The sequence below is a fragment of the Plecotus auritus genome (genome assembly GCF_963455305.1).
Source record: "Plecotus auritus genome assembly, chromosome: 5".
NCBI lineage: Eukaryota > Metazoa > Chordata > Mammalia > Chiroptera > Vespertilionidae > Plecotus > Plecotus auritus.
Window position 1 is genome coordinate 84,255,017 of NC_137776.1, and position 72,089 is coordinate 84,327,105.

General features: G+C 39.6%; 1 protein-coding gene across 4 annotated transcripts; it reads right to left on the reverse strand.

The window, feature by feature from the left end:
• Nucleotides 1–4,435: 4,435 nt before the first annotated feature.
• On the reverse strand, nucleotides 4,436–52,197 carry SLC35F5 (solute carrier family 35 member F5). Of its 4 annotated transcripts, XM_080671061.1 has the most exons (16): nucleotides 51,867–52,192; nucleotides 51,033–51,123; nucleotides 50,756–50,897; nucleotides 46,165–46,308; nucleotides 43,103–43,165; nucleotides 40,175–40,256; nucleotides 39,210–39,400; nucleotides 27,679–27,760; nucleotides 26,411–26,498; nucleotides 25,039–25,103; nucleotides 23,006–23,110; nucleotides 19,333–19,492; nucleotides 15,362–15,452; nucleotides 8,178–8,332; nucleotides 7,575–7,668; nucleotides 4,436–5,328 (listed from the first exon to the last, which is right to left on the reverse strand). In XM_080671061.1, exons 1-15 carry the CDS (start codon nucleotides 51,904–51,906, stop codon nucleotides 7,593–7,595), a joined length of 1,575 nt encoding a protein of 524 aa, XP_080527187.1. In that variant the 5' UTR covers nucleotides 51,907–52,192; the 3' UTR covers nucleotides 4,436–5,328; nucleotides 7,575–7,592. The 4 variants fall into 4 exon arrangements, 3 of the variants coding, with proteins under 3 accessions (XP_080527187.1, XP_080527188.1, XP_080527189.1); XM_080671062.1 differs by lacking the exon at nucleotides 23,006–23,110 and having other exon boundaries at nucleotides 51,867–52,197; XM_080671063.1 differs by lacking the exon at nucleotides 7,575–7,668 and having other exon boundaries at nucleotides 4,443–5,328.
• Nucleotides 52,198–72,089: the final 19,892 nt, after the last annotated feature.

The window sequence follows — 72,089 nt, forward strand, 5'->3', positions numbered from 1 at the left end:
ATGATTTCTATACTACTCCTTCCCTGGGATTGTTTGCACACAAGGCTGATTATTCAACATAGACCCAATAGATAAAGTTTCAATGCTGCAACTTGGTCAGAAGGATGCCCTCTCATTTTATGTAAACACTAGAGGCCCGGTGCACAAATTCGTGCGTGGGTGGGGTCCCTTGGCCTGGCCAGCAATCGGGGCCAATTGGGGCTGGTCGGCTGGTGGGGAGGGACTGCAGGAGATTGGCTGGCTGCCCCAATTGGGAAGTTGGCCAGCCGCCGAGGTTGGCTGTGGAAGCACACTGACCACCAGGGGGCAGCTCCTGCACTGTCTTCCCCCTGGTGGTCAGCGCATGTCATAGCTACTGGCCGGTCGTCTGGTTGTCTGGTCCTAACGGTCACTTAGGCTTTTATATATATAGATACAAATCACAGTATGCTGATATTAGACAAATTCAGCTTTAATTCACTAGCCAAAGGAGATTAAGAATCCTATATAATAAAAGAGTAATATGCAAATTAACCATCACTCTGCTATACCCATAAGCCACGCCCATAAGCCACGCCCACAAGCCAATCAGGAGCAAATATGCAAATAAACCCAACCAAGATGGCTACGGCCACAGAGAGCCGGAGGGAGGCTTGGGTTTCCCCGGCAATGGGGGAAGCCAATCTTTCCGCCTGCCCTTGCTGGCCTAGGCCTCCACTCAAGGCTACAAAGTTTCAATGATCAAAGATACATAAAACCAACAGAAATGGCGGCAGCCACGGAGCTGGAAAGAACAGGAGGCTAGGGTTGCCCCCGGTGATGGAGGAAGCCAAGCTTTCCACACACCCTGGCGGGCCCAGGCCTCCGCTTAAGGCTACAAAGTTTCAATTATAGAAGATACATAAATCCCACCAGAAATGGCTGCCGCCACGGAGCAAGCAGAAGGCTTGGCTCCGCTCCAGGCTATAAAGTTTCTATTGTAGAAGATAAATAAACCCCAGATACCAGGGCCTCTGCTTGGGTCACCAGGGGGCGTGGCCAGCCTGCAAACCACCACAGGCCCCTCGCCCAGGCCACCCCACGCCCCAAGGGAACCCCCACCCTGATCCAGGACACCCTTCAGGGAAAACCAGCTGGCCCCCACCCGTGCACCAGGCCTCTATCCTATCTAATAAAAGAGTAATATGCAGATTGACCATCACTCTAACACACAAGATGGCTGCCCCCATGTGGTCAAAGATCCTGCCTCCATGTGGACACAAGATGGCCACCACAAGATGGCCAGCAAGGGAGGGCAGTTGGGAGGAACCAGGCCTGCAAGGGAGGGCAGTTGGGGGTGATCAAGCCTGCAGGGGAGGGCAGTTAGGGGTGACCAAGCCGGCAGAGGAGGGAAGTTGGGGGCAACCATGCCTGCAGGGAAAGGCAGTTGGGAGGGACCCAGGCCTGCAGGAGAGAGCAGTTGTGGGGGACCAGGCCTGCAGGGGAGGGCAGTTAGGGGGGACCAGGCCTGCAGGAGAGGGCAGTTAGGGGTGACCAGGCCTGCAGGGGAGGGCAGTTAGGGGCAAATAGGCTGGCAGAGTAGCAGTTAGGCATCAATCAGGCTGGCAGGGGAGTGGTTAGGGGGTGATCAGGCTGGCAGGCAGAAGTGGTTAGGGATAATCAGGAAGGCAGGCAGGCGAGCAGTTGGAAGCCAGCAGTCCTGGATTGTGAGAGGGATCCCAGATTGGAGAGGGTGCAGGCTGGGCTGAGGGACACCCCTCTCCCCCATGCACAAATTTTGTGCACCGGGCCTCTAGTATACTATAAAATGTTAATAAAGGAGATATCTCAGTATACAAACTATGAAACACTGTATTATTAATTTTTGTACAAATGCATGAGGCTAATATCATAAAAAAAAAAGGAAATGTGGGTCTAACTATTGTTAACTCTAAAAAGGTACTTCAGTTATCTAAATGGAAGTTTGGATACTTAACAAACATTAAAGTAGAACTTCAAATTCTGTAAAGTGAGACGCTCATATATGTCATGTCATCGTTAAAAAACCAGCACACAATATGTTAGCTACATATGTTAAATCTGCAGATATCACAGATAATAATATTCATCTGTTATTTCTGTGAATTTTTCCTAAAATAGTATTTAGTAATAAAGAATATCTCAAAAGCAGAGAGAAATGAAGCAGGATTATAACCGCAAATACTTAAAATAACATTTTATTTATTTGCTAGTATGATTATGAAAAAAAAAATGTCCTAATTAATTCCTAGTTTATTGTCTTTAAAGATATTTTGTTTCTTCAACCAGCACACAGAGAATTCGTGCTAGACCTGACCACAGTGCATTATGAAAAATCTCGGCTTCCACTGAAGTCATACTCTGCAACCCCAAATTGGGTTCTGCATGATTGATTGCAAAGGGAGCATTAACATTCTTCCTGAAACAAGCCTCATACCTTTGAGAATATCCACATTTAACCCATGAGCTCACATCTATAGCAACAATGAACTTTATTCATCAGCTTCCAGAAGGGAAATTGGTTTACTTTATAATTAAGTCAGGCTGATAGAAGCCAATATTTCAATTTTTTAAAAAAATCAAAATTTACTTAAAGGAATAAAAATGGGTGCATTACATACATCTAAATAGCCTTTCTAAGCTCCAAAAAGCATTCGTCTAAGAAATTCCAAGGCTGCCTTTTCTTCCAGTTTTGTTTTAGTAGAGATTCTGATGTTCAGTAACAAAAAGTCTTTCTGAGAAAACAGCAAACTTCTTTTAGTCAAAGGCATAATTCAAAGCATTATAGATTTAAATTATGTATGGGAAGAAAAGAAGACTGCAACGAGGTATTAGAAATCTCTCTTTGTATCTTTAGGTTCAGAAAAACATCAACATGAGCCAACACTGCTCAAAGAGGATGGAATCTCCCCAGCATTTCCAGAGGCCTGCCACGTGGCTGCTATGATCCCAGGGCTTGATGCCTAGATTTCTGGGGAATCACAGAGTGCAAGTACTCCATCACAACTTTATCTCGAGAAGATGAACCCTTAACTACAAAGGTGCAGAAAGTCGTCCTCAGTTGCTCACTCTAGGTATAGTAACCAAATACAAAAATCAGTCAGATAAGTAAAACCTGAGAGAAAAAACAATAGGTGGGCAAGCAAAGCAGCAGTAATTCTTACTTCAGTTAAGCAATTTAATGGTGCTTCCTTCTACAGTTGTTCTTCAATAATAAAATAGCTGAACAGCTGCCCACAAGAAGTCCTCCTCAAGATCTATCCAGCTCGTTAAAGGCTTATTACTCCCTGAATCCTGAGTGATAACACGCGATCTGTAAGATGTGAACATAGGCCACATGAAGAACCAAAAATTCTAAATTCAACCTCTTTTCCTACCTAAATAAAAATTTAAATGTCACTTCCACTGCTTCAACTACTTACCCTCTAAACTGCTGAAGGTATTGGTGAACTGTCAAACAGCAAAAACAAAAAGCAGAGGTGGCTAGATAATAAACTTCAACCAAAATTAGTCTTTGAGTGATTGAAATGTTACTTTACTAAGTTTTTTTTAGGAGAAAGTTCCTTAGAAGTCCCCACTCTTTGCATGCCTTAACCTTATGTCAAGCTAACAAAATCAGTATTACTTTTAGCTTAACAAGAATTATTGGTGGTACCAAATAGGAAAGCAGTCATCTGTTTTTAAAATGTGATATCATACACAATCTTTTAAATTAATATGAGTTCTCAGAATAGGCAGTAAGATGGCTAAACTTCATTATAGACTCATGGTAACACTAAAGCACTTTTAAGAACAGAGTGGATCCAGAGACATGGAAGCATGGAACAGATTGAGAAATCTCAGAGGGAAGGTATGGGAAGGTGGCGGGGGGGGGGGGGGGGGGGAGTGATCAACCAAAGAACTTGTATGCATATATGCATAACCCATGGATACAGACAATAGGGTGGTGAAGGCCTGGCAGGGGGTAAGGAGTGGGAAGTGGGGTGGGCTAGAAGGGGTCAATTGGGGAAAAAGGGGACATATGTAGTATGATCAACAATAAAGATTTTTAAAAAAGAATGTGAATAACACAAACTGAAGCTAAACATAGCAAAGGGAATTTTTAAAATATTGATTAAGAAACTTTGAAGAGTAATGAACTTGAAAAGAAAACTGGTTCTGATTAATCAAAAGCCTGGATGAATCCCAAGACATACGTTCATTTCCAATGTCTACAGTGACGAGAATCCAGGAACAGTTGCACAATATGGATATGTAACACCTAAGTATAGGAGTTAAAATTAGGAGTATTTTATATTTAATTTAAACTTGGTAGATTCAATTTAAATGTAATTTAAGTAGAATTTCTTCTTGCCTTCCTTCTTTGGTATTTTATCCATTAAAAAAATATTTTTAAAAATACTAGAATTATAGAAAGAAGAGGCATCCAGTTCCATAGTAATGTGGCACATTTTTATGTGGAAAAAAATCAGAAACCAACTATAATACACACATATATATATATAAACATTTTATTTTAATAATACTCTTTTATCACTTCAATTTAAATCATTCCATTATGAAAATGTCTTAATTGAAGAGAGAATATTTCTTCAAAACTCTAAATTAAGCAGAGCTTTATCAATTAAATTTACAGCAATACAGGCTTTAGAAATACATGATTCTTCATTTTACAATATTTCCCCTTTAAAAATTTGTCATGGTTTGTCACAGATTTAAAATACAAGGCACCTAATGCTATGAAAGTATAACACAGTATATGTAGTGTAAGTGAACCAGATCTTTTCTCAAATATTCTTTCTGAAGTCTAACCAAATTTGTGTAAATATACTTGTCACATAAATTAAACATTTTTTGTGTTAATTTGCAATATTCTACAAAACTCAGAAATATAATCTGTACCTATTATAGGTAGCTTAATTTAGTATTTTACCTGTACAAACACTGATCTACATACTAAACAATTTCTTGAAAACATTTTCATAATATAGTCCAGCATTTAACAAATAATAGGTGAAGATAAAGTCTCCAGACATTAGGATTTTATCCCTTGATTAGTTCAGATTATTTCATCAGCAAAATTCCTTGAGATGTGTAAGGCAGGTGGTCCTTTAGACAGATTGTGGACTGAAATTTCCTATAACTGTAGTGATGTACACAGCTACATAGCAAAGTACTTCATTATGAAAATGAAGAACAACAATATAAGGAAAATATATTTTAGAGTTCCAAAGAACTGAAAATGTTATTTTTCAGACTAGGCACTGAAACATTTTTCTCCAAAACCTTGCCAGAGATTGTCTCTTCGCTATATAATGTTCCATTGTCAAGCTGAAAATAAAAGCAAACACAAAATCATTAGATAACAGCTATCATAGCTTTAATGTTCTATAGTTTATATTTTAAAAAGCAAATTATCTTAACATTGAAATATACATCAAATACAATCTATGTAGTATATATAACTGGATATATGAACTTGAGGTGAGTCCTAGGAACACATGAACACTATAGCAGTGTCAAAGGCTGGCACCCAACACTACTTAAAGATCATGTAATAAGTTTAATCATGGTGTATTCCACCATTACCCGCATTGAGACAGACTCCTGCCCAGCCTGTCCTATTTTATTGCTTTATTGTAGCCCATTTTCTTTTGTCTTCACCATCTTCCCTTTATCCAGCTCTCACTTCCAAAAATATTGAAACTTAAGTCTGTGAGGGGGTGGACATGAGTGTGAGTACGGGGATAATGCACAGCATCTTAGGGAGGGAAAATGTATGTCATAGCAATAAAAAGCTTTAAAGAATAACTACGCGTATTTTTTTTTTTAATTTAAAGATGGCAAATAAACACATATTAGTTCCACTCTGTCCCTAAAAATCTCAGTAAAAAGACAATAAAGGGACTTTTTAAAAGGAATAAACCATGTGGACAAAGAGAAGAGCAGAGACAAGAAAATAGTGGGTAACTCTTAGCTAACAATGGAGAAATAGACCAGCTATCTCTCTAAAATGAAGACACGACTAAAAACAAGCAGACTGGTGCAAATTTTATAGAAAAGCAGTTAGAAACCCAGATGCCCTCCTTTTACTTTTCACAGTGGGTGCCTCTGCTGTATCCCAGAAGAGGCTTATTCCTAAAAAAAAGAAAGTAGTAACAGAGGGTCTCTGGATTGGGGAAATGCCAAGAACAATCCTATGTGGCTCAAATAAAAGCAACATTTGTATAGTCATAACAATGTAAAAGTTGACTATAGATCTACCCAAAATTATGCAATAATGATACTGGGCTGATAAGAAGGAAGGAGTGATATAGGATTGGCAAACAGGCAAGTGGGGTGAGAACAGAGGAGGGAGGCATTTGAAAGTAACCTATCCTCATTTACCATAGTGGGAAAATCAACTGAATATGCCTAAAACCGAGAAAGCAAGAAACGGAAGCACAGACATGGTACTTAAGAGCGCCAGGGAGGAAAATACCAAAGACTCCACTAAGAGTTTAACGTGATTCCTGAGAATGGGAAAAGAGTGAACACAGGATAGACAGTGCAGAGCAGGGAGAGCTGCTTTGTATAAGATGTCATGTAGAACTCCAACTCTTTTGAACTACGGGCATGTATAACCATCATAACAAAAGGAAAATGACCAATCACAGAAAAACACAAAACCAAGACAATTAGATTTAGTTTGTGTATGAATTTACCATGAGGAATTTACTTAAGTTTCAAGGTCTATGTGATTACAAGGAGTTGACAGGAGTTGCTCGATGTTCTATGTGAGAAGGGGAACCCCAGTTGCAATTAGGACACATTTCAATCTAAGGTGCCTAAAGTTATCTCAGAAAAAAAGAGCCTGCATGCCCAGAATTTTAGTAACTTATTATGATCTCTCATTCTAAATAAATAATCACTTTTGTATGACGAAGATATATGTTATATTATAAACATTCATCCAGCAAAATATAAAATGTAATGTACTTTTTCATTCATATAAGAAATATAAAAGATAATATTTCTTAAAGTTTTTAAATACTGGGGAAATGTTCTTCAAACACTGTTAAATGAAAAAGCAGTCAGAGAATCAGGATATATACTGGGCCAGTTATAGTAACACATGCATAACGAAAAGACTGAATACATACCCAAGTATTACATTTTTTCTGAATGTTATACTTAGAGAAAAAACATGTTTCTAAAGTACATCATAAGTAAAATGATGATGGTGAACATGAATAAAAGTCATAGTTAAAACTTGGAATCACTTAGTTTGAGTCAGGTACTAATACTGTACATACTTCAAACTTATGAAGTGTTTAATATTCCCTTAATAATGAGGGAGTTTCTATTATAATCCCATTTCCACAAATAAGAAAACTGAGGCACAGAAAGGTTACGAACCTTGTTTAAGGTCACAGAGCTAGTACATGGAAAAACTGGAAATGAAACCCAGGCAGTTTGACTCCATTAGCCTCTTGGTTGTATTGCCTCTCAAACAACTAATTATGGAAATTCAATTTTGTATATAAGCAATACAAGAATTAGAATTAGTCAACACTAAAGCCAGCTAACATACAAACCTGGACGACTGACAACAGCTAGCTAGCTCCATCCTCCTGAGCAACACTGTGCATAGGAATAAGACTCTCACACTGTTCACTGTCTTCTGGAACCCTTTAAAAAAAGGCAATAGTTAAGGAAATCTTTAGAGCTAAAAGGAACCCTTAAAAATGATCCATACAGATAGCTGAAGCTATGTAGTCAGAACTAAGACTAGGACAAAATTTCTCAACAACTTGTCTCAAGTTCTTTCTATAACAGAATATGAAAGCTTTCTCTGTTTAAAAAAATTGAAAAAATTTGAGGCAATGTTCTCATATTTTATTATGAATTTTATTCAAACCAGTAAGAGTTCTCTACATTTAAATGTGTTATAGCAAAATAGTAAGAACTTTAATTTTACCTGTGAATCAAAACATTTTTTAAAAGTAGTTGTGAAGAAACTATCTTATAACCTAAGGATGTGAACAAATTACTTTAATTTTACCTGGCATAGTACATATATAATTATAATCTTTCAATAATTCTTCACAAAATCTCTAAAATCTAGGCCAGCATGATATGATTCCCAGTTTATTTAGCAAACATTATTTGTTTAAAAATAATATTGTAGCTAAATCTACCTCTGAATTCGATGTTTTCTGCATATAAAGGCAAAAATTCTTCTGATTCCCACCATCACAGGATCCCAATTATTATAATGGCATAGGAGAGTTACAATAAAAAATGAAAAAAATACAGGGATAGCGCCTGCAAAAAATAACCAAGAAAACTGCACCTAAAAATAAAAGGTAGAAAAAACACATAATTATTAGGAAGACAATTTTCCCCTTTAATGTACGTTTTTCATTTATGAAAAAGTTATAACACACCAAGAAAATACTAGTAATACTAAGTAATGACAATACATTAGTAAGTTCATTATTATTAGAAAGAATTCAGGACTTCAACATCCTAACCACTTGCTTAAATTACCAACAAAAATATTTCTCACTTGGGAAACAGCCTAAAGGAAAGCCAGGAAGGCATGCTTTTGATTTATTAGACACAGTATGGCTGAGAACAGAATTATGAAACTCTAAGCTTTTGTCTTAGGGATCACATTGCCCATTTCCCCTTCACTGATTATCTCAAGTTGATCCTGCCCTTCAGTTTCTGAAGTCATCTTAAAAACTCAAATTTTAAAAAAGTATGTTATGGTCTAGTTGTGATATGTTGTGTTGTTACAGTTCTTAAGACAGTATTAAAAACAGATTAAACTCTTAACTTCAACTTCTATAAACCTTTTATTAACAACTAGAGGCCCGGTGCACAAAATTCATGCACAGAGGGGGCGGTCCCCTCAGCCCAGCCTGGACCCTCTCCAATCCGGGACCCCTCAGGGGATGTACGACTGCCGGTTTTGGCCCGATCCCAGGGATCAGACCAAAACCAGCAGTCAGACATCCCTCTCATAATCCAGGACCGCTGGCTCCTAACTGCTCACCTGCCTGCTTGCCTGATCACCCCTAACTGTGCCCCCCCCCCCGCCAGCCTGATCACCCCTAACCGCCTCTGCCTGCCAGCCTGATCACCCCTAACTGCCCCCCCCTGCCGGCCTGGTCACCCCCAGCTGTACCCCCCCTGCCGGCCTGATCTTCCCCAACTGCCCCCCCTTGCCAGCCTGGTTGCCCCTCACTGTCCCCCTCTGCAGGCCTGGTCACCCCCAATTGCCCCCCGCTGCTGGCCTGGTCGCCCCCAACCCCCCCCCTGCTGGGCTGGTCACCCCCAACTGTCCCCCCCAGCCTGGTCACCCCTCACTGCCTCCCCCCGCTGGCCTGGTCGCCCCCTCATTGCCCCCCTCTGCCAGCCTGGTCACCCCTCACTGCCCACCTCTGCTGGCCTGGTCACCCTTCACTGCCCACCCTGCTGGCCTGGTCGCCCCACGCAGCCTGCTGGTCAGTCGTTTGGTCATCCCTCACTAACCCCTGCTGGCCTGGTTGCCCCATGCAGCCTGTTGTCTGGTTGTTACTGTGAGTGCATCGTGACCAATTTGCATATTACCCTTTTATTAGTATAGATTGGCAACAAATTTTAATCCTGACCCTTAAAATGAGCTTGATTATCTAGTAACAAAAAAATTTCAAAAGTAAAATAAAGACTACAAATAGGAATACTTTTACTAAGAAATGTGAGCCAGAGAAGACAAGCAAGCTAAGCCTCAGTGGTGCAGAGCCTTCAGCCATCATTTTATGAGGGTTGTCAAGAAATTTAAAAATAATGAGATGCCATAAAGTTACAAAAAACAGTAATTCTTCTCTTTCAGTAGTTTACCTTTACCACCTAGATTCAACTAAGAACTCCCTCTGGTGGGAAACATACTATTTCATTTCATACCACCATTAGAGCAAAGGGGTTTTGTGAGAACGATGTTTTTTATGAGGGACTCGCAATGTATAACACATGAACAATAACTGACAACTTAACATGCACATCCTGAGTTCATGGTACAACCCACAGGCTGAGTCAGCCTAAGAACGCCCAGGAAAGATCAGTCAGTAAGAGAAAATAAAAAGCCTTCATGCTGTTATCAAATTATTGGAATAATAAAATCTTAGAACATTTGCCAGCATACTTAATAATCTAGAAAAGCCATGATGCACTTAAATGACCCAAGACCAGAAAAACTTATGAATAAAGAGAGCTAAAATGTAGATCTAGTTGATAGAATGATTTCATGAATATTCAACTAAAATCCCTATAACTGAATTAACGCAAACTTTATAAATGTAGGTAAAACCCTAGATGACTTTTAAAGGAAAGTTCACTTTTAACAATGCAGTTGCATGTTGCCACATACTATAAACTATTTGATTTCCAAGAAGCTAGGAATATAATTTTTAAAAATGAAGACATCTATTAACAAAGAAAATTGCCTATATAAAAAATATATAATTCTTAAATATATCTGAAAATAAAGCTAAGTATACTAGGTGTACCAGTTAATAATGCAAATTTTTTTCAATAGATGGAGTTACACATATATTGCTATATATGCGATTTGATATGTATGCTATTTTGTTGTATTGACAGCAAGCTTCAAAACTTCGTATGTCAAATTTGCTAAGGTGTTAACATCATAGATATTTTTATGCTTAAAAATGTAGAGCCCTGGCTGGTTTGGCTCAGTGGATAGAGTGTTGGCCTGCAGACTGAAGGGTCCCAGGTTCGATTCCGGTCAAGGGCATGTACCTTGGTTGCGGGCACATCCCCAGTAGGGGGTGTGCAGGAGGCAGCTGATCGATGTTTCTGACTCTCTATATCTCTCCCTTCCTCTCTGTAAAAAATCAATAAAAATATACTTTAAAAAAATGTCGAATTTCGTGCCATAAAAAGAGCATTTGCGGGAAGTTTTAATTCATTATTTTATTTTGAAGAAAAATGCTGCTGAAAGTTATCGTATACTTTGGGAAGCTTATGGTGAACATGCTCCGTCTCAAGATAGCTTATGGTGAACATGCTCCATCTCAAGATACTTGTGAACCCTGGTTTTAAATGCTTTAAAAGTAATGATTTTGATGTGAAAGACAAAGAACGTCCAGGTCAACCAAAAAAGTTTGAAGACCAACAATTAAAAACATTATTGGATGAAGATGCATGTCAAACTCAAAAACAACTTGCAGAAATCTTAAACGTTGCTCAGCAAACAATTTCCAATCATTTACAAGCAATGGGAAAGATTTTTAAAGGAAGGAAAATGGGTGCCACATTAACTGAACGAAAGTCAAATGGAAAACCAAGAAGTCATCAGTAAAATGTTGCTTCAACAGCATGAAAGAAAGTCTTTTTTGCATCGAATTGTGACTGGCGATGAAAAGTGGATTTATTTTGAGAATCCCAAATGCACAAAATCATGGGTTAATCCAGCTCAACCACAACATCGACTGCAAGGCCAAATTGCTTCGGAAAGAAGACAATGTTCTGCGTTTGGTGGGATCAGGAAGGTGTGGTGTATTATAAGCTTCTAAAACCAGGTGAAAGCATTAATACTGATCGCTACTGACAACAAATAATCAATTTGAACCACGCTTTGATCGTGAAACGATCAAATGTGCCAGAAAACACAGCAAAGTAATTTTGCTTCATGATAACACACTATCACACACTTCAAAACCAGTTAAAGACACATTAAAAGATCCTGCCTGGGAAGTATTAACCCATCCGCTGTATTCACCAGGCCTTGCTCCTTCAGATTACCACTTGTTCCAATTGATGGCACATGCACTTTGTGAGCAGCACTTCAAAACATACGAAGAAGTAGAAAATTGGGTCTCTGAATGGTTTGCCTCAAAACAAGAAAAGTTCTATTGAAAGATGGGGAAAAGTGTAGCTAGTGATGGACATTACTTTGAATAAAGCACTTTTGATATTTCTCTTGAAATTATCGTGTTTTCTTTGATTACAAATCCGTATTATTAACCAGTACACCTAGTAATCAGATATAATTCCTATTATACAAGATGTCAATTATAAATAAATTCAAATAATATTTTTAAGCACAAATATTGTTAATAAACGCTCAAATTTCAGAAAGTATATATAAACATTATTGGCTAATAGAATCAAAACTTCCCATGAAAGTACATTTCTCCCATCATGCTTTTCTAGTACAGCTCTGGGGCCTACCCTGTGAATTTTTCCAGAAGGTATCTTCCTACCCTAAATTTTCACCGAAGACTCAGCCTATTCATTTAAATGGTTGCCTAATAATATATGTAAAGACAATCCAGAAAAGACCACTTGGATATGTTTTTCTAATCAATGACATATCCTATCTAATAAAGAGGGAATACGCAAATTGACCATCATGCTGTCACAAAGATGGAGGCACCCATAACCACAAGATGGCGGCACCCAGTCCCCTCAGCCCTGCCGGAGTCCCCCAGTCCTTTCAGCCCTGAGGGGGAGAGGGGCAGCAGGTGCACGGTGCACCGGACCTGCCCTCAGCACCCCAGACACCCAGGGCCAGCCCGAGGTGCAGGCAAGCCTTGGATGGCGGCTAGGCCGCCCAGGGCCGGCCAAGGCTCAGGTAACCTGGGCTGGCCGAGGCTTATGCTGCCGGCAATGGCAGCAGCAGAGATGTGATGGGGGTGTCACCTTCCCCTGATCACCGGGTTGCCTCCCGCCCCTGAGGGCTCCTGGACTGTGAGAGGGGGCAGGCCAGGCTGAGGAACCTCCCCCATCCAGTGCATGAATTTTCATGCACCGGGCCTCTAGTCTGTATTATAAAAGCCCAAGCGACCAATACAGCCAGATGACCAGAATGACCAGTTGCTGTGATGCACACTGACCACCAGGGGGCAGACACTCAACGTGGGAGCTGCCCCCGGTGGTCAGTGCACTCCCACACAGGGGGAGCACTGCTCAGCCAGAAGTAGGACTCATGGCTGGTGAGCACGCGGTGGTGGCAGGAGCCTCTCCCACCTCCACTGCAGGTGGGCGGTAAGAAGCAAGGTGGTCCCAGACTGTGAGAGGGATGTCTGACTGTCAGCTCAAATTTTAAAAAAGTATGTTATGGTCTATTTGTGATATGTTGTGTTGTTACAGTTCTGCTGGGGGGATTGGGCCTAAGCCGGCAAGTGGACATCCCCCGAGGGGTCTCGGACTGCGAGAGGGCAGCAGGCCTGGCTGAGGGACACCCCCTCCCCAAGTGCATGAATTTCTTGCACTGGGCCTCTAGTATATATATGTACACACACACACACACACATATACATTTTCTCTTGTGTTTTGCCTTCATCTTAAAATATTTGGTTAAGCAAATTATAAAATCATTTAATAAAATGAGATCCCCTGTGACATTTCTTTTTTTTAAATTCCCTAAAATTAACCTTCAATTTTATTTTTCATATGTACAAAAGCTGATGTTTTCAAAATATCATAACATTAAAGTTCAATTGCACAGTGGTCTACCAAAATCCTTATTTTCCCAGTTTCACTATAACAATTTTGGTTCATATTCAAGATTATGACCTTGAGATGTAAAGGACCTAGATATTATTTAAATCTATATAAAGAATCTAATATGCATAACTTTAGTATTATATATATTTTATAATTTTGACATTCTCTGAAAATGCATGCTATGTAAGATAATTAATTCTCAATTAAGGAGATTTCCATTTTTAACCATGACAAATAAGAATTTACTAAACCACAAAACAATGTTAAATACCAGTATAGATTTTTTTTTAAATAAAAAAGATAGATATCATTAAGAGTATTTTGTCTTTATCCTAAAAAGTGCACAAAGATCTAAAGAAAATGAGCTTTCAAAATCTGATTATAAGTTCTGCACAGTATAAGCCTTTGGGCTTTCAAGTATTTCCTCTTCCAATTATATTAAACCAACACTCCACCCTCTCCCCGCCACGCCCCCCCCCCCCACACACACGCACACACCATTTTGTTACTTAAAAGCTTACAAATACTGAACTGAGTGGTCCATGCTACATTACATCTTTTAGCATTAGTCAATGGCACATCTTTTTTCTCCTTGTTAACCCTTAGGAGCACTAAAGAAACTTCTCCCTTCAGGCTGTTGGGAGAGACACAGATTCTCTTTTCTGCAGTATTGCCAGTATTTATCACAAGATTCCCGTATTCAGACCAGGAATTCATAGAAGAGGGAGGAGGCCTCTGCCCTGCTGAGTTCAGAAAGAAATGAGCATTTGCTGAGAAACAACACTTCATATACCTCTCAGATTTATAGTAGTACTAGAGGCCCGGTGCACGAAATTTGTGCACGGGAGGAGGGGGGTGTGTGTCCCTCAGCCCAGCCCGCACCCTCTCCAATCTGGGACATCCCTCTCACAATCCAGGACTGCTGGCTCCCAACCGCTCACCTGCTTGCCTGCCTGATTGCCCCTAACCGCTTATGCCTGTAAGCCTGATCGACACCTAACTGCTCCCCTGCCAGCCCGATTGCTCCTAACTGCCCTCCCCTGCAGGCCTAGTCCCCCGCAACTGCCCTCCTCTGCCGGTCCGGTCATTCCTAACTGTCCTCCCCTGCTTGCCTGATTGCCCACAACTGCCCTCCCCTGACGGCCATCTTGTGGCGGCCATCTTGTGTCCATATGGAGGCGACCATCTTGTGTGTTGGAATGATGTCAATTTGCATATTAACTCTTTATTATATAGGATTAGCACAGTGTTAAGAATTTTATCTTAGAAATCAAAACACTACTACTTAAATGATAAAATATATCCCTACTCCATACCACTGACTTAACAAAGAGCATATGGAACATATCTACTCCTAGATGGAAAGCTACATATAAAGATACTACTCTTAAGATAAAAAATTGAAAAGCTAAAAATTCAAGAGATTATCCATTTCTTTTGGCATTTTTCTTTTTTTTTTTTTTAATCCTCATCTGAGGGTATTTTTACATTGATTTTTTTTATTTTTTAGAGAGCGTGGAAGAGAGAGGGAAAGACACTGAGAAACATTGATGTGAGAGAAAAACACTGATTGGTTGCCTCCTGCAGGAGCCCCAATCCAGGCCCTGGCAGGGGAGGAGCCTGCAACTGAAGTATGTGCCCTTGACTGGAATCGAACCCGGGAGGTCAACGCTCTATCCACTGAGCTAAACCAGCTTTGGCTCTTTCAGTACTTTTTACATCTCTATGTAGTAAAGCACCTTGGGAGAGAAGGCATCAAGTATTATTCATGGTTGTATCCTTATAATTTAGTCACATCCCTAAACCTTCATTAGCTCTGTTTTTAATAATATACATAAAATATCTAATAAATAGCTTGTCTTACCTTTTGCATACACATGTCAGCTATTATGGACAGAGGTATTGTAAGGCTTAGTGCAAGTGTGCCTATCAATGATGAGGTAAGAAAGCAGCCCCTAAAAAGGAAAAAACAAAACATACATTTCCATATTAAAAAAGTAAAAGGACCAAAGAAAAACAATGATCAATGTCTACCTACCTTAAAATATAGATGTGAGAAATCAAAAGCAAAAATGAAAGCTCAGGATGGACTGAGACATAATAAATAACAGAGTTACTAAGATAATTCCTAAAGTTTATCTTCAAATATTAAAAATCCAAATATATAAGTATAAATATTTTGAGGTATTTTATGCTATTTTCAAGATCTGCTTACAGACATTGTTCAACTTTAAATGCATAACTTACATTTCCTTAACATTTTTTACAAAACTGTCAAAAGAGTTGTGATAGCCCGACTGGTGTGGCTCAGTGATTGAGCGTTGACCTATGAACCAGGAGGTCACAGTTCAATTCCCGGTCAGGGCTCATGCCTGGGTTGTGGGCTCAATCCCCAGTGGGGATGTGCAGGAGGTAGCCAAAATGATTCTCTTTCATCATTAACGTTTCTAACCCTCACTCCCTCTCCCTTACTCTCTGAAATCAATAAAAATATATTTTAAAAAAAAGAGCTGTGATGATACTTAGCTAACAAAGCAGGCAGCTTTATTAAAATTGTAAGACAATACCTCACAACATAGACTTTAAGAAAGTGATAAGCCAACATGTGCATCTGTCATCAAACAAAAAATATCTCACCCTCATGAGAACTAAGTCTTTAGATGTGTACTGCTTTTCTAGTTTGGTTTAGCATTGAAAAGAAAAAAAAAAAAAAAACTGAATATTTTAAAAGGATATTTCCTTGTTGTTTTCCACTTGTCTAGCAATTGTCCTAACCAAAACCTGTATTATTTTCACCTTGAACTATCAATTATTTTATGTTTACCTTAAACTATCAATATAGGTATCAAAATTTAAAATATCAATTTGCATATAATTTTGTTTAGTTGTAGAAAAAAAAGAAACCATTATACCAAATAGGTGAGCCATTTATAAAGACTAAAAATTTGGGTATATAAGAAGACAATGAATTATAGGCCAAGATAAAACCATAATATATATCATTAGGACTATAGACCCATGGAAATTATAGGCAAGCAAGTTCTAGCTCAGTATAGGTTAGAATTTATAATGCTGTCTTGTTATAAAAGAGGCTATCTCTTGAAAGTGTCATCTGAAATATTCAACAGAGGCTGGACAATCCGTTCTTATTGCTGCAATAAAGAGAACTCAAGTACTAGTGGTTCCCACTACTCATAAGCTGCTCTATGAAATGAGGGTTCAGGGATTAAATGTATGTATTTTTAATGTAGCATATGTTCTTAGAGATTTATAATGCTAAGTACAATCATAAAAAGTCTGATAGGCTTGTTATGGTTATTTTGAGTTACCAACACCTAGAATTTAGGGATAAATGTTTGTTTCATTACTTATTCACTTTACTGCTACTGAGTTTTTATTGTAAGTACTCATAAACACTTGAATAGAGAGGTGCATCTGAAAAATAAACCTTGAGGTCCTGAAAAATCCATCCTAGGTAAGGATAAATATAGCTTTAATCATAATATATGAATTTCAGTGTCCAGTTTATTCAATAATAAACACTCAAAAATACACAGTAGGGAATAGAAATTGTGTTCCCTCTATGAAGAATGATTTTGTAATTCTGTATCAAAATTTAAAGTCTATATGTTTGACTCAGTCTTTTCCACTTAGAGGCATTTATCCTATAGAATGCTAACATATATATGCAAAGATACATATAAGAATATTCAATGCTATATTATTCACAAAGCAAAAGACTGCAAACTTAAAATGTCTCTCCATGAGGAAATGGTAAGACATGTTCTACCCATTACATAACAAAATGGATTGGAATAAAGTATTTTAAAATACAGCCTTTAAAAAAATAACCTATATGAAGATTGAAAGACAAACAATTTGTGAAAAAAAGTAAAGTATAGAACAATATCCATAGTATGCTCCCATTTGTGTGTTGAAAATAAAACAAAGTGAGGGGAAAATTAAGAGAATGAAACATAATTTTGTATATATAGAAAATATTATAGAAGGTTTAGAAGTTAATAGTGGTTGCCTTTGAGAAAAAGGAATAGGTATTTGGGGTAGAAGGGAGATTTCCTTTTGATTGTGAACCCTTTTGTACACTCTTTTACTTTTTAAAAGTTAAATAAAAAAGAATATTGTAAAACATGCTATTTATTATTTCTTTAAATATAAAATTTTCCAAGGAAGCAAACTACAAAATCTCACATAATGGAAAGATTACACATCACAACTCATATTTTATTGTCCCCAAAGCCTACACTAAATTCTGCTGAATATAATGAAAATCTTTTGCATGTTTATTATTAAAAAATAAAGCGTTCAATAACGAATGAGCATTTTAATATCTATAGGTGGCACAGTCCATGTTTACTATGAGTCTCAATGTAATAATCAAGTAATAAGGACCAAACTAAACCTTTCTTTAGTCTAATATCCAAAGGAAAACTTAATTATTTCTTTCAGATATGTAAAAATGCTCTGCTTTGGAATTTCCCAATTTAAACTAAACTTAGAAAACCAGAAAAAAATGAACTTGTATTAAAATACAATGAATACATAATTATTTAAAGCATATGGTTCATTGGGTTGAACCATATGAAACTGCAGTCAAAAATGGCTGAAGATCAACAATTCTTTATGATCCTACTAAGTTAAATCAAAACACAACCAGTAAATAGTTTTATCTGCTCAGAACCAAGAGTGAAGAGAGACAAGAGAAATGATAGAACAAAAGAAGTGATAAGATAACAAGAGGGATATGATTATATATTAATGTATAAAATAAAGTATGTAACTCTTTTAGGTTAAAAAAAAAGTGAGCATCTAAATGCATGTGAAGAAAGATGGAAAAATAAATGAGTAAATGGATTCTGAGATAAGAGTTTTAGATTAGCAAAGGAATTTAAGATGGGAACATAAATTACTACAATACAAAGCAAATCTTTAAGTACTACATGAAAGAGAGTGAGTGTTGAGGCTATCAAGAATGTAAGAGCTATTCCCTTAACTGGGAAGGAGGGAGAAGTATAGGCAGAGCATAAAGAAAGACTTCTTGCTAAAGGCTATTTTTGTCGCAGCCTTTTGCAAGGGAAAGTAGGCAGTAAGCTTAAATGCCATACAATAAAAATTCAGTTAATAGTTTAAGTACAATTTGTGTTTCTTTTTCAATTCTTATTAGGTGGAAGCAGGACTAAGTATCAAGCTCTATATTTGAAAGGTTTCTTAAACTCCATACATGATATTGTCTTCCAACTATTTTAGGGTTATTATTAAATATCAACATATTTGATATTATAACATTTCAAAGTATATTAACATGTCTAGAGTTTAGGGCTTACATATGTGACTCACCCACATGAAAATTCCTGAGAATAAACAAAACAAAAGAGACAAAGTCTCTAAAATAAGCAAAGGCTCTTAGACAAGCAAAGTCCTCAGAGTCTCACTAAGAACTCATGTCATTGATATGTAGGAAACACATCTTGTAACTTAGGATGTCCATTAGATACCACTTTTCATTTGTATAACACTACTTCCAAAAACACTACAAATTTAGGTCATTCATATTCATTCATTCATTCATTCATTCAATATTTACTGAGCTCTTTTTATGTGCAAAACATTACTCCATATGATGGATAATTAGAAATTAAAAACAAAACAAAACACAAAGCTCCCGCTGTAATGGAGTTACTGTATTAAATTGTTAAGTGTGAGATGAGAAGGTGCACAGCAAGGACCATCAGAATACCAAAAAAACATAAATGCTTAAACTATCCAAAAGTCCATAAACTGATAACTAATAAATCAGAGGTAATAAACAGTACATACCACAACCACAGGAACTCTGAGAGAACTGTTCCAATAAGGCCATTAATGATAATGCACATTAATACTACTTTATTGGGAAATTCAAAATCCTCAAATCCAGTATAATGAAGTAAAAAGAAACCTGGCCATAAGAGCAGCAGATTAAACAGACCTACAAAACCTAAACATGTATAAAGAGACAAATGTTAGTTTCTCTGATTTATTTAAATTTTCCAAACTTATAACTCTATACTTATAAAACTGATCTTATACAAAGGGCTCCAATAGATTTCCTTAACTGGAACTTGTTTCTTTGTTTAAAGCCAGTCCTGTGGATAACTCAACACCAGGAAAAAACTGTATCAAGCAACTGGTGACCACTGAGTCTTCAAGGTTCAAATGCCCACAGTGCATGGACCAACTGCTACAGAATAAACCACTTAAAACAATTTAAAAAGAAGGGTTAACTTTAGCTACTAATAATTACAGGGTGAGGCAAAAGTAGGTTTACAGTCATGAGTATGCAAAACAGAACTTATTCTTATAGTATTATTTATTGGTTTCCATATAAGCAAATGTAAACCTACCTTTGCCCTACACTGTATTATCTTGGAAGTTAAATGAATAACTGATGTGTGTTTGTATATTTTCCCTTAATTAAGTATAATGAAATGCATGGTTAGTTCTCTGATTCAACTCATAGTTATGTTTAAAGCTCCAGTGCTATACTAGGAATGATGGAGGAAGGGTCCAAAAAAGGATAAAATTCTTGGTTCCTGCCTTCCCAAAGCTCATTGGCTAGTTGGTGCGATAACACATATATGCAAATACCTATTCAATGTATGAGCACAGACTACTTATAAGGAAGGCTGCAATGCTCAGTAGTTAGAGTGTGAGCAGTCTGATTGCCCTGGGTTTTTATCCCAACTCTACTATTCACTAGTAATGTAAACCTGAGGCAAGAGCAGAACCTCTTTTAAGCCTGTTTTCTAGTCTGTAAGTGTAAAACAATATTTACTTAGGTTATTGGAAAGATTAGATAAAACATAAAATATAGCACAGTACCTAGCAAAGAGTAAACAGTTAATAAAGGCTAGCTATTGTTATTATAAAAATTAAAGTTTACATATAACTATATACATGCAAATAGTATGTAGTAAAGACTACAAAGAAAAATTATTATAATTTTTATTGCACTTTCTATATAGTTTAGCATCAAGGACCCACTATGAAATCCATAAGGTAAAAATATGAGCTTTCATTTAAAAAGTTAAATTACAGAAGATATGTATATTGGCTGCTAAACAATAAACTAGAACTTAGGCTACCCAGTTAAATAGAAACAAGACAGGAGCACCCGCTCTCTATCTGATGCTTCTCTACAGAACTGTCTTGGACATTAAACAAGTCTGCTTTTCCCAGGAAGTTCCCATCCCTGCCTACCCTACACCCTTTGCAGCCAATGACTGCACTCACTCACAAGGCCGACGCCTGTGGCGGAAATCCTAATGGCTTAAGGCCAGGACATCTCCAAGGAGTGCCTAGACATTACCCGCTGCCTCCCACACCTGCTTCTCCATTCTGCTTCTCTCACTCCCTTGCCAGTTCTTCCTCCAGAGGACCCCCTCAATAAATAACCCACACTAAAGCCCTGTCTCCTACTTTGCATCTAGGAAATGCAATTTAAGACATCTAGTGATAAAAAAATAAAATAAAACGATACACATACAGAAAGGACTAATGATCCAAGAGGCTTGCATAACATTAAAAAGTTGTCATTAAAATGCCAAGATTTGATATTATCAAGAACCAAATTTATTTTCTGGTCCCTGAACTATCAAGTCTATGAAATCCCATATCAATTAACAATGTCTGGACCTATAAATCATTTCCTCTATTCTCCAGACCCTCAAGAATTTGGCCTACATGCCTTACTGTTCTACCTAAAGTGAAGGCTTCAGCACAATCACACAGATCTACTCACTGTTCCTGCCATGCTCTCACTTCCCTATGCCTAAGGCACCCTCCACATTCACCCATAACTTCTTTTATAATCTCATCTATTCTAAAACTCAGGTCAAATCAATATTTTCCATATCACATCACATATGAAGAAGACCAATCAAGTTACATGTCTGTGTATTCTATTAAATTAAGCAATGTTTCTTGAAAGCTGCCAATCTTTAAAAAAAAAATAGCATTTTGCTCCATTACAGATAGAATTTTCTATGGCTCTAAAATAAGATGACTAAAATGATCTTCATATTTAAGGTATATTTATTGAATTCTGTACTTAAAAGGAACTTGAGTGATCACTCAGTTTGGTGGCTTTTCAAGCCTTTTATTTTTGTCCATCTTTAGGTAAAGATATTCAAACTGCTTTTAGCATCAACATCTGTTCTACAACTTAAATGATAATGCAAAAAAAACTAACAAAGCAGTGCTGTTCCAGCTGAAAGAGACCCCACATACAACTCCACGTCCTACCAACCTTCCCAGGATCCTTTGAAACTACCCACCAGTCCAATTTCCTCATTTTTCAGATGAGCATGAGATAAATGAAGTTATAATAGCTATATATTCCAGGTTTTCTGGTTCCCTGTAAGCTGTACTTTGAACCCTCATCACCAGGCTTCTTTATCTATTGGTTTTACGATATCTTTTGAAATATATCCACAGATAGCCTACAGATAACACAAGTTTTTACTGAGCTGATTTTTGACAAAAGAGAATTTATAAATCATATCAGGTATTTTATTTCCCAAAATTAAAAACAGATGCCAGAAACTATAATTGGGTAATTTGAAAAATATATGTCATAAAAGAGTCCGACTCTTAAAGATAAAATGCAAATGGAAAAACCTTAAATGGCCCACAATTTTTAATGAAAATAAGCACACAGACCAGAACAGTATTATACATATCTTTTGGGGACAGTTTCCCCAATCCTATGCTTCCAACAACTCAAAAATGGCAAAATGTATAATACAAGTATACTCTCACTTGCTTATAATAGCACTAGAGGCCTGGTGCACGAATTTGTGCACGGGCGGGGACTCTCCTCCTGGCCAGCGATCAGGGCCAATCGGGGCCGTCTTGCCCAATCCCCGAGGGAGGTTGGCCAGATGGGGAGGGACCGCAGGAGGGCTCCAGGGCATGTCTGGCCCCATCTCGCCCAGTCCCCATCGGCCAGACCTCAGCAGCAAGCTAACCTACCGGTTGGAGCATTTGCTCCTGGTAGTCAGTGCTCATCATAGCGACCAGTCGAATGGTCAACACTTAGCATATTAGGCTTTATATATAGATGATTCTGTCATATCAATGAGAAAACTATCTGATTCATAGGCTGAAGACATTAATACAAAACCTATCAGAGCGGGGGTAATACTCTCATAGGATTGTTCAGACAATTAAAGAGCTAATATGCATAGGGGCTTAGAATAATGCTTGTTATTTGGTACACACTCAATGAATGTTTGCTACGACTATTTTTTAAAAAGGCGTAAAGGAGCTATCCCTCATAGGTACACAACTATGCAGGACAAGGTAAGAGAAAAACATTGAGATTGGACTTCATAATCTTTAAAATCTGATGGACCTCCAGACCCCCCAGAATTTGGCCTACATACCTTCCTGTTCTTCCCTAAAGTGATAATTCAAAGTAAATTGCCTCACAAATTAAACATATTCTTACCAAAGAACATCGGAATATCCAACTTATCTTCTCTGTCTACTTTTCTCTTAATCATAACAATATAGACAGCATAGAGCATGGCTCCAGCAAGAGACCAAATGGAACCTGTAAAGATCCACATAATGATTTAAAGCATTTGTTCATTAACTCATTCAACACACACTTATTTAAAATCTAACAATGTGTTGGATCCTATTTCAAGAAATGTGTGTACAAATGTGAAAAGATAAAGTACAGCCCACCCTATCTTTATCCTCCAGGAATATAGGAAAGAGTTTAAAGTATAAACAAATAAATGCAAAACATTCACCTCAATGATCTAACCAAACACACATATTATAATACTGAAATTCATATAAGTAACACTTTGTTTTTAAATTTTGAAATGCACACTTTCTAGTTCCCCTCCATAAACAATTTTGCCACCTGACAAAGTCCAACTTTAATAATGCTTCTTTCCCTATCACTTGTCACTTTTATTTTTTCTGTTAATCCTCACCACAGGATATTTTTCCATTGGTTTTTAGAGAGAGTGGAAGGGAGGGGGGAGTGACAGAGAGAAACATTGATGTGAGAGAGACACTTCGATTGGTTGCCTCCCACACGCACCCCAACTGGAACTGGAATTTGAACCTGCAACCAAGACATGTGCCTTTGACCGGAATCGAATCCAGAACCCTTCAGTCCACAGGCCAACGCTCTATCCACTGAGCCAAACCGGGTAGGGCACATGTGTTATTTTTAATATATATTCCACTATCATCTTTAAGGCCCTGTTAAAGTCCCATCTCTGCCACAAAGCAACCTCTCTCCTCTGCTGAATTTCCGTCCTACCTGTCTTCTATTTAGGGCAATTTAATATTTACTATAGTTAAATGTGATCTAATTTTATTCTCTAGTGACTTCACTTTGCAAATCTTAGCTACTGATTATAATCAAGAATTCCTTGAAAACTGCAAACAATTTATACTTTTTACTGTCCCAAAATACCTAACATAACGCAGGGCTCACTGTATATACATAATAAATATTGATCATCTTTAATGTAGTAACTAATTCTCAAAACATGTAAGTCAAACTTTAAAAATAGCTAAATAATATGCTATCTGCCAAGTGACCATATTCAATACTTTAATCAATTATCCAAAAGTCCAATGATAATAAGTCTGCTTATTATCAACTTTTTTTAATAGCAAGGGGAAGCCTGTCAACAAAATCTTACACACACAACAAATACATATATTGTTTCTCATACAAAACTGTTTTGGGTGAGAAAAAAGGCAATTCAAGGCACAACTCACTGGATAGTATCCAGAAATAGTTTAAAAATATTACTCTATTCAATAAACTTCAAATATCTACAGTACCCAGAGGAAAACCATTAGGCTGGGTTCTGATTAACTTTTTTTTGTAAATCTAAATAATGGATCAAAAGCAAGGGAAAAATCTGGCAGACACCACCTTAAGATTAACATCATTAATCACATCAACATCATGTGTCTGATATAATATCCAGATCAGAACATAATACCGCTTCCATGCTATTCTTTCCAAAAAGGTACAACATAAATTTAACCATAAAGAAATATCAGACAAACCTAAATTGAGGGACGTTCTACAAATAAAAGGAAAGAAAGCTTCAAAAGTGTTAAGGTTATGAAAGACAGAAAGAAGACTGAGGGGTAGTTCCTGATTGAAGGAAACAGAGACAATTAAATGCAACAAGTGATCCTGGATCAGAAAAAGAACATTAGTGAAAAAATGGTGAAGCTGGAAAGGGACTATAGCGACTAGATAATATAATTCTAATCAATGTTAGCTCCTGATTTTTATAACTATATTTTGTAGCTATGTACGTAGTTTACAGAGAATCTGGATGAAGGCTACATGAGAATTCTATGAAATATTTTTTAATGTTTTTAACATTATCTCTAAGAAAAAGTTTTTTTAGAGTCCCAGTTAGTGCCCATCCTCTGTGTGGGCATGATGATGATATGCACAAAATTTTCTTGTATACTCTAAAAGAAACTTACCTATTGTATTTCTTCCAGCAGATTTTTCAGACCCCGACAGGTTTACAAGTACAACACCTCCAATGCTATGAGAATAACAATTGTTACTGATGAGCAAAATAATAAATCCCTTAAAAGGACTAATCATAAAGATGAAAATTATTTATAAATGATCAAGACTAATTTTGGGGTAAAACTGTCAAATAATTCATGATTTAATTAATAGCTAACAATTTTTAAAATTCTCACCTGAGGATATATTTATTGATTTGAGAGAAAGATTGATGTGAGAAGGAGACATAAATGGACTGCCTTCCCGAGCACCAAACCTGCAACCTAGACATGTGCCCTGACCGGGAACTGAACTCACAACCTTTTGGTCTACAGGACAATGCTCCAACCAAATGAGCCAGCAGTCAGGGCAATATCTAGTATAATAGCTATAGTATTAACTAATTTAATCCACACAAAATGTACAATATTACCTTATACGAAGGCGTTATTGTTATTACCATTCCCATTTTACACATGAGAAAACTAAGCACAAAGAAAGGAAGTACTTGACCAAAATAAAATAGCTGAGATCTCGGAAGTTCTTCCAGAGTCTAAGGAAGTGCCCAGGGACACAGAGCAGAGCTGTGACTCAAACCTAACTCTGATAGCTAATACCAATCTCTCCATTAAATCATTCTGCTACTTTCTCTGATTTTTAATTTTCTCTCACAAAAACAATAGCTTAATCAAACCAACACATCTTTTTTGAGTACTGTCGGTGAGCAAAGTCCTCTCTAGGCCTTTGGTGGCACAAAGGTTTTGACTTTCAAGGGCTTACAATCTCATAGAGAAGACAAACATACACAAAGTTAAATAAAAATAAAAGATAAAAACATAGTTATTGACAATATTGATGCTACCCAATAATATAAAAATGCCAAATAAAAAATAAATGAAAGATTGAGGCTGAGGCAATCAGAGAAGACTGCATGTTAGATTTCTAGAAGTGGGAGAAATAAAGACCAAAACCCAAACAAAAAGGGGAACTGTTGTAAAAAAAGAAAATGGAAATTTGGAAGATTATAAACATTAAGTTGTCACATTAACTTAAATGTGAACATCAGTACAATACTTAGTAAGTTTGCAATCACATGAATGGCAACCAACATGCCATTTAGGTCCTTCCCTCAGGTTACCCTCCCCAGGGAGGTTTAGAAAACTAGTCTAGGATAAGACACAGGGCTAAGTAGCATAATGTCTATTTAAAACTTTCTACTATCCTTATCTTTCTTTGTTTATACAGTATACTGTAACATAAATTATCCTCTCTCACAACCAGAAAAATTTTATACATCGTATTTTTAAACAGAGTAAATAAGCTATTACACTACATTCTTACCTTAAAATTACAGCTAATAATTTAGAAAGAGTAAATCTATCTCCACTGTTACTTGGAAATACTGCAGCAAGGATTAAGGTAAAAAGTCCTATGGAGAGAAAAAGATGAAAAAAGACACATTGGCTTAAATACTGTCAAAATTATTTACTACCAATTTAATAATTTACATAAGTAAATTATACACCTTTTAAACTAAATTTTGTCATTTTTTAAATAACTAAGAATAAGCCTGGCCGGCATGGCTCAGTGGTTGAGTCTTGACCTATGAACTAGGAGGTCAGTGTTCAATTCCCAGTCAGGGCTCGTGCCTGAGTTACAGGCTCAATGCCCAGTGTGGGGCATGCAGGAGGCAGCCAATCAATGATTCTCATCATCGATGTTTCTATCTCTCTCTCCCTCTCCCTATCCTCTCTTTAAAAAAGAAAAAAAAAAAGACTAAGAATAAGACTGCAGTTACCTGGGCTGAAATGTTCATACACAAAAACAGCCTCTAGGCCTAACCGGTTTGGCTCAGTGGATAGAGCATTGGCCTGTGGACTGAAGGGTCCCAGGTTCGATTCTGGTCAAGGGCATGTACCTCAGTTGCAGACTTGATCTCCAGTCCTGGTCGGGGCACATGTGGGAGACAACCAATCAATGTTTCTCTCTGTCTGTCTCTCCCTCTCCCTTACACTCTCTGTAAAAATAACCTTGAGTGAGTACTGACTATAACCAAACTAATACACAAAAAAACCAGCCTCTAAACTAAGCCATGTTTATTTCAACAATATAGATCAAATATAGTCCTTTTTAAAAAGCTAACAAAAGAGTTAAACTGAGCATTCAGAATAATATTCTGACATCATCATAATCAAACTTGTATGTTAAAGTTATTTTTACAGCTTCAAAACACTTTTGTTATCTTCTAGATTTGGAAGGTGATTCAATTTTAAAAATAAAAACACCTTTCATAGGGCAAAGATAGTTCTAAGATAAGCAATTACATTTAGCCAAAGGATCTAGAAAAAGATCTTTGCAAAGAATATGTGAAAGATAGGGCAACTATAATACAAAGAGCCAGCATATCGGTATACAAAATAGTGTAAAGTATTTGATAGAAATATAAATAGCACAAGGCTATGGCATAAAACTATAAAGATTAAGAAATAGTTACAATACACTTATGTAATGAGAACAAATGACATAATTTATAACAAGATAAAAATGTGTATATATATATTAGAAATTATCTTGATTCATAATGCAGATTTTAAAGATACATTTCTTACCAGAAGTTGAGGACAAAATGTTAACAATGGCAACTTGTGTGTCTGAAAGTGCTTCTTGATATGACAAATTTGCCAAAAACCACTAAAGAAATAGAAAACAAAGTGAAACCTAATGAATGGCGTGTTTATATTTGCCATTACAATTTATGATTGCCCCCTTTTTTTTCTCCCTCTAAACATTAACATGAGAGGTTTTAAAATCTGCTTTGTATTGAAAAATCACAGGCCCAAAAAGAGAAAAATTATAATCAGACCTAAGATACTTTCCCTTCAAAAATTAATAATAGTTGGTTAAAAATTATTGTTCAGGTCTTTTTTAAAATGAGGATAAAATTTAATATCAAATCAACTTTAAAATTTTCTTTATCCAAGCACTGCTAGCACTCTATTAAGTTTATATAAATCAAATTTAAGTTGGGGGAAATTCTCAAACATTAAAGTATGTACAAACGAGCATAGCATGCTGAGAAATGAACAAGATGATGCCTATGAAAATGGATGGAACTAGCTAGCTAGAATGCTAGATAAAATGCTATATTCACTTTGGAAATTTAAAAATGTCCAAGAAAATGGTGAATGTACTGGCTAATTGTGATTGTTTTTCTGATTCTCAGTTTGAGAAAACAATACAGAGTTCTCACAACTTTAGACATAATAAAGGAAGTTTTCCACCTCTGAGAACTTTTTTTCTTCTTTCTTCCCTTTTACTCATCTACGCTAAGATATTCTTATATTCCCAACCCTGTGGCTACTTTGATTTAGAGAATAAGAAATGAAACCTCTTTTGATGAAGCCTGGTATGTTTGTGTATCCAAAGTTCATTTATTCTCACTGCTATCAGATATTCTGATGCATATTACCACAACTCATCCATTTTCCTGTTAATGGACACTTTTTGACTATTTCAAACAATGCTGCTATGAACATTCTAGTGTATGACTCCTGAGACGCATATATATATATATATATATATATATATATATATATATATATATGTCACTAACATACATACTAAGAAGCAGATTGCTCAAAGATAATTCACTACTTGTCTGCTTTTTTGCATCACTGTTAAACATTGACTGGAGGGCCATCTCCTAATGTGTCTCGGAACTTATGTGAGCAGTATAATTATTAGCATTTACATTTCATTTTTAGCGTAGACACATGCTTTTAGAGCACTGCTAAAAGGTAGCAAGCAGATAGCTGGCAGTCTAGTATAGTATAGTCTCCATTCAGTGTAAACTGTACCAAAAGGCTAAAGCCAGGATAAAACTATGGAGAAGTTATTCCAAATCCCCCTGCAGTCCTCTGACCTGCCTAGATCAGCGACTTTAAACCAGTGTGCCACAATAATTTTTAAGACACATAATACCTAACTAGATAATTTCACTTGACTATCTAAATAAGCAATTGGTGAGATTGGTGAGATGGGCAATATCAAACTTATTTGATAACAGGAGCCACAATTTACTTGTAGATATAGTGCTAGAAAAGAGGCAAAAGATTCTGCCCTTCATTATCTTTTGGGGATTTTCTGCAAGAATAGATAAAATAGATAATGCTCATTGGGTGATAATTAGCTTTCTTGACCCACTTTCCTTATCACTTTAATACTTTAAATATTGTGCTCATTTTCCAAACAATCTCACTAGTCTCTGCTAATGCAAGATGAAGAAATAAAAACAGAACGCTTAGATGGCAGGCATTCAAAGATCATCACAACTTATCATTAGCTATGAAGTCTTCCCAGAAAGACTTTCCCATTCTCCACCTCTCTCAAAACTCCAAGCCAGAGAATACCATAAAAGGTATTCTTGGTAAAGTCTATATGACCTAAGTTTTATTTTACAGAAAAATAATTAAAACACTGTAAGTCCTAATGAGACAAAAAATATTAAAGGAGGACTGGCAAATACAGTAATGCTTGACTCCTTTTGAGCTGTACTGTCCAATACATTATCCCAGCGATTTTCAACTGGTGTCCTGTAGGAATTTTTAAAACATACAATAGGTATGTTTAAAAAAGGTACTGACCTCTTTTCCCTTATATCGTCAAATAAAAAAAACATGACAACAGCTAACACAACAATAACCGCCAGGTGTGAATGAATTAAAATTATACCTACATTTTTGTTCAGATAGGCAAAATATATATTTTTTGGTGTGCCACAGAATTTTAGTATAGTTTATGTGCAACATGAGATGAAAAAGGTAGAATATCGCTGTATTAGCCAATACATTTGGCTACTGAGCAACTAAAATATGTCTAGTTTAAATTGAAATGTTTAGAAATTGAAATTGAGAGGAATGGCAGCATGAGAGATCCCCTTGGTCTTTCCCCTTGAAGTTTCAACAGTTTGAACAGCTATAACTCAACAAAGGATTCCCTCCTCAGTGCACAAACACACCTTAGAGATCTACACATTGAAAGATCTAAACATGGGCAAGTGGGAGTGAACCCGGGAGGCAGGAAGGAAGAAAAGTTGAGACAAGCCAGGCACATAGCCCTACAGCCTGAGCTCATGATGGGGCTCAGCTTAGAAAGGGGAGGAATCAGGCTGTGGCTGGCAAGACCATCAGCTGGAAGAAGCAAAGAGATTTAGTGGGCATTCTTGCAGGAGTGAGCAGTACGAGCAGTGGCTGAGCCCAGAGACCTGGGCAATAACACAGCATCTTGTGGCCGCACTTGTCCGGCGGTCCACATTCCATAGAAAAATGAAGACATAGAGCCTGGAGGCTCTGTGACCTCCCAGAACTTGCCTCCCTTCACACTTGGTGTCAAGTTGCAGAGCACATTATCTACAAAGTCAAGAACTGGTACTACAGATTCACTTTATTTCCCTAAGCAAAGTGTACACTATATGACCAGTCCTGCGGTCAGGGCACAGGGAGGACCCTGTGGAGGTCCAAGGACACTATTACCTGGAGGACAAAACAACAAAGAAACCAGCCAGGTTACCCCAGCCCACCCCAATCTCCACACATCATTGCTTCATTGACAGCAGCGTCTGACGATGGGGGATAGCACTGGGATTTCATGGATTTGGAGCCCCATTGCCTACTACATTCCCCTGTGGGGTTGGTCCACTGGAACCCGGAAACACTATCAGTGGGAAGGAAACCACATTCTTAGGGAACACCACCACACAGAGATCTGAATAGCCAGAGAAGTGCAAGAGAGCTAAAAAACTTCTGATTCATCACTGCCTACTGGAAAATAACAGAAAGATCTCTTCATATTAACCTTAATGCCACTCATACATAGATGCATAGACAGAGAAGGAATCCATCAAATACCGTGAATAACCAAGGTAGCGAGGCAGATCAAAAAGAAAACAAAAAATATCCAGAAAACAAACTTAAAAACATGGAAATATATGATCTAAACGACAGAAATTCAAGAACTCTAAATGGCAGTTCTGAGAAAATTCAACAGAGTTTGGCTCAGTGGATGGAGCATCAGACTGTGGACTGAAGGGTCCCAGGTTCAATTCGGGTTGCAGGCACAATCCCCAGTGGGAGGTGTGCAGGAGGCGGCTGATGGGTGATTCTCTTTCATCATTGATGTTTCTATCTCTCTCTCCCTCTCCCTGCTTCTCTGAAATCAATAAAAATATTTAAAAAGTAATATAAATAAATAAATAAATAAATAAATAAATAAATAAAACAAGATGCAAGAAAATACAGACAGGCAATTTAATGAGCTCAGAAAACAAATCAATGAACAAAGCAATACTTTACTAAGAGACTGAAACTGCTGAAAAGAACCAAACAAATTCTGGAGGTAGAGAACTGGATAAAAGAGACTGAGGATGAAGTAGTGAGCATAGGAAACAGCAGCTGAAGGAAAGGATTAGTGATATTGAAGATAGAAATCTAGAAATAATGCAGAGGGAAGAAAAGACTTGAGCATTAAAAAAAACGAAAGAACTCTATTAGAACTCTCTGATTCCATCAGAAAGAACAATATGAGAATAGGCATACCACAAGAAGAAGAGAGGGAGAAAAGAATAGAGAGGCTATTCTAGCAAATAGTTGATGACAACTTCCCAAACCTATGAGAAGAACTGGATCCTCCAATCCAAGAAGCAAACAGAACACCTAATTACCTCAATCCAAAAAGGCTTTCTCCAAGACACATTGTATTAAAATTGTCAAGAATTAATGACAATGAAAGAATTCTCAAGGCAGCCAGGGAAAGTAAGAAAGCAACCTATAAAGGAAAGCCCATTAGGTTATCATTGGACTTGTCAGCAGAAACTCTGTAAGCTAGAAGAAAGTGGAACGAAAATTCAAACTACTGAAAGAAATTACCAACCAAAAATAACATATCCAACAAAGTTATCCTTTAGCTATAAAGGAGAAATAAAGACTTCTTCAGACATACAAAAGTTAAGAAAATTTATCACCAGAAGACCTGCATTGCAGGAAATACTCAAGGGTCTTATTCTACCTGAAACAAAGAACAAAAAGTCACAAAACTATGAGTGAGATCACCAACAAACTTGCAGCATATACAAGGATATTCTGGGATAACAAAAACATAAAAAGGCAGGGGTGAAAGATCTGAATTTGCAAAGAAGGATGGAGATCAGATGCATTAAAAAAAAAAAAAAAGCTATTGTATATATGAAATTTTCCTTTTCATAAACCTAATGATAACCACACATACAACACACACAAAAACTGAGACCAACAGCTTAAAAAAAGAGGAAAGAAGTATGGAATACCACCAAACAAAAAGACAGAAACACAAAGGAAAAGAACCAATGGGGGCACAGAGCTACCAGAAAACAAAAGATAAAATGGCTATAGGCCCTACAGTATAGGCAGTGGTCAGCAAACTCATTTGTCAACAGAGCGGCAAACCACGGCTCGCAAGCCACATGTGGCTCGCGAGCCGCAATTTGCCGACCACTGGACTAGGAGGTCAGGAGTTCAACCACTCGTTATGACGTGCGCTGACCACCAGGGGGTGGCGCAGAACATGGCAGGCATTGGCACTGGCAACGGATGGCAGTGGAGGTACTGCTGGCCCTGACGGGAGTGGGACTGCAGTGGGATGGTGGAGTAGGTGAGCAGGTGGCGCCAGGCCAAGGCAGGTATGAGCAGGGGCCTGATCGCCCCACCTATTGCCCCGCAGACGGAGAGCAACAGCAGGGGACGGGGCCACTGCCTGGCTCCCAGGTGCTGAGAGAGAAAGGGCAAATAGCAATATTAAAATATTCCTTCTAATTATTTCCCTTTCAATGTGCATGAATTCATGCCACTAGTACATCAATAATTACCCTAAATTTAAATGGACTGACTTCACCAAAAAGAGACACTGAGTAGCAGATTGAATCACAAAGTAAAACCCAACCACATGGTATTTTCAGGAGACATATCCAAGCTGCAAAGACAAAGTTAGACTCAAAGTAAAAGGATGGAAAATGATACTCCAAGCAAATAGCATCCACAGAAGAGTAGCCATACCTATATCTGACAAAAATAGATTTCAAGATAACAAAATAATAAGATACAAAGATGGACATTTTATATGATAAAGGGGACACTACATCAAGATAACCTAACACTTCTTACTATATATGAACCCAATCAGGGAGCACCAAAATATATAAAGCAACTACTAACAGAACTAAAAAGAAACAGACAAAAACATAATCATGAATGGAAGCCTTAATATTCCATTTACAGCTCTATGTAGAACATCCAAACAGAAAATCAAGAAATAAATATCAGACTTAAATGACACATTAGACCAAATGGACATAATTGGACATTTACAGAACCTTTCATCCCAGAACATCAGATTACACATTTTTCTCCAGTGCACATGGAGCATCCTCAAGGATATATTGTATATTGGGTCACAAAACTAACCTCAACAAATTCAAGACTGATAACATACCTACTAAGCATATTCTCTGACCACAATGCTTTGACATTAGAAATCAACTGCAGCCCTTTCTGGGGTGGCTCAGTTGGTTGAAGCATCGTCCAATACACCGAAGGGTTGCAGGTTTAATTCCCAGTCTGGGCACATAACTAGGTTGTGGGTTTGATCCCTGGTTGGGATGTGATAGATATTTTTCTCTCTCCCTTCCTTTCTCTCTAAAGTCAGTAAAAACATATCCTTAAGTGAAGATTAAAAAAAAAAAAAATCAACTGCAAGAAATGTAAAAACCCCCACAAATATGTGGAAATTAAACAACATACTACTAAAAATGATTGGGTCAAAAATAAATAAAAGGTGAGATCAGAAGATATATAGAGACAAATGAGAATGACAATACAACATATCAAAACTTCTAGGATGCAAAAGCAGTAATAAGAGGGAAGTGTATATCATTACATGCCTGTCTCAAAAAAATAAGAAATCCCAAGTAAACAACCTAATATTATATCTTAAAGAACTAGAAAAAGAACAAAAACAACCCAAAGTCAGTAGAAGAAAAGAAATAAAAACTGGAGAATTGAATGAAATAGTGAACAAAGGACTATATGAAAAATTAATACAACAAAGAGCTGATTCTTTAAAAAATATTATTAAAATTAACGAGCCCCTGGCTCTATTCACTAAGGGAAAAAAAGAGAACTCATATAAACAAATTCAGAAATGAAAGAGAAGTTACCACAGACATAACAGATATACAAAGGAACACACTAGAATACTATAAAAGACTACCTGCCACCAAATTCAGTAACTTACAAGCAATTGGTAAGTTCCTAGATATATATAACCTTCCTAGACTGAATCATGAAGAATTGGAAAATCTAAATATACTGATCAACAGTGAGGAAATTGGAACAACTATCAAAAACCTCCCAAAAAATGAAAGTGCAGGATCGAATGGCTTCACTAGTGAATTCTATCAAACATTCAAAGAAGACCCTAGCCTTCTCAAACTCTTCCAAAAAATGGAAGAAAAGGCAATCCTTCCTAACATATTTTATAAAGCCAACATAACTCTGAACCAAAACCTGGCATGGATAACAAAAAAGGACACTGCAGACCAAAATCTCTGATGAATACTGAGACAAAAATCCTAAACAAAACAGTAACAAAAGAAATACAACAATACATTAAAAAAATAATATATCGTGATCAAGTGGGGTTCATTCCAGGGACACAAGGATGGTTCAACACACACAAATCGATCAATGTAATACTCCAACTTAACAAAACAAAGAATGAAAATCATATGATCTTATCAATAGATGCAGAAAAAGCTTTTGATAAGATACAACATCCATTATGATTAAAACACTCAATAAAATGGGTATACAAGGAAAGTTGCTCAACATAATAAAGGACATATATCACAAACCTTCAGCCAATATCATAATCAATGATGAAAAACTGAATGTTTTTCCTTTAAAATCAGAAAAAAGACAAGGGTGCTCACTCTCACCACTCTTATTCAACACTAGTGACCCAGTGCATGGATTTGTGCACATTGAAAGGAAATGAATTTGAAGGTGGCTAGTGGGGCGGGATGGGGCAAGACAGGCCGGACATGCCCTGGAGCCAACCTCCCATGGTCCCTCCCTGGCTGGCTGCACCTGGGGTGGCGCCCTGCCTCGAAGGGCATCTGTGGAGTGAGCGGGATCCCTCCAGCAGGTGGGGTCCCTCAGCCTGGCCTGTGGGGATCGGGATGAAACCAGCTGTCCAACATCCCCCGAAGGGTCACAGAGTGCAAGAGGGCACTCTGCAAAGTTGCTGTTGTATGCAAACACAAGTGTGCAGTAAACCAGATTTGGTGCCAACAGTGCCCCAGGAACAACATAACCCACAGCTGAAGGTGGAATTGCAAAGCCCCATGAGGCATCGGGCTCCCTCCTCTCTGGTTTCTGAGTGTGTCACCTAAGAACCACCGCTGCCAAGTCACTGCAGCTCAACAACTCCTGTGTTGAGTGTCTGCCCCCTGGTAGTCAGTGAGCGTCATAGCTACCAGTCGGACAGACACTTAGCATATTAGCCTTTTATATATAAATATATATATCTTATATATATAAAAAACCAGAGACTGTAACACAGAACGACCCCAACAACCGGTCGCTATGATGCCCACTGAGGCCAGCAAACCCACCCCATCAGGGTTGGGGCCAGCCAGCCAACATCCCTCGGCCCCTCCCCCCCACCGGTCCCGCCCCTGATTGCTCCCCCTACCCCAATAGAGGGTGGGGCCGGCCGGTCAACCTCCTGCAGCCCCTCCTCCTGCCCAGACCCACCCCAGATCGGCCCGCCAACCCCAGTCAGCACAGGGCTGGCTGGGCAACCGCCTGTACCCCCCTGCCCCCGGCCAGCCCTGCCCCTGATGGGCCCCCACCACCCCATTTGGGGGTGGGGCCAGCTGGCCCACTACCCACAGCCCCTTCCTATGGCTGGCCCTGCCCCCAATCGGCCACCCACCCCAATTGGGGGCAGGGCCCGCCAACCAACCACCCTCAGCCCCTCCCCCAAGCCAGCCCAGCCCTAATTGGGCCCTGATCAGGGTGGGCCAGCCGGCCAACCTTCCACCGTCTCCTCCTCCTGACAGGCCCAGCCCCAATCCACCCCAATTGGGGCCAGGCTGGCCAGACCTCACCCGTGCACAAATTCATGCACTAGGCCTCTAGTGTGTGTGTGTATTTCTGAAATCCTTGCCAGAGCAATCAGGCAAAAGAAAGAAATAAAAGGCATCCAAATTGGGAATGAAGTTAAAGTGTTACTCTTTGTAGATGACACAATTCTGTATATTGAAAAGCCTAAAGACTCCACCAAAAAAACTATTAGAAACAATAAACAAATATAGTAAAGTTGCAGGATACAAAATCAATGTACAAAAATCTACTGCTTTCCTATATACTAACAATGAAACTTCAGAAAAAGAAATGAAACAAAATATTCCTTTTGCAATTGCAACAAAAAGAATAAAATATCTAGGAATAAATTTAACAAAGGATGTGAAAAACTTATTATATACTGAAAATACAAAACATTATCAAAAGAAATTGAAAACTACACAATGAAATGGAAAGATATTCCATGTTCAAGGATTGGAAGAATAACACAGTTAAAATAGCCATATTACTCAAAGCAATATACAGATTTAATGCAATCCCCATCAAAATCCCAATGTCTTTTTTGTTGTTGTCAATCCTCACCTGAGGATATTTTCTTCATTGGTTTTTAGAGAGTGGAAGGGAGGGAGGAAGGGAGAGAGAGAAAGAGAGAAACATTGATGTGAGAGAGACACATTGATTGGTTGCCTCCCACACACGTCCCAATCAAGGACCGAACCTGCAACCCAGGTACATGTCCTTGACTGGGAATCGAACCCGCAACCCTTTGGTGCATGGGAGACTCTCTAACTAACCATTGTGCACCATTGGCAAGGGTCCCAGGGTCATTTTTTAAAAATATATTTTTATTGATTTCAGAGAGGAAGGGAGATGGAGAGAGAAATAGAAACGTCAATGATGCGAGAGAATTACTGGTTGGCTGCCTCCTGTACACTCCCCACTGGGGATTGAGACCACAACCTGGGCACGTGCCCCAATCAGGAATCGAACTGTGACCTCCTGGTTCATAGGTCAACGCTCAACCACCGAGTGACACCAGTTAGGTCCCAATATCATTTTTTAAAGAAATAGAACAAAAAAAATCATCAGATTTATATGGAACCACAAAAGACTGAATAGACAAAGCAATCCTGAGAACAAAGACCGAAGCTGGACCTATCATACTGACTTCACATTATATTACAGAGCTACAATAATCAAAACAACATGGTACTGGCAGAAAAACAAGACACAGATAGTAGAACAGAATTGGGAGCCCAGAAATAAAACCACATGTATATGGGCAAATAATTTTTGAAAAAAGAGCAAAAGTCACACAATGGAGAAAAGAAAGCCTCTTCAATAAATGGTGCTGGGAAAATTGGAAAGCCACATACAAAAATTGAAACTAGATTAGTTTGTTCCTATGTAAAAAAATTACTTCAAAATGAATCAAAGACCTAAATAAAAGACTTAAAACAATAAATTACATAGAAGAAAACATAGGTACTAAACTTAAAGACCCAGGTCTTAGAGAACATTTTATAAATTTGACCCCAAAGGCAAGGGAAGGGCAAAAGCTTCTGCACAAGAAAAGAAACTGCCAACAAAACAAAATGCAACCAACCAAATGGGAGATGATATTTGCAAACAACAGCTCCAACAGGGATTGATATCCAAAATATATACATATATACACAAAGAGGTAATATGCAAATTAGGCCAGGACTCCGTAATGGGTCACGACTAGACAGGAGGAGGTTGCGCGCGCAGGTGAGACCCAGAGCAGAGACGGAGACAGAGGCAGGGAGGACTGTCAGAGCCAGTGCGGCGGCTTGGGTGGCCCTGGAGTAGACATAGGCAGGGGGGCTGGGGGATGCTGCGAGTCAGGCGCAGGTCCCGGCCACCCACGGGGCGCCTCCTCGCATGATTTCAGATTTCAATCGCACGCTGGGCCTCTAGTATATATATAAAGTACTCATACAACTCAACACCAAACAAACAATCCAATAATAAAATGGGCAGAGGACATAAACAGACACCTCTCCCAAAAAGACATACAAAAGTCCAACAGATATATGAAAAGATGTTCAACTTCACTAGCAATGGAGGAAATGCAAAACAAAACTACAATAAGATACTACCTCACACCTTTTAAAATGCTTAACATCAACAAGACAGGTAATAACAAGTATTGGTGACAGAAGACGATTTGACTGTGGGTGGTGGGCACACAATGCAATATGCAGGTTATGCAGCATAGAAATGTACACTTGAAACCACTATGATCTTATTAACTAACTAGAGGCCCGGTGCATGAATTCGTGCACAGGTGGGGTCCCTCAGTCTGGCCAGCAATTGGGGCTGATCAGGGCCATCTTGCCCAGTCCCTATCGGGGCGATCGGGGCTGGCTGGCTGGGAGGGAGGGACCGTGGGAGGTTGGCTGTGGGAATGCACTGACCACCAGAGGGCAGCTCCTATGTTGAGCATCTTCTCCGTGGTGGTCAGGGCATGTCATAGAGACTGTTCGACTAATCGTTCCATCATTCAGTTGTGAGGGTCACTTAGGCTTTTATATATATAGATGTCATCCCAATAAATTTGACCATATTTACATGAATTTAATATAAAATTGTTGAACCCCTATTTTAAGAGATCAATATTTACAGTAAACTCTTAGCTGGATATTTACTAGCCCATATACATAGCACAGTGTAAAATAACTCTATTCATTATTCTGACCATGAGGGAATGGCAATTCTGAATATATGAGTAGTTGTAGTGTTAAAGTATTAAATTCTTTGAGATGTGACAAGCATTTAAGTTCAATACTTTAATTCCCCAATGATGCTAGATAGCACAGTTTAAAGCCATGATTAAGCAACCTAAAAGTTTTACACTTCAATAGTATAGTTGGTATGTATACTGTCTTAAAATTCAAGGTCCAAACATATAATGAAAATATAATAAAGAGAGGACTTACCACAAAGCAAAAAAAAAAGCTAATTTTTGCTACTTGAGTTGCAGTAAGTTTCCCCACAGTTTTGAGTAAGGATTCTTGTTCTTTCACAGTTGGATATGACATGCGAGACAACTTAGCTTCCAATGCATGGCTTGATGGAAGCTGTCGAATCTCCATGATATTACTGAACCTTACACGAGACTTTTTGGGAGCTTGAAGGAAAAAGTATAGTACAAATCATTAAACGTTTCTCCTCACATCCAACTAAAGTCACATTTTAATTTACTAATAAATGCATATTACTTAATCTATCTATGATAAGACTTGAACAGTCAAAGAAAAAAGTTATATCATTACCTGAGGCAGCTTTGCTCATTCAAAAAAGTTAACAGAAAAAATGTTTACATCTATAATAATGTTTTAAAGGTTTAAGGTACGACCAATATTCAAACAAGATTTCTGCAACTGTATATACAGTATACACAACTGCCTAGTTCAGGATTATAGTATGATTATTATTTTAGCATTTATAGTAAAACTTTTGATTTTTCCTCATAGATAATCAATTTATGAGAATTAGTTTCCATTCAAGAATACAGAATATTCCTCTATACGTCCATTCATTGCAAAAGAACATTATGGATAAATACGGCCTTATGTTGAAGCTGGCATTCTTTACTAAATTCACAGAACCAGCAAAATTCCTATAATTGTCTATCAAGTTTTTTGATGGCATAGTTGAAGATAATATTGTTCATTAAGAAAAAAAGTATATATATAAAGCACAGATTTCTGGTATTTGGAAATTATTTCTAGTTGAATTAATAAAAACTCAGTCATACTTTTGGAAGACTACAGGCCAAGTCAATACCACGTGAACAGGACAACTGCCAAGTGATCTCAAAAATCACTAAGTTTTGGAATGGCTTGAATGAAGCTAAGATTTCCAACCATATCTAAAATATGAAATTCTAAGTTTTGCTTACTTTTTTCAGTGTCAATATTTGTGTTCTCAGGTTTTTCACTGGGAAGATCATGAAATTTCACAGGAACATACAAAGGTTCACTCTGGAACATACCAGAAACAGAAACAAATATAAACAAACATGTAATAGCTGATATAGTGGATAAAATTTAAGTGGATGGTTTGTAGGCACAGATACCACTCAAAACATGGCTGTTCACCACCATGTTTTTACAGCATAATTTTCCCAAAATGCATTTTCAAGATTTAAAGGAGAAACTCAAACGATGCACATAGGTACAATGACAGAAAAGAACCAGTTTCAAGTTTGTAAGTGTAATAATACCGCATTGGTACCTTATGATATTTAACATTTAAATGTCATAAAAGCAGACCCATCTCTCAATTAACAGATTACCTCCCATTCCTTTTCACTCATCCTATATAATAAAGAGGTAATATGCAAATTGACAGACACACCCTTGCACAAGATGGCCGGCAGAAAAGGGCAGTTGTGGGCAATCAGGCCAGCAGGGGAGGGCAGTTAGGGGCAACCAGACCAGCAGGGGAGGGCAGTTGGGGGCAACTTGGCCTGCAGGGGAGGGAGGGCAGTTGGGGGGGGGGGGAACCAGGCCTGCAGGGCAGTTAGGGGCGAGCAGGCCTAGGGGGGAGGGCAGTTAGGGGTGACCGGGCCAGCAGGGGAGAGAAGTTAGGGGCAACCAGGTCTGCAGGGGAGGGCAGTTGGGGGGGAGGACCAGGCCAGCAGGGGAGGGCAGTTGTGGGGGGGGGGGGACCAGACCTGCAGGGGAGGACAGTTGGGGGTGACCAGGCCTGCAGGGGAGGGCAGTTGGGGGCGACCAGGCCTGCAGGGGAGGGCAGTTAGGGGCGACCAGCAATTGGGCTGGCAGGGGAGTGGTTAGGGGGTGATCAGGCTGGCAGGCAGAAGTGGTTAGGGGCAATCAGGCAGGCAGGCAGGCAGGCGAGCAGTTGGGAGCCAGCAGTCCCAGATTGTGAGAGGGATGTCCTGTGGGATCGGGCCTAAACAGGCAGTCAGACATCCCCTGAGGGGTCCCAGATTGGAGAGGGTGCAGGCTGGGCTGAGGGGCACCCTCCCCAGTGCACTAATTTCGTGCACTGGGCCTCTAGTTATTTTATAAATACATGTTGAGTCCCACTATGTCAGGTGCTGTCCTACTTCTTGAGAATATAAGAGTGAATGAAGTGTCCTCAGTGATCATGTAGTCCAAAGGGGAAGGCAGACAGTGAACAGATAATCACCTATATAATATGTATATATATTTGCCAAGTTGTTTTCTCTTATTACTTAAGATTCAACTAAAACCAAAAATTCCTGAAAATTTTTTTAGCATTAATAGGTAAGAAAAAAAAAAAGCTACCTCTTACCAGTTCTTGCTATGTACCAGGTACCAAGTCCAAAGCAGTTAAACATACATTTCTCATTAGCCCTTGCAACATGTTTATAAAATGGCATTTTAAAATAATTTTTCTAGAAGCTGAGATATAATAACCCAGTGGTAGACAACAGAATTAAGCCAGGTTTGTCTAACATGTTCTAAAGGTCTATATTTTTAAGTGGTTTTAAATTCCTCAACTGTTTTTGCAAATATTGTTCAGATAATCCATAATTAAAAAATAATTCTCAAACCATGCTATTTCTTAAATTAACATAAAATTGTTTTTTATATCTTTGATTTCTCTTTTAACTCCTGGTATAGAACTCCACCAATAAAAAATATTCAGTAAATGAAGAGACTATAGAATCTGGAAATAGATGTAGTCTCTTGTTACACTGAACTTTTCATTACAGCATTTGGCCTAGAATGATTTTAACCTATCAATCTTAAAGATAATAGCAAAAATTAGTAGAAGAGTAGTTAGAAGAGTAGGCTGCCATCTTAGCTCTGCTTTCTACACTGAAAGAGACAACTGATAATACTCTGTTGATGCTTATGATCCCAGAGAAATGAGATGACATTTTCCCTAAGCTTCATAAACTCTTCACAGCACCTGGTAACCTACCCTGAATACAAATGTAGTTTTAGAAGCTGGACAAACAAAAAACCAAGCTAATGCATATAAATTTGTATTAAATTTTAGAGCAACTTTAAAACTCTTCTCAGACAAAATGCCACATTTTGAACAATGCATTAAAAAAATGTTTTAGTGATGGTCTAAATAAATATTTTAATATATTATCTCTCCAATGAGATTATGAATGCTTAATATAAATAAATGCATTACTTTATCTGCTTATTATGTCTCCTTCTCCTTCCTAAACTTATGTCTCACTACTAGAATGTAAACTGTATTTCCAGAGTCAAAAACAATTTAAAAATTTATGGGAAAAATGAAAAATCTGCTTATAAATTCTCAGTGTCAAGCAAATACATGTGTTTCTAAGTGATAATAATCCTATATAATAAAAGGCTAATATGCAAATCGAACGAATGGCGGAACGACCGATCGCTATGATGCACACTGACCACCAAGGGGGCAGATGCTCAATGTAGAAGCTTCCCCCTGCTCCCCTCCAGGAGCAGGCCTAAGCCGTCAGTAGGAAATCCCCCAAGGGCTCCTGGGCTGAGGGCCCCCCCCACCGGAGTGCACGAATTTCATGCACCAGGCCTCTAGTATAATAATAAACACAAAGTGACAAAGCTCTTAAGAAACGAAGGACAAAGGGCTGCCCATCACTATTTTCACTCCTTAACTATTTCCCTCCCCCTCTCTCCTCTGTAGTAGTTGAACTGCTTATTTTTTGGCCCCAGTTATTCCTAAAGAAAGAGTACCAAGCTAAAATAATCATGGAGGGCACCCAATATTTATATATATATTCTAATGTAGCTTTGATGTTATCAAAGCTATTCAGTTCTTCCCACTACGGCTCACCTCCATCTTCTCCATTCCTGACAAGAAAAGAAACACTTACCAAAGAGCTATTCATAGTTGTATCTGTTGTGCAAGCAGCAAAATAACCTTCAGCATCTGCAAACTACAGATAACAGGACAAAAAATTCAATTAAACTGGTGATAATGTAGGACTAGTGTCAGTAACAGCTTAAAAGAATAGAATAAAAAATCCAGAGTAGATCTATAAGAATATAACTATTATGAATAATGCCAAGTATTCAACCATGCAAGGTTAGTATTATCTTCATTTTAAAGAAACTGAGACTGAGAGATTTTATCTAAATAACAGAGTTAGGATTAAACCCAAGTTAGTCTAACTCCAAAATGTATGCTCCTTTCACAATACTATTATAATATTTCAGATTAGCAGGGAAAGGAAAGAGTGGGTGGTTAGTGAAAAAGACAAATAACATCTTCGTATTATCATGGTAACAGTATTAATCAAGAACTCCCTTGCCGGAAACCAATCATTGTCTCACTAACAGAAAGAGGCTGGTCAACCTTGAAGCTCTGAAAGGTCAGAGCCAACCACTCCCTATCTAATTGAGACAATGGTAACTGAGGCAACTTCCCCATCTTGTAATCATGTAAATCCTTACTGATATGATAATCCGCTTATTACCTGCTTAAGGGCTATGGGTGTTTCCCAAAGCTGCTTAAGGGTAATGGGTGTATCCCATAGCCTCAATAAAAGGGATAGCAAGGCCAGAGCCTAGCGGTAGTCTTCCCACTAGAGGTTGACTCCCGCCTGGCCCCCCATTTTCCCAAATTAACTCTTTTCTAGTCTCTCTCTCTTCATTTTAGTGTGCGGCCTCCTCCAGAAACCGGACCCTGAGTGGGCCCTGAACCACGCGGGTCGTGTTAAGGGATCCTACACTCCCTAAATGGATCTCAGGGGCTGGACCATGCTCTGAGAACCATGGTGCTAGTGGTGTATAAGCATGCTTTTATTCATACCCACAGCTACCCTATCATTATCCTTGCTTAGGTTCTAGAGGTTAAATAACTTGCCCAAGGTCACACAATCATCAGTAACAGAACAAAATTCAAACACATAACCCATGCTATTAAGAATGCTTGTATATCAATAAGAAAAAGTCAATGTAGGAAAATGGACAAGATATATAGACAACTGACAAAAGAATTCTATTGTGCAACAAATATATGAAAGAGTAACCCAAACCATGCTTATTAAATAAGATGCCACTGATCACTTATCAACTTGGCAAATGTTAGTGTTTTGGTAAGGATTCAATCTCATATACTGCTAACAGAGATATAAGTTAGGTATAACTATAAGACTGAACTTATTTCTGCTATAAATAATTTTAAGAATTATTACATAAATATATAGCTATAGAAAGTATCAAATATTTATAGAGGCCTTACAATGGTGAGATTGTGGATAGACTATTCTTCTTGTTACTATAATTTGTCTTCAACAATGAACATTTATCACTACTAAATTAAAAAAAATCCTTAATATTAAAAAATGTTCTAATAATACTAAATTACATAGAAAGTTGTTCATGATAAGTTATAAAACAGGACATAACAGTAAATTTCACTTTTGTAAAAAATGAAACAAATGCACACATGAAAAAAAACTGCAGGGATATATGCCAAAAAACTGTCAATGGTTATTCCTTGAATGGTAGGATTTATTATTTTTTGTCTATATTTTCTAAATTTTTGACAATGTACATGTATTCATATACATATAACATTCCTACATGTAATACTACAACATATATACATTTCTATGTCTATATATTCCTCTTAAAAATAATATACATACACATATTTTTCATAAGTTAAATATTTGTGCACATATAAGTGTATACTTCCAGGCTTTACCTCAAAAAGTTACTGAAAAGCCCCTGACAAAAATCAAATGACTGCATTTCTCAAGAATGTACTCATTAGATAAGATATAATAGTATTTTAACCTACACAAAAAATAGTAGACAAAAGAATAGGAGTAACAGAGACAGAAAGTAAAACAGTACTTACCAGGGAAGGAAGGGAGGAGGGACATGGGAGTTGTTTAATAGGCACAGTGTTTCTGTTTGGAATGATGAAAAAGTTCTGGAGTGGATAGTGGTGATGTTTGCACAGCAAAATACTTACTGCCACTGAACTATATACTTTTTAAAATGTTTCAAATTGCCCTAGCTGGTTTGGCTCAATGGATAGAGCGTCAGCCTGCAGACAGAAGGGTCCCACGTTTGATTCCAGTAAAGGGCACATGCCCAGGTTGCGGGCTTGATCACCAGTAAGGGTCATGCAGGAGGCAGCCAATCAATGATTCTTTCTCATATCTAATGTTTCTATGTCTCTCTCCCTCTCCCTTACTCTCTGAAATCAATAAAAATATATTTTTAAAATAAAATAAAAATGTTTCAAATAGGAACTTTTGTTATATATATTGCCCACAAAAAAAGGGGAAAAGAAAAAAATGGATAAAATGATAAATTTGATGTTATGTATATTTTACCACAATTTTAAAAAGGGGAGAATAAAAAAGGTTTGAGACAGTTTTATATTCTTCATTCAGTTTCTATTTCTATGAATCAGCATGTTGTATTACATCATTGAAAGAACATAATTTGATTAGCCAAACATTTGAAACATGCCCTGAAATATGCTATTTTCATTTAAACAAATAAACCTTGAATAATTTTGCTTTTAAAATCAACATTATAACCAATTAGATGATAATCATCTAGTCTACAAAAGATCAGAGATCCAGATATTCTTCTTCTTCCTTACTTTCATCATCATCTCCACATTAAATGATTTAGGCTAGTTCAAAAATGTTTAACAACTCAGAGGATGTCATGAGATAAAGAAAAGAGGGTGATTATATACCTTTGATTTCTCACAAGATATTCTGATACAAAGGTGATTAAAAGAATACTTTTAAAGTTTTGGAGAAAAGTAAGTCTTTCTTATAATATGCTATGTTCACTCACTTAACTGAACAACTTAAAATTGGACTGTCCTTCAAGAAACTAATACATCTTTAAACTTTGAAAAACTATATCTGTCTCCAACAAACATTTAAAATTCAAAACTTACAAAAGCGGCATGCTTTCCTCGAAATCCTCTTGTACACTGTTGTCTCCATGGCTTCCAAATAATAAAACCCAAAAGGTACAGAACAAACATCGATGTTTTTGCAAAGGTGCTGAAGAATGGTTTATTGTACTGAGTAAAAACATACTAGAGAGAAAAAAGTTACATAAACTATGAGATGACTTTAAACCTAATTACTTATCTCCAATAAAACAAAGCCATTACATTATTTTTAACTCTAAAAGTTCATATGGAAAGAAAAACTCTAAAGGGATTATAAAAATGTCTTAGATTCATTTCTGAATATTATATTTGCCTTGAAAAAAAAAGGATAATATACCTAAACAAAGCACTAACAACTTGCAAAAACAAGTTCTGTTCAACATTCACTGAAAACCTACTATGCAATAGTATTTATGCTAGAAGCTAAGGAAAAATAAGACAGGCTTTCCTGAAAGGAGAGTACACATCATAATGTGCTAAAAACCATGACAGGGGTATGGAGGGTACCATGGGAGTAGTAGCATAGGGAGACAGGCCATTTTAAAGGTTATGGAAGTTTCCTAAAAGAAACTATTCTTGCGCTGCCTGAACAGTTAGCCCAAAGTAAAAGGCAATGAAATGGAATGGTGTATAAAGAAAACTGTATGAAATTTAAAGTTATTAGGAAATTATACAAAATATGTAATCTTTGTTTAAATTGGAAATATCAGTATGAACTCATGATGTTTTCTTTCCTAAAAAAAAAGTTTTAGTTACCTGCACTGAAAGACCCAGAAAAAATGAACCCTGGAGGAATGGGCACCTCTAGAATCCAGATAGTGATCTGAACCATGGGTTATTGAAGAAATGACTACATCCATGTATAGGGCAGGAAATGTACCAGATGAGCTTGGGGTATCTTGTGCCAGAAAGCAGCTAGGATGTTAAAAGATTAAAGAGATCATGTTAAAAGGGTATTAGAGACAATATGAAGGGGCTCCCAGTGGTCAAAGATAGGAAACTTAAGTGTCAAAAGAAATAACTACAACTGTTTGAAACATCAAGTTTCAAACAAAAGTCCATGAATGTATAATGATACTCAAAAAACCCTCAATGGTTACTACTGGAAATTATTAGGCAACATTATTCTAAAATGGATAAAGGAAAAGACTCAAGATTTATCCAACATTTTTTCTATAAACCATGTTTCAGGATAACCAAACAGTAGCTGTGAAAAAGTCTTCCTTAAAGAATTCCAGCTAATAAATGCAGAAGGAATGACCCTTAGAAAAATCACCATTTTATCACTTCTAATGAAATACTCTATCTGGACAATATTCATAAGGATATTCAACTATTACTTACAGATTGATAAGGAACTTTATAGTTCTCATACTGGCATTACCCATGGTAAGACTTGCAGCCATTATGTGCCTCATGTTGTGATATGAAAGGAAGTGCCTAGTACCACCAAGGTATTTTTTCCTAAATACTGAAACTGAATCAAATCAAGACTGTACACCAATCTCCCATTTTATAGGAAACTAGAGGCCCAGTGCATGGATTTGTGCACCAGTGGGGTCCCTCAGCCTGGCCTGCGGGGATGGGGCTGAAACCAGCTCTCCAACAACCCTGAAGGGCCCCGGATTGCGAGAGGGCACAGGCCAGTGCGTGATTGGGGCCAGGGAGGGACCACAGGAGAGCTCCAGGGCAAGTCCGGCCCATCTCGCCCAGTCCCGATTGGCCGGACCCCAGCAGCAAGCTAACCTACCAGTCAGAGCGCGTCATAGCGACTGGTTGAACAGTCGAACAGTTGGACATTTAGGATATTTGGGTTTTATTATATAGGATAAAAAAGAGGAGCAAGTTAAATGATACCCTAAGGAAGCAATCAGTCAAATCCAGAATGTGTTATGGACTAAATCAGCCTTGGGCAAACTACTGCCCACGGGCCGGATCCGGCTATTCTATCCGGTTCTCTTGCTCTCCCCTCCGCTCCTTTACTTTGAATTTTTATTAGTTCACACAAACACTCCATCCATGCTTTTGTTCCGGCTCTCCGGTCCAGTTTAAAAACCCATTGTGGCCCTCGAGTCAAAAAGTTTGCCCACCCCTGGACTAAATGCTTGGGTCCCCCCAAAATTCATGTTAAAATCCTAAACTAACCTCCAATATAGTGATATTAGGAGGTGAGGCCTGTGGGTAGAGCCCTGATGAATGAGATTAGTTCCACATAAAAAAGAATCTAAAGAGCTCTGCCTTGTGAGGACACAGTGAGAAAACTGCCATCTAAGAACTAGGAAGCAGCTCCACACCAGGCAGAATCTGCCTGCATCTTGACCATGGTCTTTTGATCCTCCATAACTGTAAGAAATAAATGTTTGTTGCTTGAGCCACACAGCCTATGGTGGTTCTGCCAAAGCACCCCAAACAGACTAAGGCAGTGTGATACATCCTACAGGAAAAATGATACAGTTTCTCCAACAAATCAATGGCATGATAAAGGGAGGGAGGCAGGGGAATACAGTTAAAGAATAAAAGTGACTTAAGAATTATAACAAATGAAATGTGTGATCTTTTGTTTAGATCTTAAACTAAAAAGATGTCCTTGACATAACCAAAGAAATTTATATATGGACTGGATATCCATATTTAAGGAATTAATTAATTTTGTTAGGTATGTTAATAGCATGGCGATTATATTTTTAAAAATTAAGTCATTTTCAGTTTGAGATGAATATAAAAGAATTTTTACATGAAACCAGAAGTTAAAAAGATCGGCAAAATTTGACAATTGTTAAAAATAAGTGATGGGCACATGAAAATTCATTATACTCCTCTCTACTCTGTATATATTAGATGTTTTCCATAATAAAAAGATTGATTTTCTTTTTTAAAAATGTATTTTTATTGATTTCAGAGAGGAAGGGAGGAGAAGGAGAGAGTTAGAAACATCAATGATGAGAAAGAATCATTGATCGGCTGCCCCCTTCATGCCCCTCACTGGGGATGGAGCCACAACCCAGGCATGTGCCCTGACCGGGAATAGAACCGTGACCTCCTGGTTCATAGGTCAACGCTCAACCATTGAGTCACGCCAGTCAGGCTGATTTTTTTTTTTTGCATACATAATTTTTAATTTCAAAAGTTTGATAAGCATATTTGTACTGAAGAATTAGACACATTACATATGCTCTTGGATAATGAAATTATAAAATATCCTCTTAGTAACAGATTTTACTTTTTAAAAAATAGAGACATACACACACAAAAAAAAATAGGGACAAGTTTTTTGTGTTTGTTTTTTAATTGCTTAGATATGGATTGCTAAATTATAATTTAATCAGGTGCTCTTTTGCTGTAAATTTTATTGCCTATTAAATAAAAAACCAAACTACTTAAAACTAAAATAAAAGTTTAAAGATAGGCTTATTTCTCTGTCAACATTAAAGAGATTTTTTTAACAGAATATTAATCTAAATAAAGGTTATAGAAGAGTTAAAAATAAATGGCCTGTTTTACTCCAGAGCCTAATTCCAAAAAGACTAAACATTTATTTATTCTTTAGATACAATGTCAATGGCAACTATTTACTTAGCTATGATGTGAGATGACCAGCAGTATCAAATGGCTTCTTCTGACATTTCAGGCCATTTTATAAATGCTAGTTTATTTTTGTATATTAGCCTTATGATTGCAACATGCAAGTTTAAATACAGTAATTTCTGAAAATAAAATTGCTTGTCTTTTTATAGAGACCACTAACCAAACAGAATAAAGTAACTGCACAAGTAGAGAGAAAAACTAGCTTGTGAATTCAAAATACCATGATACTGCCAATAGGTCATAAATAAAAAAAAAAAAATACAGCCATAGCTGGTTTGGCTCCTGGATAGAGCATCCATCCGCCTATGGACTGGAGGGTTCTGGGTTGGATTCCAGCCTGCACATGCCCAGGCTGCAGGCTCGATCCCCAGTAGAGGGCATGCAGGAGGCAGCTAATCAATGATTCTCTCTCATCAATGATGTTTCTATCTCTCCCTCTCCCTTCCTCTCTAAAATCAATAAAAAATATTTTTTTAAAAAATTTAACTAAAGGCAATCACTGTACCTTACAGTAGTAATGTTTGAATCAGCAGATAAATGTACATTCAACCATCATGCATGTGCACAACAGTGAACTGTACATTACAACTCTGATCACTTTCACTCATTTGTCCAAAAGCATTCTTACATTCTACTAAATGGTGACAAATGGTTTTGCATCCTAGATGGTTGTTCCCCTAAAAATAGCATTTACTGAGAAAGAAATTGAACTTAGAAAAACACACACACTCAGAAACACCTTCAAATATTAAGAAAATATGCATATACTGGCTTTCTAAATAACCCCTAAAAGATACAAGAAATTTGTACAAAACAACGAAGAGTATCCTTTTAGTTTCAACTTCACTCTAATTCAATATCAAAGAAAACATAAATAATTCAACAATATTCAAAACACTGCTTTCAGTAAGCAGGAGAGAGAGTAATGACTAGAGATACGACAGATTAAAGAGGGATGTTGTTATTATAATGGAGCATCATTCCAGGACAAGCACTACATACATACCGAAGTGAGTTCTGAGGAGGCGACCCATATCACATCCACAAGCAGGAGAATAACAATCCCAAGAGCCATGCGCCTGCGCTGTGTGAAACCACTGCTCTGGGCGTTCATTCGGTTCATGATAAATACACACACCATTTGCAATCTGTTTGGAAAACAGAGAGGATTCTTTAAAAAATAACCACATGAAAATGAGAAAATCAGTAGGACAGAAACATCGGACATGTGTTCCAATCCTCAGTTTGAAAGTCACACAATCATTAAAAGGTGCTTGATTTACCTTATTTTCAAGGCCTTTCTGAGATCTTCAAGAGCAATGCCTGAAAACTTGGCGGATCTGCGTCTAAACGGAGGTGAAGAATTCAACGCACCTAATTGGGGGTGAAGAGCTTAAAGTAAGATTCATCACATCTTTTGTACCCGTCTTTAAAATGAACGCAAATGAAAGAAAATACCACAGTGTGTTAAACATAATTGACACTCCTCTCTAGACTTCAAATTATAATCAGAGAATTACATTACACGGTACAGAAAAAATAAAAAAGCAATATTCCACACACCGCACATGGAATAGCAGCGAACTACTGGAAAAGGGCTTCTCTGAATTGCACAAACACAGAACCCGTTCCCCTCTCTCCAGGGGAGCCCACCCCCGGGACGAGGTCTCCACACGCGCGGTTTCTAAGCGTCTTTGCTGCCCCATCAAGAGCGGGGTTCGGGCGAAAGGGAGTCATTTGTTGTGAGTCTTGGAGCGCGTTTCCAGGCACTCACGTGGTAAGGGGAAAGGATCCTCCACCACCCTGTCACTGTATCTAGATACGTTAGACCGAAATGGCAATTCACACGAGCAGAGAGGAAACAGCTGTTACGGGGAACCCTCCTTTTTTGGAGGAACAAGTGTGGAGCCAGTGACGCCTCCCGGGAGCGTCCACGTCCCGAGGCGGCGGCGCTCGGGCAGCTTCCTCGGCTGCCGGAGTCGCGCCCGTCGCCCGCCCGCCAGCCTCCCCCTCAGGCCGCCCGGCAGACCGTTACCGGCGCTTCGGCCGCCGCCCAGGGCCCAGTTCGTGGGGCTGTTCGTGGTTACGCGGGCCCAGTTTGGGCCCTGCCTGCCTACCTGGCCTTCCTGCCCAACGGACGCGTCGTGGCGGCACCATGAGCGGACCGGCCCGGCCCTGCCGCCGCCCAGCGCCACGGCCACGGCCTCAGACTCACAGAGCGGTCGCGGCGCCCGGCATCGCGCCGCGCCGGAGGCCCAGCCCCTGAAGCCGCGGTGCCCCTCCGAGCGAGGCTGCCGACGCCACCCAGCTCCACGGGGCCCGGGAGGGCGGGGAGCGGCGAGGCGAGGGAACCACGCACGCAGCAGCGATGGCCGCGGAGCCTGGAGCTGGACCCTGTGCCCACCCCACCCCCAGCCGGTCGGTCCCTCGCGGCCCCGCCCCCGCCCCACGGCATCGGAGCGTGATTACGTCAGGCGAGGCGGCGGCGGACTAGGGGGTGTGTCCCGGGTGATTCGCGGCGCTGAGCGGGGCACTGCCGGGCGCTTAGACGCGGTGGTGACGCCCAGGAGGAGCGGAGTTAGGAAGACAGGGTGCGGGGAGGAGCGGAGTTAGGAAGACAGGGAGCGGGGAGGAGCGGAGTTAGGAAGACAGGGAGCGGGGAGGAGCGGAGTTAGGAAGACAGGGTGCGGGGAGGAGCGGAGTTAGGAAGACAGGGTGCGGGGAGGAGCGGAGTTAGGAAGACAGGGAGCGGGGAGGAGCGGAGTTAGGAAGACAGGGTGCGGGGAGGAGCGGAGTTAGGAAGACAGGGAGCGGGGAGGAGCGGAGTTAGGAAGACAGGGTGCGGGGCACGGTGGAAGGAGAAAGGGGAGCCGATGGACGTGGGTGGCTGGGTGGAGCGCAGGGCCAGGGAAGTGGCCGAGCTGCCACTTGACCCTGGACTAGGGCAAGAGCTGTCAATTGTTTTACAAAGTTCCGCCAAGGAACTCTCAACATTCCTAAAGGCAAAGTGGCTTGGGAGGATCTTTGCTTTCTGGAACCTTTTGTGTGTAAACTGCATCCCAGCTGTTGGAGTTAGAGGCTGTGCTCCTTCACCTCCCTGGCCCTCAGTTTCCTCATTTAAGAAGTGGGCATAATGATAGTACCTGACTCATCTATTTTATTTATATATTAGAGGCCTGGTGCACAAAATTAGTGTACAGAGCGGGGTTCCTTAGCCGGGCCTGCACCCTCTCCAATCTGGGACCCCTCGGGGGATGTCTGACTGCCAGTTTAGGCCCCATCCCTAAACCGGCAGTCAGACATCCCTCTCGCAATCGGGGACGACTGGCTCCTAACCACTCACCTGCCTGCAGCCTAATCACCCCTAACCCCTCTGCCTACCTTCCTAATTGCCCCTAACCTTCTGCCTGCCGGCCTGATCGCCCCTATCTGCCTCTGCCTGCCTGCCTGCTCACCCCTAACTGCCCTCCCCTACTGACCTGATCACCCCAAACTGCCTCTACCTGCCTGATTGCCCCCAACTGCCCGCTCTTGCCGACCTGATCTCGCCTCCAACTGCCCTCCTCTGCAGGCCTGATCTCGCCCCCAACTGCCCTCCCCTGCTGGCCCTGTCGCCCTCAGCTGCCTCTGCCTTGGCCCCCACCACCATGGCTTTGTTCAGAAGGAAGTCAGACTCTGGAAGATGGCGGTCGACCTGATCTAATTAGCATATTACCCTTTTATTAGTATAGATATTCCTTCCAGGCTTACATGTGTGCAAATGTGAAAGGCTTAGATAATTCGTGGCATGTAGTAAGAACTCCACAAATGATAGTAATTAACTATAGATTTTTTTTAAACCATCTTTTGACTATCCTACAAGAAATAAGGTTTGGCCAGCATACTGATTTATATTTAGAAAACAAAAATGAGACAAAAAGGTTTTGTAACTTTTGTAACATTTTTATCAGATGATGGGAAGAAATTAAATTTGCTTACATTTGCCATCACCTTTTAAACCTTGGTTTTCTGAAATCGAATACATATTCAAATGACAAAACCACACCAATGGACTTTTTGTGTTAATCCAATAAATTATCAGCATGAAGTATCTCTAATCATTCAGAAATCTATCATGCAAAATAGAAAAATCTTAACCATCTACTTGAATTACTAGTTAGGGAAAATTTGGTTGTATGACATTAATCAAATTATTTCAGCACCTGTTTTTTCTTTCATTAACTTTCTTTAAAGTGTCAGGCTCATAATATGTTTAAATTATTTTGTTACATTTATGATATGTAAACGGAAAAAAATCTATCTATATATATATATAAAAGCCTAAGTGACCAAACAACTGGTCACTATGATGTGCACTGACCACCAGGGAACAGACGCTCAACACACAGTATCAGGCTCCCTCCTGTCCAGATTGGGCCTGCAGGGATCAGGCCTGTGGAGATTGGGTTCCCTCATGTCTGGATCAGGCCTGCAGGGATCAGGCAAAAACCGGCTAGCCAACATCCCCTGAGGGGTCCTGGATTGCGAGAGGGCACAGGCCAGGCTGGGGGACCCCATTGGTGCACCATGCCTCTAGTAATAGCATAAAGAATAACTCCCAGTATCTAACAGGAACACTAGGTTCTAATTTTTAATCTGACCACAATTTGTTCACGTAATCTTGAGGATTATTATTCTCTACTTTGCCTCAATTCCCCATCTATAAATATGCTGATACTGTTATGTGTATAAATAATGCAAATGATAATACTCTGAATGGAAGTCCTGCAACTAGAGAAGTAAAGAAGAAAGCACATGGAGACTAGTAGGAGGGGCAGAGGCATGGATGGAGGAGAGGCATGGATGAGCTGGCCTGACACCAATGTGTGTTTTTTTCTTTTTTTAAATCAGGAGGGTTATGTGGCTCTGGGAGCCTCCAGTGAGGAGCAAAGGGACCCACCCCACACCAGATCCCCCAGCCCAAAGTTCCAGAACTGGGAAGAGAAGTCCCTATAACTTTGGGCTGTAAAAAGCAGCAGGGATTGTGGCTGAGTAGCACAGAAGCTGCTGGAATCGCAGGGAGTTCCCCTAAAAGGGCTGGTGCATGGACTTACTCAGACTTGATCCCTCTGAACTCCAACTCTGGGGTGGTGGCTTGAAAGGAACCTGGGACATTAGGGGAGGAACTGGATTGTCTGGCATTAGAGCAAGAACTCTTGGGGGTGGCTTCCTCCCAGATGGGTGCTTGCAGATGTCATTGTTCCTATGCTGAGACCTCCCCTGTCCCAGAGCTGACTGGCAGCCGTATCTGAGTTTCCATAAGCTTGGCTCACACTATTCACTCGCCCTGATTCCCCAAGGCCCCACCAAAGCAGTTTGCAGCAGCTTTTCCATATGAATGGCCTGTCCTGGTTCAGGCTTCAGACTTTCCTAAAATATCTTAAACAAGCAGCAGCTGACTTCAGAGTGCCCCATACCTATCAATAAGAGACCTAAAACCCGGTACTAGCACCAGCCTGCCTCACCAGGGCACTTCTAAGCCCAATACAAGTAGCAGCCATCTGCAGATCTCTCTGTACCTCCTACTGGGTGACCCTAGGCAGTGGATTAGTAGAATCAACATCAGACGCTGACGATGCCTTGCCACGCTAGCAGTCAGCAGCTGTGCGTTGCAGCAGGTTGCCTGGGACCAAACCAGAGAGGGTCGGACCTGCATTGCCACCATGTGCCCACAATCCAGATATCATTGCTGACATGTACACATAAGGAACTGTTTGACATTGAAACAGGGACTAAGAACTGTTGGACATTGAAATTGGGACTCAAACATTTTTTTGTTATATGTTTATTTCTAGTCTGCAGAGACAAGATTTTTTAAAGGAAAGAAATGGGGGAAAAAATAGATACAGAGGCAAAGAAGCATTGAATGGACTATCAAATTACAGCGGGAAGGCAGGGGAGGTTGCAGGGGGGGCTGTAAGAGATCAACCAAAGGACTTGTACGCATGCATATAAGCATAACCAATGGATACAAGACATGGGGGGGGGGCAGGTAAAGGCATGTACTGGGGGGTAGGGGAGGCCAGGGGGGAGGTAAATGGGAAAAAAAAAAAGGAGACATATGTACTACTATTTGTAATACTTCAAACAATAAAAATTTAAAATTTAAAAAAAAATGTCCATACTATTCAAAGCAATCTATAGATTCAATGCAATCCTTATTAAATTACCAATGGCATATTTCACAGACCTAGAACAAATACTCCAAAAATTCATGTGGAAACAAAAAAGACACTGAATAACCACAGAAATCTAGAGAAAGAAGAACAAAGTTGGAGGGATCACAATACCAGCTATCAAGTTATACTACAAAGCCACTGTAATCAAAATAGCCTGGTACTTGCGCAAGAATAGGCATATAGACCAATGGAACAGAACAGAGACTCCAAAAATCGACCTAAGCCATTATGCTCAAGTAATATTTGACAAAGGAGGCAAGAGCATGCAATGGAGTCGAGACAGTCTCTTCAATAAATGGTGTTGAGAAAATTGGACAGATGCATGCAAAAAAAATAATAATAAAACTAGACCACCACAAAAAATGAAACTACACCACCAACTTACCCCATACACAAAAATAACTTCAAAATGGATAAAAGACAAATGTAAGGCCTGAAAACATAAAAATCCTAGAAGAAACCATAGGCAGTAAAATATTAGACATCTCTCGTAGCTATGTTTGCTGATACATCTCCCAGGGCAAAGGAAGTTAAGGAGAAAATAACAAACGGGACTACAAAATAAAAAGCTTCTGCACAGCAAAAGAAACCAACGAAGTGAAAAGGGAGCCCACTGTATCAGAGAACATATTTGGCAATGATACATCTGATAAAGCGTTAATATCCAAAATATATAAGGAACTCATACAACTTAACAAAAGGAAGACAAACAATCTAATTAAAAAATGGGCATAGGACCTAAATAGACACTTCTCCAAAGGAGACAATACAGATGGCCAAGAGACATATGAAAAAATGCTCAAAGTCACTGATCATAAAAGACATGCAAATTAAAATAACAATGAGGTATCACCTCACACCTGTCAGAATGGCTATCATCAACAAATGAACAAATGACAGGTGCTGTCAAGGATGTGGAGAAAAAGAAACCCTCATGCACTGCTGGTGGGAATGCAGACTGGTGCAGCCATTATGGAAAACAGTATGGAGTTTCCTTAAAAAATTAAATATAGAACTGCCATTTGACCTAGTTATCCCACTTCTAGGAATATATCCTAAGAAACCCAAAACATGAATCAGAAAGAATGTATGAACCCCTATGTTCATAGCAGTATAATTTACAATGGCTAAGATCTGGAAACAGTCCAAGTGCCCATCAGTAGATGAGTGGATAAAAAAGCTGTGATATATTTACACCATGAAATACTGTTCAGCATTAAAAAGAAGGATCTCTTGCCTTTTGAGACAGCATGGAGGGATCTGGAGAGTATTATGCTAAGGGAAATAAGCCAGACAGAGAAAGACAAATATCACATGATCTCACTCATGTGTGGAATCTAATGAACAAAATAAGCTGTTGAACATAATAGATCCAGAGACATGGAAGCATGGAAGAGACTATGGAATCTCAGAGGGAAGGCAGGGGTGTGTGGGTGGTTTAGAAGAGATCAACCAAAGAACTTATATGCATAACCCATGGACACAGACAATAGGGTGGGGGAGGCCTAGGGCATCCTTTAGATTACTGTTCTATATATTTTACACCATAAGTTTATAACGCTGTAATCCTAGTAATTCTGAAGAACAAAATGTTATATTCCTAGCATGGGCCCTTCTATGTCAATTGATCAAAAAGTATTTATTGATGCTCTTTTGTATAACCAGAGCTAGACAGTGTGGGGAAATTCATTGACTCTGCAAATATTTATTGAGTGTTTGCTACATTCCATATTCCCTTCAAGACACTGGACCATTTTTGTTGTTGTTGTTGTTGTTGTTGTTGTTGTTGTTGTTGTTAATCCTCACCCAAGGATTTTTTTTTTCCCATTGATTTTGAGAGAGCATGGAAAGGAGGGAGGTCGGGGGGGGGGGGGGGAGAGACAGAGAAACATGAATGTGAGGGAGACACATCAACTGGTTGCTTCCTGCACATGACCCGACCAACACTGGACCATCTTACTAGTAGAATGACCTTAACTTCAATGTACTAGAGATATAGCAATAAACAAAACAAATAAGGCCCTTATATTTTGGAGCTTATTTTCTAGAGGGGGAAATAGACAATAAATAAGCAAGCAAATACATAAATGAGTAAATACAGATTGTGATACTCCAAGAGAAATAAACATGGAGATGTGATAGTAACTAGGAGAGGCCAGTTTTCAATGGATCTGTTAGAGGAAGCCTCTCTAAGGAGGTGACTTTTGTTCTGAAGATTGAGATTGAGCCAGTAATGTAAACATCTGTGGAGAGAGCGGCCCAATGGAAGAAATAACTGGTGGGTTTAAAATAGAAGACCAGGTGTGGCTAAAGCCTTAGTGGGCAAGAAGTATTAGATAGGAGTGGAGAGGTAGGCAGCAGACAACATGCAGAGTCCTGAGCATTTTGGTAAAAAGTTTGAATTTCCTTCTTAGTGCAATGGAAAGCTATTGATCCATTTTAAACAAGGAAGTAACAATATTCTGGGTGAAATTAAAAAAAAAAATTACTCAAGCTTCCATATGAAGAATAAATAGAAGGATGGATAGGGAAGAAAAGGAGTAATTAGAAGGTAATTGTGAGAACCCTAAGAGAGAGAACAATGTCTTGGATTTGATAAGGAGTCATACAAATGTAAAGAAATGTACAGACTTGAGATAGATTTTGAGAATAGAACTTGCTAATAAATTGGATGTGGTATTGACAGGAGGAGTATTAAACATCATCCCTAAAGCAGAGACAATCTACATATCTTTCATGCCTAAAAGAGTACTCAGGTCATAACCGGTTTGGCTCAATGGATAGAGCGTCGGCCTGCAGACTCAAGGGTCCCAGGTTTGATTCCGATCAAGGGCATGTACCTTGGTTGCGGGCACATCCCCAGTAGGGGGTGTGCAGGAGGCAGCTGATCAATGTTTCTCTCTCATCGATGTTTCTAACTCTCTATCCCTCTCCTTTCCTCTCTGTAAAAAATCAATAAAATATATTAAAAAAAAGAGTACTCAGACCATGCACATATATGTTGGATGAATAAAACTGGTTGAGCATTTAGAAATGTAGAAACCAAACAAGAAATACAGCCCTAGCCAGTTTGGCTCAGGGGATAGAGCATCAGTCTGCAGACTAAAGGGTCCTAGGTTCAACTGTGATCAAGGGCATGTTCCTCCGTTGCAGGCTTGATCCCTGGCCCTGGTTGGGGCAAGTGTGGGAGGCAACCAATCTATGTGTCTCTCTCTGTCTTTCCCTCTCTCTTCCACTCTCTCTAAAAATCAATGGAAAAATATCCTCAGGTGAGGATAAAAAAAAAAAAAATCAACTACTGATAGGGTTTAGCAACCCAAAACTGCCTTGTAGGAAGTAGAGAAATATAAATCCTTTTAAAAACATTCTTGATTTGCCTCCTAAAAATATATATATATTTCAGCAGTGAGCTAATGCGTATGTGGATATTGTTAGGGTAGATTTTAAAAAGCAGTCAGTGCCTTGAAAAATTAAAAATACCTAAAATGTTGCTTCATCTTCCAAAGTGCCTTATATTGTGCTTTCAATAGGTCTGAACTGCAGTTCAATTAAGATACAAATTAGGGACTTTCAAAATCAGAAATTTGCAGATGGTGAGAAGACCACGCAGTCAAAAGCTCTCTGAAAGTCCTTGTCTTAGAATGGCCTTGACTTCAGCTTCTCCCCAAGCCAGGGAGTTGGCCTCATTAATGTTTCCTTGGAGCAGCTGTTACCACTGAACCAGTATGAGTTTTGAGGTCATTAAGTATGAAAAGGACACATGAAATAGGAAATTTTGAAAAATATGGTTAGAGTCTACTATGCTTAGCATTAACGTTTTAGCAAATGTTAAAATAGTATTTTTTTCAACAGCAGTTTTAGGTTCGTAGCAAAATTGAGAGGGAAGTACAGAGTTCCCATATATTCCCTGCTCCCCACCTACAGCCTCCCCCTCTACCAACATCCTACACCAGAAGATAGCATTTTAAATGTGGTGATTTTACATGCGCACACTTTTTCCATGCCTCTCTTGCCTAACAAAATTAAAGCAATTAAAAGATGATTTTTCCCAATGTGCATTCATTGCAGTGAAGACGGAGTCTCTGGTAGTTCAGTGTGACTGACCCTTCAATGTTCCTCACAGACCAAGCTGATCATACCCCAGCCCCTCCCCATATTCCAGAAAGCCTTTTCTATTCAGTGAGATGTGTCAGTTGCCTTCATCAAACCACCTTCCTTGCCAGACTTAAACTGTCAATGATGCTTTTCCTTAAATAAATGAAAATATAATTTTATAAAAACTAATTGCATACCGTGCTGGATTAACCTGTCTGTGTTTTATCATGGGTTGGGCCTTGACCTTTGATTGAAATGTTGCTTCATCATAAAGATTACGTGGAGCCAACACAACCCTTTCTTGTTCCATTCCTGGGACTATCTGTGAGACGATTCAGTAGGAACATAATAGGGACACAGAGCACATGAGCAGAAATCTAGGGCTTTGATTCATTAGCTTGCTTTTTATTACAGACCTGCTCTGTGCCAGGTATGCTGCTTGCCACACAGTAATAGATAAATCAGAAATGGGCCCTATCTCTGAGGAGCTCAGTCTGCTGTGGTGGTTCTCAATGACCTAATTTTAACTGCTTTCTCCCCTCTCCCCCTCTCCCCTCCACCACACACACACCCCAAAAAGGACATTTGGCAACATCTGGAGACTTTTTTTTGGTTGTAACAATGGTGGGGGTGCTACTGGTATCTAGTGAGTAGAAGCAACGGATGCTGCTAAACACCTTTAATACACAGGACAGCCCCCTAACAAAGAATGTCAATAGTGTCAAAAACAGTACCACCCCAAAAGCCAACAGTCCTGAGGTTGCGATAACACAGTCTAATGAATGGAAATATGTTACTCCTACATTTGCTGAATAGTAAAATGAATCCTCCTTGGAGGATTCCACCTTCTGAGAACCCTAACTTAGAATGAAGTATTTTAGGTCAATTTAGACAGCTCAAAGTTGCAAACAGTAATAGATCCAACCAACTGGTTTTGCTTATTGTGATGTTTTCAGATTCTAGTACAATGGCTATCAACCTAGAGACCAATGTAGAATCACATGGGGAGTATTTCTGGTATTTTTAATCGTCACCAGAAGATATGCTTTTATTGATTTTAGAGAGAGGAAAGGAGAGAGAAAAACTCATATGAGAGAGAAACTTTGATTGGCTGCCTCCCATATGCACCCCGAATGTATCCCAAAAAGGGTCAAACCTACAACCTGGGTATGTGCCCTGACTCAGAATTGAATCCACAACCTTTCTGGTGCATGGACGATGCTCCAACCAATGGATCACCAGCAGGGCAATGACATGGGGAGTTTTTTTTTTTTAATTTTTGGTGACCAGGTTGCATTCCTACTTCGGTAAGCAGTAGAGAAACAGGCCCAACACAGAGAGTTGTAGGCTAACCCTGACCCTACAGTGTGCTCATTAGTGCTCCCTCTTCCTTTCCTCTCTCCTTCACTCTCTCCTCTTTTTCTCCTTTTCTTTTTTCCTTCCTTCCTTCTTTTCTTCATTCCTTCCTTTCTCCTTCTCTTCCTGCCTCATTCTCTACTTTTCTTATAGTCTAATCATTTCACAAATATTATCTTCCCAAGAGATGACTCAATAGGATATTTCATCTCTACTCTTCTTTTAGTGTTCTCCTGACATAATATAATGCTAACCATTTAACAGGTGCTAAATAATTGATATTTAGTGGCTTAAGAAAAGGTCAAGACTCATATCTATATATATAAAAGCCTAAGTGACCAAACGACTGGTTGACCAGTCACTATGATGCACACTGACCACCAGGGGGCAGATGCTCAATGTAGGAGCTGCCCCCTGGTGGTCAGTGCACTCCCACAGTGGGAGCACTGCTTAGCTGACCAACTGGTGCCAGACAGAGGGCTCATAGCTGGCAAGCTCTGCTGAGTTGGTGTGAGCCTCTCCCTATCGGGACTGACTGGGCACAAGCCCGTGGCAGCCACAGCAGGGCCAGGATGAGCGGGAGGGAGCGGCAGATGGCGTTGGATTGCCGGTTTCACCCGATCCCCACAGGCCACGCCGAGGGACCCCACCAATGCACAAATCTGTGTACTGGGCCTCTAGTCTTAATATAAAAGCTCTGACTGTATAGATAGGAAGAGAGAGGAGCATCAAATATGTTTTAAGATGGCAACTAAACACAATGCAATAGTTCAGAAAACACTATATGGACTATTGTTGGAACAACTGGTGCAATTTGACTATAGATAGTACATTAGATGGCAATACAGTACCAACGTTAGATTTATTGAATTTGGTCATTATTCTGTGGTTATGCAAGACAGTGTTACTGTTCATAGGAGATACATCAGGAAAGATTAAATAGTTATGGTATCTGCAACTTACTCGTAAATGTTTCAATAACATAAATAGTATTAATAATAATATGTGTGTCTGTGCATTATGTATATATAGTTATAAAGAGATGGTGATAAAGCAAATATGACAGGATGCTAACAATTAGAGAATCCAGAGAAAGGGGGTATTGTACTATTCTTGGCAATTGTTCTATAACTTTAAATTTTTCAAAGAAAAATATTTAAAATTATATATTGAGAGAAAATATTTTACAGAAAATTAAATTTGGCTTGGCAGTTGCTTAAATGCATACAGAAAACAAAAGTGAAAGATCGTTTCCTGGAATAAAACTTATATGTTTGACACCTGCTATAAATATGACTTACTTATGTGGCTACAGCAAGGTTCATGTGTGAGATGGATTAAGCCAACTAAGGAAGTGTCATGTGTTTCTTATTAGGCAACACATGCCAAAGATACATTTAGATAGAAGCCTATAAAACTTGAATGAAGAGATTTTCTAACTTTTTTTTTTCAGCTGAAGAGACAGTGTCCAATTCCTTATTCCTACACTATCAAGAAAAATGTTACTTTGCCATTTTTCTTCGAACTTCTAAACTGGTAGGTCAAGGTGAAAGTCAGAGGTCTTAGAGGGAAATGCCTAATTCTTTTTTTTCCATCCCTCATCTCAAGCCCTGAAAATATCCTGAACTCCAGCCCAGTGCTAATTCTTTTAGACAACTAGTTTAATTTTTTCTGCTATGGCACTCCAAAATACTCAAAGGTTTCTATACCCCCCAACACCTGAAATTCTAAAAACTCTATCATGCGCTGGAGTAATTTCGAACCATTATATATTCTTATTAGAGGCCGTGTGCATGAAATTCATGCACTTGGGGTGCGGGAAGGTCCCTCAGCCTGGCCTGCGCCCTCTCGCAGTCCAGGAGCCCTCAGAGGATGTCCGGCTGCCAGCTTAGGGAGTGGTCCTAAGCCGTCAGTCAGACATCCTTAGCACTGCTGTGGAGGTGGGAGAGGCTCCCACCCCCTCAGCTATACTCGCCAGCCGTGAACCCAGCTTAGAGTTTCTGGCTGACCGGCGCTCCCCGTGTGGGAGCACACTGACCACCAGGGGGCAGCTCCTGCATTGAGTGTCTGTCCCCTGGTGGTCAGTGCGTGTCATAGCGACCAGTCGTTCTGCCATTCGGTCAATTTGCTTATTGGCCTTTTATTATATAGGATCATCTCTTAATATCCAATAAGTCAACTGCTTATCATCCCCATTACCCCAAGTTTATAGCATCATTGATTATTTGATTCACTGGATCATTTAATGAATACTTAATGAGTGCCAAACCTTCTCCTCTCCCATCTTTTAACCATCTCAGTAAATGGGCCTGCCATTCACCCCCAATATACACATGCACTCTTACCACTTTTTATTCTCCTACTTGACTAGTATAAACTTTTTCCATAGCACTTACCACTAACTAAAAGTACAGTATATATTTATTTGTTCGTTTTTAGCAGAATATCAACCTCATAAAGTGCAGGAACTTTTTCTGTCTTGTTTTCTGCTGCATTCTAGCATCTAGATTAGTGATTTTCAATGGATGTGCCACAAGAATTTTTAAAATATGTAATACCTGCCCTAACTGGTTTGGCTCAGTGGATAGAGCATCGGCCTGTGGACTGAAGGGTCCCAGGTTCGATTCCGGTCAAGGGCATGTACCTTGGGTGCGGGCACATCCCCAGTAGGGGGTGTGCAGGAGGCAGCTGATGGATGTTTCTCTCTCATTGATGTTTCTAACTCTCTATCCCTCTCCCATCCTCTCTGTAAAAAATCAATAAAATATATTTTAAAAAAATATGTAATACCTGACTATATAGTGAGGGGCACTGACCTCTTTTCCCTTAGATTGTTAAATTAAAAAATGACAACAACCAACACAATAATAGCCATCCAGTGTGAATGAATCAAAACTATACCTATTTTTTGTCAGGTTGGCAAAAAATATATATTTGCGTGTGCTGCAAAATTTTAGTAGTTTATGTGTGCCATGAGATGAAAAAGGTTGAAAATTGCTGATCTAGATCCATGTTTAAAGCATAGAAGGAATGAAATTACTACTTATTGATGGAATGAATGCATGACAAATTCTCCCTGACACATTTTCTTAAAGAAGCCGCATGCTCCAGAGTGGCTGGCCTGCACTTAATGGAGTCAGAGCCATTTTCCTCAGCTTTTCAGAAGTCCTGCTTTTACTGCTCCCTTGTCCTCCTGGGAGCTCTTAAAGGGTAGGAATATGAGAGGGTAGAGAAAACGATCAACAGTTCAAAGGAGATTCATTCACTTCTCAGGCTTGCATTACACATTGTTGGTAGAGTAGGTATGCAAACACATGGGGTCATCAGAGATGACAGAAAAGGCATCTGTGACAAAAATACCTTCTCCACTAAACAACTACATGGTCTGAAATGCTATTCTTAATAATTAAATTATTAAGTTATCTACATCAAGGTATTGATTCTTCTTCAATTATTCAGGCCATTAATAAGTCCTTAATGAACAATGTTTTTCTCTATCCTCAGTGCCTGGCACATGATGTGCACATATATGTATCCAATAAATATCCTATATAACAAAAGGCCAGGGACCATAAGCATAATGACCAGAATGACCGCTTGACCAGTCACCATGAGGTGCATTGACCACCTCTCGGTCCCACCCTTCCTCCCCCGGCCCACAAGCAGTGGCTCACAGCAGCAGGCAAGGCGGCTCATGGCTTGCGGCAGCGAGCAGGGCAGCTCGCGGCTCACGGTGGCAGGTGGGGCACCAAGTGGCTCACTGAGGCCTCTAGTTTGTTAAATAAATGGGCAGACTCCCCCCTTTGACTTTACTACCTTATTTTAAAAATATATTTTTATTTATTTCAGAGAGGAAGGGAGAGGGAGAGATAGAAACATCAATGATGAGAGAGAATCATTAATCAGCTGCCTCCTTCATACCCTCCCCCACCCCACTGGGGATCGAGCCCACAACCCTGGCACGTGCCCTTGACCCAAATTGAACCTGGGATCCTTCAGTCCAAAGGCCGATGCTCTATCCACTGAGCAAAACCAACTAGGATACTACCTTATTTTCTTGCCATTCGCTTAAGCCTCTGCATTTTTTACCACTTCAATTTCTGATAGTTCTTTTCCTAATTAAATTGTATGTCTAGATTTTTTCCAGAAACAAAATGCTAGCAACTGGTTAACATCAAAAACCCTGGCAGCAGAGGTGAAGGGCATAGATGCATTTCTGAAATCTAAGCTCTTCAGCCAAACATTCAAACTTGCCAAAGGACTGATTCTGGCCCATGTGCCCCAAATGTATCTGCTCCATATTCCAGCCTGAGCCCTCCATGCCGGTGGCTAGCCTCCCCACTGTCCTTTGTGCCATCTCTACTCTCACCTTGGTAACTGCTCCAGCCCCTGGAACTAACACTCATTGTTCAGGGTTTGGATCCAGGAACAACTCCTCCATAAATCCATCATGCTAAACTAATCTCTCTTTTCTCTGAAATCCTGTAGCAATAAGTATTAGTACCACTTGTTTGAACACATAATTACATATTATCCTGGGTCATAATCTAGTTTTTCCTGCATTCATCTTATCTCTCCAGCTTAACTGAATAATCAGGGAATATATTTTATTTTTCTCATGTATTTCTTCTATATTTCCCACACCGCCCAGCTGGTTGCTTTTACACAATGCTAGAGCTCAATCAGTACTTGTTGAATCAAACTGAGTGATGAATTAAATATATTTGTCTGCAAGAGAGATGTAGCAGCTGTCTTTAAGGTTTGGATAAGGCCAAGGTGATTCCAGTTCTCCATAGAAGATGTCATGTTGCTTCAGGTTCCAGACTGAAGAGGGGATGAAGCTGACATGACACATGGTGGTGATCTTCCTCCCTTATTCTCTCTAAAGTGAGCCCTCTCTCTCTGTGGCTTCCTTTTCTTCAGAAATACAGTGAAAACAATCACACCACCATATTAAGCAATTTGAAATTTTAAATCATATTTCATACATAAGTTTTCTTCTTAACAAAATTACTTAGTTTTTCAACAACTAAAAATAAACTGCAGATATGTTAAAAATCATGTTGACATTCCATCACTAGATCTGTGTATGTGTGATAAAATTAAGTGTTGAATGCTCAGTTTCAGGTCTGGAGCATCCTGTCACACCAGAAGAAAGGAAGCTATAAGAGATTACTTCATGTCAAAGGATTCAGAAGCAACTTCACAGAGCTCCTTCTAGCAAAAGATGGGACGAATTGAGCAAAATCAGAATACCCTGCTTCCCCGAAAATAAGACATCCTCCGAAAATAAGACCTACTTACAGGTTTCCTTCTGGGTGAAATATAAGGCATCCCCCGAAAATAAGGCCCCCAGGCTCTGTCTCAGAATGAAAATTAATTTACTGTAAACTGGTCGCTAGGGCCGCCCCGACTGGCGTCTAGCAACCAGTAACGTTATGCGGAGTCCTGATGTCAATGCTGTGTGGAGGCGGAGCGGAGGTCGGAGTGAGCAGCGAGCGCCGGGCGGGAGAGAGGAGGAGACTTTCGCAGATGCGTGTAGAAGAACAGGAGGATTAGAGCAGATGGGACGCGGCGAAGGTGATGAGTGCTGTTCTGTCTCTTGTGACACTACCTGATGCTCGCGGCCGCCTTCATGATGACTGAAGGTTCTCAGTCAGTGACAGACCCTGCTCCAGCCCAGATCCAGGCCCCAGCAAGCCCAGTGACAGTCCCCAGGCAGGCCCCAGGGGGTAAATGTCTGATAAAGGGGTAGGGGGGATGTCTGGTGAAGGTGTTCAGTGGCACAGGGGTGGGGGGAGGGGGATCACTTAAAATGACACAGGAGGATCAGAGGGGGCAATCAAAATGACACAGGAGGATCAAAAGGGGTTACTAAAATGGTAATCCCCCCTCTGATTCTCCTGTGCCATTTTGATTCCCCACTCTAATCCCCCCTGTGTCATTTTGAGTGATCCCCCTCCCCCACCTTGATACCCCAATTCCTTTTTTTTTTACCCCTAGAAATGAGCGCAAAAAGAAAAAGCTACTCCGTGGAGTACAAGAAAGGAATTGTGGAAGACTCTTGGGGCCAAAATCTTACTGCTTTCTGCAAAGAGAAGATGTTGAGTATCCGATTGGTCCGAAAATGGCGAGCAGAGTATGGTAACCTCATTGAACAAGTGGACAAGGGAAATGCTAAAAAGCGCAAGTGTGGATCAGGCCGGCAACCATTATTTTCCGAGCTGGAAGACCTGATCTGTGAATGGGTTGTTGACAGGACAGCAAAGGCTTTGGTTGTGAATAGGGCTCAGATTCAAGAATTTGCCCTTGCAATGGCACCACAGTTTGACATAGCCCCCGAAGACTTCAAAGCATCACAACACTGGCTGGATAATTTCCTTCAGCGAAGTGAACTGTCTTTAAGAAGATCTACAACATTGTTTAGGTTGGAAGATACTCAAGTTATTAAGCGAGCACTTGCATTCAAGTCCTTTATGGATGATGCTGACTTCTCTAAATACAATCTTTCCAACATGATTGCTATGGATGAAACTGCAGTGTTTATGGGCCAATCATCTCAAACAACAATTGAACAGCGGGGTGCCTCCTTGGCGTACATTCCCTTCACTGCTTACGAAAGTGCACGTGTTTCCTGTATTTTGGCAATTCGTCTGGATGGCACTAAAATCCCACCTTTAATCATTTCTAAGGGCAAGAAGGAAAAGATTGAACGTGGTTTGGGCGTTTTCATTCTTGAAACTGAAAAAGCCTGGGCCACACAAGCAGTTATAAGGAAGTGGGTCGATTTAATGCTGCCGCTTGTTATGCGAGGGAGCCAAAGAGGTCTGCTAGTCTGGGATGCAGCCAGCACTCACCGCACTAAAGACATGAAGACATTTCTTCACGAAAGAAAAATAGATCAGATAATGATTCCCGCAGGAATGGCAGCCTATCTCCAGACTCTTGATATTGCAATAAACAAGCCATTCAAAGACAATTTGCGCATGGAAATTAATGACTACATTGAAAATAGAATGGAGAGATATCAGTGTGGAAACTTTGTGAAACCTAAACTGCAAGAAGTTGTGACTTGGGTGAAGAATTCATGGGAGAAAATCACTGACAGTTGTATTGCAAATGCACTGCGAGCAGGCTACCTTGACAAGAAGTACTCATTTAAAGACAGTGCTATTGCTAAACATGAGAGATTTGGTCCACTGATTCTGAAAGAAATGGAGTCACAAGAAATTCACCAGGAAATTCAGGAATTGGATTGTTATGATGATGTTCCAGAAGATGATGACATGATTGTCATTGAATAAATGAGTAAATTGATACTGTAGGATTCACAGTTTGTCTGGTTTGTGTTGACAACTACCGTACTACCGTACCGTATACAGGTAATAAATTTCCTTTATTTTCATTTAACAATAAATGTGTACTGTATTCTTCTTCATGGAAAAAATAAGACATCCCCTGAAAATAAGACCTAGCGTGTCTTTGGGGGCAAAAATTAATATAAGACACTGTCTTATTTTCAGGGAAACACGGTAGTAATTGCAATAAATTTTGAAATACCAAATATGTTTGAACTCCATAAATTAATTTTAAAAATATTTTAAAACTTCTAAATGCTAAGAATCTAATATTTTGAAAGACCAGCACATTTCTCTTTATAGAAGTATATGACTAATTAATAAAGAATAATAATGAACTATCACTCTGATAGATTGTGTTGTTGACCCAATTCTTAGCTCCTTTTAGTAACCACACACTTTTCTATGTAGTGTGCAATGCCCTCCTGTTGAGTTGCCAGGTGTCAAGGAGGTCAAATTGAAAGCAACACCTAAGCCTTATTCACTTACTGCAACAATGTGGCAAAAGGCAAAAGAGAAGGCCGCCAGCTCTGCAGGGTTCCATTTTCCCCCATGGAATGATGCTGGGCCAAGGTGTGGTACATGCATTGCAGACAGGATAATCATCTCCCTTCAGAGGAACTCTGAGCAAAAGGCTCAATGGAAAGGCTCAGAGTGCAAAAATACCAAGTTCAAGAGGAGAAAAATGCCTCAACCCAGGCCCCCCAATAAAGAGAACTCAGAGGATGTGCCTGGGAAGTGCCCCAGCTGAGGTCTCCAATAAAGAGAACTCTTTAAATAGAGGCACCTAGGCTAGGAATGAGGACATGTGTAAGAGCATGGCTGGTCCAAGCAGGGAGGGAATGAATCCTCAACGGTAGCTCCAGAGACTGTATTGTACCTGGTACTAAGTCTGGCATGGGAAGGACAGCTTCTCCCCATGAGGCCTGCCAGGCAAAGCCTTACATTGCCTATGAGCAGTCCTTCAGGGCTTTAACCTGGAGCCTAACTCTCCAACTGCCTGCTACTAGAGGCAGAACTACTTTGGCACCTCTTGATTTTAAGGTGAGGTGAAAGTGATAAGCTAAATAAAGACTTATAGGAGGAGAAACCAAGATGGCGGCATAGGTAAGCACCTAAACTGCTGCCTCGCACAACAATTTCAAAACTACAACTAAAAGACAGAACGGACACCATCCAGAACCACAGGAAAGCTGGCTGAGTGGAAATTCTACAACTAGAAGGAAAGAGAAAAGCTCACAGAGAATTGGAGGTACGGCAAAGGGTCTTTGTGCGCGCAGAGAGGAAGGGCGGCTGAGAGCCTGGCTGACTTTCTCTGGCGGAAGGGGGAAGGAAGCCCTCGACCGCACTGAACCCCAGTCCCGGGCGAAACCCCGTGGACCCAGGCTCATACAGGGGGAGTCTGGACTGTCAGGTAGAGAGAAAGGCACCTGGAGACTTGGAGACCCGGAGGAGACCCGGGGGAGCCCCCGCGGGCAGGGGTCTGGAGGCGCGCACCAGTGTGCACAATGGCTGCGGAGGTTGCCACAGGCTTTCCCTAGTGGAAGGGAGTCAGAAGCTCCTGACTGCACTGAGCCCCAGTTCTGACTGCACTGAACCCCAGTTCCAGGCGAACCCCTGGGGATCCACGCTCTTGTGGGGGGAATCTGGACTCTCAGGCGGAGACTCGGGAGCCGGGGAAGGCAGAGGTCTGAAGGTGCGCGTGTGTGCGCAAGGGCAAGGCTGAGTGGAAGCCAAGACTGTCTGCTCTGCCCTGAGACTCCACCCCATCCAAGCTGAGCACAGAGGCTTTTGCAATTTGGCAAGTCTAATCCTATAAGGCTGTCTCCAGCACCAAACTTCTCCCAGTGTAGACACAGCTGATCCTTACAGCCAACTGGCCTGGAGGTCTATTTCTCCCAGTGATACCAACAACAACCAAGACTTAACTACAACAAGGCTGTACACACAGTCCACAAAGGGGTGCACCAAGATTATCCACCTCAGGTTAACTGGGGAGGCCGACCCACTAGGCCATATAGGAAACCTAGCACACAAATCTACCCTACCAACTCAGGGAAGCAGTGAAAATGTGGCATCAAAGAAACAGATCACAAATGAAAGAAATGGAGGAAAACAAACGACTGGATATAGAATTCAAAACCACGGTGATAAGGCTTTTCAAGAATATCCTAGAAAAGGCCTATAAATATAACGAGACCCTCGAAGATATGAAAAAGGACCAACTAGAAATTAAACATACACTGACTGAAATAAAAAATATTATACAGAGACCCAACAACAGACTAGAGGAACACAAGAATCAAGTCAAAGATTTGAAATACAAAGAAGCAAAAAACACTCAACCGAGAAAGCAAAAAGAAAAAAAAATCCAAAAAGTTGAAGATAGTGTAAGAAGCCTCTGGGACAACTTCAAGTGTACCAACATCAGAATTATGGGGGTGCCAGAAGAAGAGAGAGAGCAAGATTCTGAAAACCTATTTGAAGAAATAATGACTGAAAACTTCCCCCACCTGGTGAAAGAAATAGACTTACAAGTCCAGGAAGCGCACAGAACCCCAAACAAAAGGAATCCAAAGAGGACCACACCAAGACACATCATAATAAAATGCCAAGGGCAAAAGACAAAGAGAGAATATTAAAAGCAGCAAGAGAAAAACAGTTAATTACCTACAAGGGAGCACCCATATGATTGTCAGCTGATTTCTCAACAGAAACTATGCAGGCCAGACGGGAGTGGCAAGAAATTTTCAATGTGATGAATAGCAAGAACCTACAACCAAGATTACTCTACCCAGCAAAGCTATCATTCAGAATTGAAGGGCAGATAAAGAGCTTCACAGATAAGAAAAAGTTAAAGGAGTTCATCACCATCAAACCAGTATTATATGAAATGCTGAAAGGTATTCTTAAAGAAGAGGAAGAAGAAAAAAGTAAAGATAAAAATTATGAACAACAAATACATATCTATCAACAAGTGAACCTAAAAATCAAGTGAATTAAAAACCTGTGGAACAGAATAATCTGGTGAATATAATAGAATCAGGGGCATAGAAAGGGAGTGGACTGATAATTCTCAGGGGGAAAGGGGTAAGGGGGGGGGGGCGGTTCAGGAAGAGACTGGACAAAAATCATACACCTATGGATGAGGACAGTGGTGGGGAGGTAAGGGCAAAAGGTGGGGTGGGAACCGGGTGGAGGGGAGCTATGGGGGGAAAAAGGAGAAACAATTGTAATAATCTGAATAAAGATTTATTTTTTTTAAAAAAAGTCTTATATGCTGCTGAGATTTTTTGATCCTTTCTTATATAGT

Bases quoted from the DNA above. Each gene is read 5' to 3' on its own strand.
- SLC35F5 (XM_080671063.1), bottom strand. From the start codon at position 51,906: ATGGTGCCGCCACGACGCGTCCGTTGGGCAGGAAGGCCAG. The intron at 50,898-51,032 runs GTAAATCAAGCA...TTTTCCAAACAG, and splicing joins AGAAAGGCCTTGAAAATAAG to ATTGCAAATGGTGTGTGTAT. The intron at 25,104-26,410 runs GTAAGAATGTAG...TTATTCTCATAG, and splicing joins TTATTAGCTGTAATTTTAAG to CATTGGAGGTGTTGTACTTG.